We start from the raw sequence: 72,089 nt of genomic DNA on the forward strand, positions 1-72,089 counted from the left end.
CAGTACTCGACTTGGTATCAGGTAGATAATCTATCTCCCAAAAGTTGGAGTAATAATCAACAGTTATTAGGTAGTCCCTACCCTCAAAGTTGAATAAATCTGTCCCCACTTTGGTCCATGGTCTGGTGGTCGGCTCGTGTGGTTTTAGTGTCTCTTTCTGTTGTTTTGCATCCACAGACCGACATATGTCACATGTAGCGATGTACTTTTTGATGTGGTCGTTCATACCGTGCCAGTAGACGCAGTCTCTAGCTCTCCTGAGGCACCCTTCTGTGCCGATGTGTGTTGAGTGAATTCGCTGGGTTATATCTGCCTGCAGTGCTTCTGGAATCACCACTCTCTCTCCCTTGAAGACCAATCCATCCTGTGTGCTCAGTTCATCCTGCAAAGACTGGGTTATTTCAACAGGTACATCTTTCTTACAGGCCGGCCACCCCTTTTGTATTGCTTTTATCAGCGTTTGTAGTGTGTGGTCGGTTCTCGTCCCTGCCCGTATTCTGTCCATGCTTTCTGTTGAAACAGGTACATAGTCCACCATGTTGACACATTCTGTCTCCAACTCTGTCTGGCTTTTGATGCTATCCTGCAGGTAGGCCCTACTCAGCGTATCAGCAAGTAGCATGTCCCGGCCTGGAACATATGTTATGGTTATATCATATTTTTGCAGCCTTAATAGCATCCTTTGCAGTCTCTTAGGTGCATGTAACAGTGGCTTTTTAATAATGTTCTCGAGTGGCTTGTGGTCTGATTGCACTCTCACAAGACGACCATATGTATATTGGTGGAATTTCTCCATCCCAAACACAATAGCTAAGCATTCCTTTTCAATTTGTGCATAACCTCGTTCAGTGAGCGTCAATGCACGACTTGCAAATGCCACTGGTTTTCCATGTTGAGTCAGAGCTGCTCCCAGTCCTGTCTCGCTGGCATCACACTGCAGCGTCAGCTCTTCTTCAGGGCTGTAATATTTCAAAACTGGGACTTGTGTTAGTTTTTCTTTCAGTCTTTTAAATGCATCTTCCTGCACGTCTGTCCACTCCCATAGGCTATCTCTGTGCGTCAGTTGTCTGAGAGGCTCACAGTCGTCTGACAGATGCTTGTAAAACTTTGATAAATAGTTGACCATTCCAACTAGTCTCTGCACCCCTTTTATGTCCGTTGGTGCTGGCATCTCTGTGATGGCCCGTACCTTCTCTGGGTCAGCGCTCAGCCCCTCTGCTGTGAGTAGATGTCCGATGTATGGTACTTCCTGTCTTCTAAGCTTGAGTTTTTCCACATTTAATTTGATGTTTCTCTCTCTGCAGCGTTCCAGGAAAAGTCTCAGGTTTCTGTCATGATCCATTTCTGCCAACTCAGTCGTCTCTCCTTTTCCAGTGATCAGGATGTCATCAGCAATGATGTATGTGCCTGGCAGGTTCTCTAACGCTTGCATCAGTTTGCGCTGAAAGACCTCTGGCGCTGGGCTGATCCCCATCGGCATTCTCAGCCAACGAAAGCGACCAAATGGTGTTGCGAATGTCGTGAGATGGCTTGACTCTTCTGTAAGCTTCACATGCCAAAAGCCATGTTTCACATCACAAACTGTGAAAACTTTCGCTTTTGACACATCTGGCAAGATGTCATCTATTGTCGGTAACGGGAAGTGACTACGCTTCAAAGCTTTGTTAAGCGGTCTTGGGTCAATACATATCCTGGGTTTGCCATTTGGCTTCTGCACTGTCACCATCCCACTGATCCAATCAGTACTACCTTCCACTGGTGCTATTATTTGTCTGTCTGCAAGGCTCATCAGTTCCTCTTTCAGTGGTTTCATCATCGACACTGGGACTCTGCGTTTTGGCAGTTTGACGGGCTGCACTGTTGTGTCGATTTCCAGCTCATATTCACCTTGCAAACATCCATCTCCTGTAAACACATCCTGAAACTCAGTCTTTATCTCTTCCAACAACCATGCGTTGTTCTCTGATGGAGCTGTTGTCACTGAGCTGTCCAAAGCACAGATGTTATCATATTTAACTTGTATTAGCTTCATCGCTTCACTAGCTGTTCTCCCAAGTAGAGGTGTTTTACAATCCTCCTCTACCACTTGGAACTCGACTCTGTACTTTTTGTTGTTTCTTGGGTTTGTCAGCTTGACCTTACACTTTCCTAATGGACACAGCTTTGACTTATTGTACATCACAAGAACCTTGTCTGTGTGCTCCATTTTGATGTTCGGGTTCAACAAGTTGATGGGAATAACGTTGCAGGTTGCACCACAGTCAACTTGAAACTTGACCAGGCTGTTGCCAATCATCATGCCTGCAAACAGCTGTTCTCGTTTTTTCATGTCTGATTCTTTGATCTGGTTCACTTCTACTGCAGTCTGTGTCATAGCTGTGACAGTCATTATGTCCTCACAGGAATCCGAGTCCTGCTCCGTCACTGTGTGGATCTTTTTTCCATTTTCACTCTGTCTGCTTTTACTCCTGCATGCTATAGCAAAATGATTTTCTTTGCCACATTTTTTGCATTTTTTTCCATATGCTGGGCATTTTGATTTGAGTCTTTCATGTGCTCTTCCACAAAATCTGCATGATATCTCTTTATCCAGTCTTTTTCTCTCTTTTTGTTTTACTGCATGCAGTTCCTCTACAGCCTGTCCCGCTATTGTTTTGTTGTATTCTCTTGAAATCTCCATTGCTCTACAAATATCTAGACATCTGTCTAATGTGAGGTTCTCTTCTCTGAGCAACCTTTCCCTCCAACCGGAGCTGTTCGTGCCACAGACGATCCTGTCTCTGATCAGTGAGTCTTTTAATTGTCCAAAGTTGCAGGTGCCCGCCAGCATTCTCAGGTCCGTAACATATTTATCAATATTTTCTCCAGGAGCCTGATTGCGTGCAAAAAATCTGTATCTCTCGACAGTCTCATTAACTTTGGGATTACAGTGTTCATCGATTTTTCTCATCAGCTCACTTACTGTTACTCTTGCCTCAGCTCCGATCAGCGTTCCACAGAGCTCCCTGCCCCGTTCCCCGATCAGATAGTAAAACAGCTTCACTCTCGCCTTTTCCTCAGCATCCGGCAGAGCTAGTTCCGTGTAGAGTGTAAACTCTTCTTTCCATGTTTTCCACGCTTTAGACAGGTTCACTGAATCCATACTCCACTGTGCGGGTGGCTTCAATCCATCCATCGTAGACGCCGCTGCGCTCTTCTCGTCAGCGTCTCACTTGCTGTCCTGAGCCGTTAGCACCTCCGAGGCTAACTAGCCTAGCTGGACGCGTCGATACCGTCCGCTCAATCTGTTGTCTTCAAAGCGCAGTGTGGATCACTCTAGACCCCGCTGCCACCATGTTTCATCTTGTTCTCTCTATAAACTTCACAAGATGCTCGGTTGAACTTTCCCTCCTCCGAGGTAAACTTTTATTAAACTCTTAATAAACAGTCATGAGTCTCCGGTTCTCACCTTCCGGTGTTACACTCTCAAGACCCCGGGTGGAACACACAGGTAAATGCAATTCCCATTGCTACAGCAGGTGGCGCTAGATTCCTAACCGTGCAGAAATGTTGGCCAATCAGAAGCCTCGGTGGGAAAAAGTAAACAAAGCTGGGGCATAGAAGCAGAACAGAGTCGTATGTGTGGACTGTGTGTATATGTAAGCATTTAAACACTGCAGAGAGTACAATTAACAGTAACAGTATTGTAGAAGTTCATTTCACCGAAACAATAACGTGACGCACAGTGTGACGCATGCACCAGTTTATTGTATTTCCAGACTTGCTTTCGGCACAATTTACAGTGCACGCTACTCTGTTTTTTGTCAGACTTGAAATAGCCGAAATACCTTCACACTACGGAACTTCTATGGCTCTTCTGTTCGACAATCTCTCCGGCATTGGAACCATCATCTGTTTTCTCTTCGGTCACGCTCGGTTGATTTTTCTAGTCGGCACACTCATTTCCTCCATTACGCGCTGGCTCCATTACCCGCTGGCTGCTTCCCAAACAAACACACGTGCAGCTTGGCACTTGTGCTGTACGTAACAAGTCACGCGACGTGACGCTGCGGCTGTGATTGGTTCGGCTCTGCGCTACTTAATTTGGATTGGCTGACCTTTTTTTTTTTTTTTTTTAAGAGGACAAGAGCGGCGAGGTCTATCGCGATAGCTTAATTTCTCTATCGAGTAAAAGTTATATCGCGATACATATCGTTATCGTTCTATCGCCCAGCTCTAGTAATATTGTAGATCAGCCCTTTTTGCCACTTTCAAGTTTTATGAGGTACTGTTACAGAAAAGCACCATCAGATTGGACAGGAGCTCTTCTCTAAATGGTAAGATAATAATTGATCATTCCAAATCAATAATTCAGTTTTTTAAATCCAAACTATAAATTTGTAATCATTCTACACATCAATAATCAGGACCCATCTCATCTTAAAGAGCTTATAGTATGGTATCACAGATGTAGATCTTTACTCAGACTGCTGGCTCAGTTGTGGCTCAGGATATTTAAGTTAAGTTAAGTTTAGTATTGTTTCTCCTTCAACTTTTTTCACTCACCATTTCTTTATGCAGCACAAAGCATTCAGTCAATAGTTAATATTAACCTCTGTCTCTCTGTGGATTCTCATGTGTGTTTTCATGTTCTTGCTCAGATATGGTTGGATTATAAAAATACTTCCCTTTTTTGAAAATATGTCTTTGTAAGGAACTTAGCGTTAAATGGACACCCTGTCCACTATGAGATAAAGGAGAACAACAGCCTGATACCTGCAGGCCTGACAACAGGAGATGTATCACTCCTGTAACATCTGTAACATTCAGCAGTCGCCTCATTGTTCTGACACACACAACAAAACTACACTACACACTAACGACACAAGATTTGCGCTAAACGTCTCAAATCTCTCACATCTCAAAGCACCGCCGTCACTCCCAAAACTTCCCCCCGTTTCTTAACAACTAGATGCTCCTTGGCGGCCGCTTATCGGGGCCTGGAGCCTGGGGCTCGCTCGGGCCACTTCGGAGGTGGGGTGCCCCCGGCCTCTCGGCCTGGGGCTCGGTCACTCAGGCACAGCGGAGCTCACGGGCGCGTCACTGCAACTCCCCCTGGCTTCTGCTCCGCGGCTGCTGAGTGAGCCCTCATCTGGGACTCTCCTCAGCTCTTTCTGGGACAGTGGCGCGGCTGCCCCTCTGTTGGTCTTCCTTGGTCTCTTGTGTTCTGGGGGCCTCTGGATGTCTGGAGTTTTGATCTCCTCCATACCTGCTTCATGCCCTGGAGGACGGGGCTGTGGCCCCCCCACACCCTCTAGCAGATCATTACATGAAGGAACCTTTTAAAAAAAACAAGCGCGTCCATGCTCACAGGTGTACACACAGGTGATCACACCCACAAACTACACCCTTTTTGGCTCCTACCTCAAAGCACACTGTGTTCTGTTGATCTTCTGTGCTGCACAATAATGTTTAATATTTAGTATTTACTGTCATATTCCCATATATCATTGTGATGTTGTTTATTCTATTACTCTTGTTCTCTTCTGCTTGTTTTCTTTTTTCTTTCTCAGCAGGTGACCCAGGTGATTGATATATGTATTTTTTTTCTTTTTTTTTTCTGCCCGTTCTGTTGGTTTTTGTTTTTTGCCCTTCTCCCCCGTCCCTCTTCTCAGCTGTTTCTCTTTCCCTCTTTCTTTCTCCCCTTCTTTCCTCCAGTCAAGTCTGTCCCGTATTCAGCAAGTGAAAATAAAATAAACAATAAAAGGTGAATCAAATAGGCCATTACGGCAAGGCTGGGATGGTCAATTTGGTAAAGTAAATCCGTTGGGCATCTTTCTTTGCCTTTAGACAACAATTCTGATGGCAAAAGAGCCAAACTGGACAGGCAGAAAGAAAAAAAAAAAAACAACAACTAGATGCCACGTTGCCATATCATTTTTTGATTGGTCGACATGGTACTTTTTTGGACGAATAGGAAAGGGAGACGGGGATGGAGTTTGTTTTTGCTCACAGGCGGAGAGCGCTTTCGAGCCTTTTTTCTTATAAAACGTCGTTTTTACCGTTTCTTCCCGCAGTAAATATAAACAACGACAGTATTCAGGAAGAAAACCAAACATTGCAGATATTTTTTATTATAACTCTGGTTTTACGTGGCCTATCAACAAAGTTGGAGTGAGACACTGAGACCTCTCCTGTCGTTTTTCCGTCAATTGTTCCGTCTGTCCTGCTCACATCTCCAATGGTTGTCCACGTTGTCATTAACGTGGCTTCACTCCACATCAGCCATGCCGCTTTGCTTGCTAAAACACCGCTGTCATAAGGACGCTGTCATAACCTGTCAGCGACGTTGATTAGCTGCGTATATACGAATGTAAATCGCATTATTGGCTGGACTATGGGATAAGGTGGCATCGTTCTAATCCCATACGGGAGAGATTGCGCACGTGCGCAGCTTAGAGGGAATATTGACAGAGATGTCTCTTCAATCAATATGTGCATGCAGTTCTTACGTGTTAAAAGAGGGTATATTGCTGATCTGTGTGCTGCCTAACCTATTATGAACATCTGGAGGGTAAGGACATTAACCATTGCCACCACCTCTCTGCACACTAACATCTGTAGCTGATAATATTAGTGTAACCAGTATGGTGATTCTAAGTGCTGTTCAAGATAACGCCACTCTGGGGTAGCAATGCAGAGTCAACATCAGAAGTACAGTAACCAGCAAGGTGAGACTTCGAAACAATACTGTGGTTCACGTTATCGAACCACACACACACACACACACACACACACACACACACACACACACACACACACACTCAGTGGCGTGTCCAGCGGGGTGGCCTGGGGGGGCACAGGCCACCCCCCAACCAGACTGGCCACCCCAGGTGCCACCCCAAAGGCAAAACAATAAAATTCAATCAAATATCAAATGTCCGATTATGTTTTCACGGCGAAGCTCAGATATCCGAGTGTAAGTGAATGCAGCATCGGCTTCTGCGCTATGTGCATCACATTAGCAAAGGTAGGAGAGCCAAGCACGAAAGACGCACTGCAGGAAACAATTTTTCGGTGAAAGAAAATGAGGACAGAATAAATGTCCCGGTAAGTAATATTAAGTTTGTTGAGTTTAGTAAACTTCGGTGAAATTAGAATACCAAAGAAAAAATAACACTTAAAGAATTATTGCAGCCATCGAATATATCAGACAGTATGCTACTGAGGGGAGCTAACATAAGAGTTATGAGTTATAAGATATAATCTAAGTCGTAACATTGCTGTATGGAGCTGCAGATTTGGTTGCAGGTTAACATAGCTGGACTGGCCATCGGGCATACCGGGCATGTGCCCGGTGACTTATTTATTTATTCATTTTGTAATGGCATGAACAATGAGAGGTGGTGGATTGGCCAGATGCAGGTCAATGTGTAAAAATAACTCAGTTGTTTGGTGGTGGCTATGGCGGGGCTTCCACAGAGGCCAGCAGGTGGATGAGGGAAGGGGAGGCAGGAGGAGAGCCCCGAGGCAGCCGCCAGTCCGAGTGTCAGGTGAACTGAACTTCAGGTAAGAAGTTATGATCTGCAGTCTATCTGGGTCAGATATGAACCAAGTTTAGGTGTAGTTTATTTTCGTTGTGCTGACTATTTACCCTCAGTTGCAATAACTCGTACTGCGTTCTAGCCAGCTTGACAGAGTTTTTATACAACTGGGTGGGTGCTATGATGTTACTGATAGTGAACTTTATTTTATTCATAAGGTTAGTTAGTAGAGTTGCCAACGGCTCCTTAAAAAAATGGGATGGTCCCTCATTCAGAGAAAATATTACATACAATATTTCGTATTGAGCTGAGAAGAGACGCAGTTTGTCCCGGACTTTCGCTATAATGAAAAAAAGACACAAAGCTGGAGTTGTTCTGTCGTTACGCTGCACAGCTGCCTCTTCTTCTCTCGTTCTCTCCCCCTGCCTCTCCTGTTGCTACTTCAATCATGAAACTGATCAATGATCAGCTGATCGGCTTTTCTCTCTTGTTTATTTATCGCCCACTTTGCGCCAGAAAGAGGAAACCAGCAGATGTCGCGCTAAACAACAGCAGCACGTTTAAGCTTGATCAGCTGTTGTTAGAATTTATTTAATATTAATTTCTAGTATCAGCTGATGTTTGCTGGAGCCACAGCTGTAAAGCTGCTGGTCATGATGTCGGTTTGGTTATGTGGTGAGAGGGAAACATGAAGATGAAACCAGGAGATGTCCTTACTGAATCATCAGAGCTGAACAGGTGATGGAGAAACAGGTTTACCTTTTAGGTGACATGGATGAGTTGAAGTTATGAACTGTTTCTGGGAGACAAATAACACCAGGATTCTTTTTTATGTAGCTGACAGCTGGTAACTGTGCAGGGGCGGGTCTAGGAAAGTTTTGCCAGGGGGCCAGGTAGGGCATTAACAGGGAGAGGGGGGCACAAAGAAATACTTTTCTTTCTTACTCTCATTTAAAATATCTAGCTTTTATTAAATAATTATCTAAATCTTACAACCAAAGTTTTTATCTGATGTAAAATGTATAGAAATCATACATATACCAACAAGACAGTGTACATCACTGTCACAACAGCATTTGTTTTCATTCAAAGGCTTTATGGCTTTAATACCTGGGCCCTATTTCAGGAAGCCGGTTTAGTGCAAACTCTGAGTAAGTAAACCCTGAGTTAACGAAAACTCTGGGTTTTCGGTTTCACAAAGCGAGTTTAGATTAATTCTGAGTGAGTTACTATGACGACACACTCCGTGAAGCTAACGTGCCCCCTAGCAGGTTTACTTCAACTAACCCTGACCTTCTCCGCCTCTTTGTCGGAAACCTGACTGTAGGAAGTGTCAGACATGGCGTGCCCCTTCCTTGAAGAGCCAGTAGATGTTGAAGCCCAAATTCTCCGCAGAGCTCTCCGCCGGGAGAGAGTGATTAGAGCGCGTTCGGACATGTTATCATTTCCTGATGATTTTCTGTGTGAACGTTACCGTTTTTCAGCACAATCTATAATTTATTTGAATAACATCCTCAGGCCTAATATTGCTCATGTGACACATCGCGGACATCCTCTCAGTTCTGTACATATTATTTGTATTGCACTTCGGTTTTTTGCAAACGGGAGCTTTCTATATAATATTGGTGACGCTGAGCACGTTTCCAAGGCTACCGTCTGTCGGGCAGTCAGGAATGTTACAGTTGCACTGAAACGTCTCCTGTACTCGTTTGTGGTGTTCCCCGGTCATAGACCCACAAGATTTATCAAAGAGGGATTCCACAAAATTGCAGGTATCAGGATGAACAAAACTTAATTCATGATGTGGTGATACTTGAACTACTACTTAAATTTTACATTTATTTTCACGGTTCCCAGGCGTGATTGGCTGTATAGATGGCACTCACATTCCAATCATTGCTCCTTCAGTAAATGAAGGAGACTATGTGAACAGGAAGTCTTTCCACAGCATTAATGTACAGGTACATAGTTCCCTGTAGCATTTCAAACTAACAAATTATTTCATTATAGTAATGGATGCTAATTTGTGTTCTCTGCACTGTGAAGATCATATGTGATGCTGCCAACATTATCACAAATGTGGAAGCCAACTGCTCAGCCTCTGTGAGTGGTGGTGGTGGAGGACCCCCACCTGTTTTTCGGGCCTCCGCTTTTTTCTGTTGGCTATAACGGGTCACATTTGAGCATACAGAGTAAGCAAATATGTACTTGTAATGTGCTCAGATAATTTCAATAAGTGCTTACAGAGGGGAAATTAATGTAACCTCTAACTGCAATTGATTTATATAGGACAAACAGACCAAGCACTATGGCTCATAATTAGGGATGGGTACCGGTGTCCGGTGCCATGACATAAACGGTAGTAAGCAGACCGAAAAGCAGCGCACATTTCAGTGCTTTATTTCGGTGCTTTTTTTTTCCTGAGCTGTGATACACTTCTAGCCAATCATTTTACGTTTCCGAGGATAGTAGGCGGGGCCAGGTACGTACGTTCAGTTAGAGCAGAGCTACAGATTAAAAATGTCCAAGGCGAAGCGGTCAAAAGTCTGGCTGTACTTCACAGCAAAATATGCAAACTCAGCAGCCTGTAACAAGTGCTTTAAGCTGATACTGTGATACTGTCAAAGGAGGTAACACCAAGAATCCGATTAAACAGCTGGCGACGCATAGCGTTTTTTTTAAAAGCCGAGAAATGCGCCATATTTGATAGCTTGCTGTGAGACCTCACACCGTGCACGTCGGGTGGGTTGCCAGTTATCGGACCCGGAGCAACATCCCCCAAAAACCCGAAGAATAGAGTCCTGGCCCCTAGCCCTGCCAGTGTAGCAGAAATGATGAGGATGATGATGCAGCAGCAGCCGTTCTTCTCTGCATGAGTAGCTTCATGTTGTTCGTGTGTAATTTACGTTGAGTAGGCTAACCACGTTATTACATTAATGCATGTAAGGTGAACTAGCAAACATCATCATAGCTACATGCGGCTGTCTTCTTGTTTGATGGCAGATACTCCCTTCACCCTGGCCAAAAAGGCTAAAATGACCAAAGAAAAAGTGGGAAACAGTTAAACATATATGCCACATAGCTGCAGAAAAGGCACACATTGTTATCTTTTTACAAAAAAAACCAGCTGAACATGAGAGGTTTTTGGACAAAGTTTGTGTTCTCCATTCTTTAAGCACCGGTTCGAGCACCGTTTAAGCACCGGCACCGTTTCAAAAGTACCGATTTGGCACCGGTATCGGATAAAACCTAAACGATACCCATCCCTACTCATAATACAATTACACCTTACCTGTTTGGACTATATTTTTATATTTCATTTTTACTTGCTGCCAGGAACGTTTGGGGCCTGTTGGGTTGCACCTGCGCTCACATCACATCACAAAATAAAATGTATGAAATAAAAAATAAAATAAAATAAAATAAAATAACGTGTTAAATGGGTGGAAATCCCTAGATCAATGTTTAAATTAACACTCACGCATTGACGCTTTGTTTTGCCGTGCATGCTCCCTTTCTTTTGCAGCTGAGGCTGTGTTACTTTTTTTCTGTGGAATTTGCATGTTATCGGCATATGCTGCCATCAGAATTTCGGCCTCAAGCGCTGTAAAATACATTGACCGCGCCTTCTTTCCCTCCGTCTCCATGGTGACTCGCTTAATCTGTGCTCCACTAATCAGGGCTTTATGTATCCTCGTGCGCGTGCTTAACTTGGGGTTAAAGCAACTCCGCGTTGATTGAACTAATTGTTATCAGCCTTTCTGAAACCGAATATTCCGAGTTGGACAGTTCGGGGTTACTCAACCCTGAGTATCGTTTTTCACTCTGAGTTTTCTAAACCGGCTTCCTGAAATAGGGCCCTGGTGGGCCGGTCTCTAGTCAAAATGCCCGATTTTCTGTCCCAGTCCAGCCCTACAGGTTAATACTGGCAGTGTCACCATGCCAGCTGACTGTATTTCATCATCAGCCAGTGTTGTTCTTGATCAATATTACCAAAGTTTACCATAAGGCAGCATAGCAAGTATTTACTTGCTTTCAGGTTTTATTCAAATGTTAGTCTTTTCAGTTGTTTCCCCACTTTTTTCCTGTTTCAAAATCACCAGTTTGTGAGAAGATTATCTTCTTTTTTTAATAGGCACAAAGTTTTGCAATTGGCATTGGCTAATTTGTCAATTGTTTGTTACAAATGTTTGTATTTTAATATTCAAAAATGTTTTTGCCCAAAACATATGTGCACTATATGTCAGTAAAAATACTATGCAAATATTGCTGTCCTTGAATGCTGAGTAAACACTGACTGATTGTATCTCTTGTACTTTATCAACGCAGTATCTAAAAACTTTGCACCATAGTGGTTAAAATCTCATTCTAATAAGAGTTAAAAGCGCATTCGGTTATTAGGTTTATAGGATTATTGAATTATGGTTAACGGTTGGTAGAATTTTTTTTTTAAACATTATCTGCCAATTACATCTGCCACCCTTCTCCAAATCTGTGCCCCTACCTGGCCCCCCAACAAAAATTTTCTAGACACGCCACTGCACACACTATTCCAAAAAAAAAAGCGAAATTTTCACTGACTCATCCCTGTTGCTGTTAGCAAACTAATTACATTAGTAGAAATATATTTAGCTTATAATTAAAATTGGGTGGGGGGAAACAACAGCCATTTTCTTAACAGAAACATTTCTGCTCTGAACTGGAAGAAAAAACCCTGAGTAGAAAGCTCACATCAAGACAATAGACCCTGTGCACGAGAAAATGCTGAACCAGGTTCAGGGAGGGGCAGCCCTTTGCTGCGACCAAGGTTTTCTCAAAATTTCTCAATTATCTATAAAGCCCACATTATTTTTGGGAGGTTTGGAAGGTTAACCCAGCACTATCTTCAAAGGAATACTCCAGACCTTTCTCCCATTTGGTTTTGGCAATAAGTGATTTGTTCTCCGGGAGAGTTAAGATCTCAAGCACATGGTGTGTTAACAGTTTTGAGGTGATACTGAGATATGGGCTATTTGTTCTAGGTTACGGTGTCTTGTTAAACAGCTGGAGAAGGGAGAAGCATCTGTGGTGGAACTGAAGAAAAACCTGGAGTTTGCCGCCTGTCTCCTTGAATCTCTCTGTTCTGAGGAAAACAGGTAAGGAGCTTTTAGCTAATTTCCCCATGTATAGACTTTAATCAGTGGTGGAAAAATAAAATAGTCAGTATTTCAATAAGACAATGTAATACTCACAATGCAATAAAACTTTTTTATATGTTGCGCTATGCCAAACATATTATGAGGCCTGGGAGCTTGAGGGTCCTGCGCAGTATCTTTGCTGTTCCTTGGAGTGTGCTCTTCTGGACAAAGATTTAGGATTTTGTTCCTGGGATTTGCTGGAGTCAGTCACCTAGCTTTAGGGTCAGTGCACCAAATGCTCAAATTACCACAGGGACCACTGTTACCTTCACTCTTCTTGAGTTCTTCTCTGAGCCCTTGGTACTTTTCCAGCTTCTCATGTTCCTTCTTTCTGATGTGTTTGTCATTTGGTATGGCTACATCTATCGCTACAGCCGTCTTCCTCTGGTTGTCCACCACTATTATTTCCGGGTGGTTAGCCATCACCAGCTTGTCCGTCTGTATCTTTAAGTCCCACAGGATCTTAGCTTGGTCATTCTTGACTAGCCTAGGGGGCGTCTCCCATTTTACCAGTTTTCATGGCCTCAGGTATGACAGTACTGCTCCTTGTGGCTGTCTATCTTGTATCCAAGCATCTACTGTTCACTGTGGTGTGGTCTTGGTTACATTGGGGGGGTCTAGCCTAGGGAACTTTTCTGGATAAAGATGCTCTGGTTGGGAGTTGAACTCCTGACCTGAAGTTTCAAAGGTGTCTCTTTTACCAGCATAGAGGATGGCACTGGCCACAGCATACGCATAAAAAGTCCTGAGCATTGTCACTCACAGGTTTCTCTACAAATATTTTATTTTATTTTATTTCATTTTATTTTGTCCTTAATGTGAAGCTCTTTGGTCACAACTTGCCATTTTAAAGTGCTGTTTTAATTAAACTTGGCTTGGCTTGGTTCATTTAAGATGAGGATGATAGATTAATTATTTTAGAAGATGAAAATGTACATTCAGTGTTTTTGTGAATGGTCTTGCAGACAACTGGGGCACCAAGATGATGAGCTGAGTGATATCCAGTCAGACTCTGTACCACTGGAGGTTCGTGACTGGTTGGCCTCCACTTTTACACGGCAGAGAACCCTGTTGCTACACCACAGTGAAGACAAACCACACTTCCGCAGCATCGTCCGTGCAGTACAGGCTGGGATCTTTGTGGAGAGGTTTGGCTTAAGACAGCTATAAAAAATACAAGTCAGTTTAACAAGTCAGCATAGTAACAGAACAGAAGCCTAGGTAGCAATAAAAAGTGTGTACATTTGTTTTTCTATTTTCTTGTCTATTTATTTGAAAAAAAAAAGCATCACACATTTCTGTAACTAAAACATATGTTGAGAAGTTCGGCCAAATGGTACTTTTTTCTTGTAATGGTTTTGATTAACATACAGTGAACAATTTGGATAAGGCCCCGAGATGCATCATTTTGTTTCCATGGATAAGACACAAACAATAGAAATGGACTGGCATATATATCATTTCTCTAGACTTGATGAACACTTGTTGCACTACCAGTCACATCCACCAATTAGAATTAATCTTAAATCTATCTTGATGTTCTTCAGCTATCTTACATCCCAAAAGTTAATTAAGAATCAGCAGTTAAACTAACAACTTGTCTCTGAGCTCTTGGGATACTGGAGTGATCAGAGAAAATCTATTTAGTACCTAGTAATAGCTTTGAATTACCCCTTTACCTTTGAATAGCATATTATGGCCGCAACTCAGGTCAACAGATATTATATTAGAATGGCTTGGGAGCCAATCCGAACCACTCAGTACAACACATATTATTCTCAAAATAAATTACGCAGATTATAGAAGTAATGCCAGAAATATAAACATTACTTTATCAATATAGAAAATGGAATGGTAAAAAAAATTGAGGTTGACAAGGTTTTAATAGAATAGATTTATTTTCCCCTTAGACTGAATAACAATTTAGAATAAACAAAAGTTAATCTTTCTTTATTATTTGGCCTAATATTGCAGTACTGCTTCAAAACTCTGGGGATCTTCTATTTTGGGGATGGATTTAAAAAAAAAAAAAATTGCCTCTGATTATTCCTTCTCCAAAATAAATGTAACATATTCAAATTAATAAATGAGTTACCATACTGGGCATAGTGCATTTGTTCATTTGGTGTGTGCTTGTGTTGCTGTGTACTTTTGTCTGTGGGTTACAGGATGTTCAGACGAACCTCCAACATGACTGGTCTCAGTTATTCCCTAAATGTCATCACTATGCTTAAGGTATAAATGCACATGTACTTGGTGATTTCTTTAAAAATAAAATCAGTGACATGTATGTGAGTCTGCATTCAGTTTTAATCTCAGTATTAAAATGTCATGAGCAAGTTATACAATAGAGAGTTAACAGATTAAGGCCAGGGAAAAAGTTTTCTATCTACCATACTAATATGCAGGAACAAAAACTGCCATTTTGTGTATGACTTAGGTAAGACAAGGTACACAAGGACACACTCGTTTATGTTATTCAAATGATAATAAAACTGGTTTCTATGTGTCTGTAGCATGTAGATATGTGGTCGTTTGATGTGTTTGCACTGAATGATGCCAGCGGAAACCATGCTCTGAAAATTGTCTTCTTTGAACTGCTCAACAGATATAACCTGATTAATCGTTTCAAGGTAAACTCAAATAAAGACAGCTTCCATATATCATTTAAATGATTGACCCTCATATTATTTTAAGTTTTAAAGGGAATTTCTAATTCTAAAACAACAAGGTCTGCAGTTTTGTTTAAGAAGTGCAATACTTTAATAACCTTGTGAAAAAATTTCCCATACAGACTATAAATGACTTTTTGTTTTGTTTTTTATGTGGTGTTATCTTTTAAAGTGATGTAATCATATACGACTTAATTTTGCAGTCATCATGCTTCTCTCCTGCATTGTCTCAATATCAGATTCCTACCTCTGCACTCACATCATTTGTGGAGTCACTGGAAATGGGATACAGCAAATACAAAAACCCCTACCACAACTTGATACATGCTGCTGATGTCACACAAACGGTCCATTACCTGCTCATTAAGAGTGGAATAATGGTAAGTCTTGCTTGGTTAATGGTGATTTAAAATGTAACCAGGAAAACTGCTTTGCTTCTTTCGAGTTCTCAAAGAGACTTTTTCATATCTTGAAGTAATGGACTCTTTTTTTTCTTTACTGTTATGACCTGCTAGCAAGCCACAACATTTAAAACCTTAAAACTACCCCACATCCTGATAAAACATTAAAGGGGAAACACTGCTGCAATCCAATAGTTGGTATACCTTTGTCTTTTTTGTACAGATTTTGATCATTCTTTAGGTTTGTCTTTGGGGAGTCCATTAATCTTGCAGTTCAAGAAAGACCAGTATACTTTTAAAGCAATTCTAAACACAGAACTCATGAAGCCTTAGATTTAAGTGGCTATTGAATTTTTTTTATATTAACAATTGTGTAAAGCAATATTATATTCATATTTATTGCTTGTTTGTTTGTTACTACATACAAAATGCATCATCTCACTTTCTTTCAGCACTGGCTAACTGAGCTGGAGATCTTTGCCATTATTTTTGCAGCTGCCATCCATGACTATGAGCATACAGGGACTACTAATAACTTCCATATTCAGACCAGGTAATTCCTACTGAGCAACATTCAAATTATTGCAGTTTCTGAGGGGCTCTAGTGTTATTTAAAAGTCGTAAATAATTTTACTTGTAAAACGCCCTCCCAGGGAGGCCCCCTCTTCCTGAAGGACCAGAGAGGGGTCTCTCTAGCTGTCTATTGTCTAATGTTGCCTGGGTGTCCCTGCCTATATCTAACCTACTCTACAATACTTAACCATGTGGAATAAAGTGTTTAAAGTCATAATATTGTTTTTATAAAAAAAAAAAAAAAATTCCCCGCTCGCCCCTGCGGGCGGTCAATCCTTCAAGATCGGGTCCTCTACCAGAGGCTTGGGAGCTTGAGGGACCTGCACAGTATCGTTCCTAGGACTGTGCTCTTCTGGACAGAGATGTCCGATGTTGTTCCCGGGATCTGCTGGAGCCACTCGCCTAGCTTGAGAGTCACTGCACCTATATGTATATATGTGTGTATATATATATATATATATATATATATATATATATATATATATATATATATATATATATATATATATATATATATTACCAAACAAGAAAAAAATCTGTGATGACAAATTTTCTGTGGCATTTGCAGGTCAGACACGGCGCTATTTTACAATGACCGAGCTGTTTTGGAGAACCATCACGTCAGCGCTGTCTATCGCCTTCTACATGATAATGAGGAAATGAATATTCTCTCTAATCTTTCAAAGGAAGAGTGGAGGTAAACAGTAAACAGTATTCAAATATTCTCAATTTGTGTAGCTGCTCCACATCTGTCATGGTCCTGTCCCAGTTTTTGAGTTTCTGTTGTGGACTTTTCAATTTAAGAAACTTTTCTTCAGTGCTTGTATTATTTGGTCTTAATTTTGTGAAAAAACATAATGCTTTTGTTATCTATATTTCTTGTTCTTGATTCGTGTTTGATTGTGTTAGTACCCTTTTGTCTCCAGTCTATCCTAATCTCTTTTCTCTATTATGTCAATGCCTCCTGTACCAGTCAGTCATGTCTCATTGTCTCACTCTAAGTCAAGCTCATGCATCTTAGTCCTGGGCCCTGTGCTTCGTACGTCGCTTACTACATCCAAGATCAAATGAAACATCCAAGACCAAATCATCGCGCTAACTCTGAGCTCGCTATTCCGGTTCCCCGAACACACCTGTTGTTGACGATTAGTATAGCTGGATGAAGTAATGTGAGATCACTGGGTGGCCCAACAGGGGCTACGCATCGATAGTAGAAACATTGATCGGCAACCCTTTGATTGGTCGGCGAAAATGTCGAAGGAGCGCGCTCGGTATTTTTCGGCAGCAGAGCAAGAACTCTTGAGTGAGGGATTTCAGGAGTTTCAGAGTTTAATTAAAACGCAAGGGAACACTGCAAAGGCTGCAAAAGCAAGGAGAGAGGGCTGGCAGAAAGTTGCTGACAAATCAAACTCGTAAGTAATCCAATAATAACAATAATAATGGAGTGGATTTATATAGCGCTTTTCAAGGCACCCAAAGCGCTTTACAATGCCACTATTCATTCACTCTCACATTCACACACTGGTGGAGGCAGCTACGGTTGTAGCCACAGCTGCCCTGGGGCAGACTGACAGAAGCCAGGCTGCCATATTGCGCCATCGGCCCCTCTGGCCAACACCAGTAGGCGGTAGGGTAGATTTATCATATCACACCATATTATCCAATATTATATTACATTATATTATATTATAATATGTTATATTATATCCCCTTTCACATTAGAGCCACAACAGGACCCACTAGAACATGGGAACAAGTAAAAGTGAAATATAAGAATATTCTACAGAATGGTAATATTTATCACTTATATTGCTTGTCGTCTCTTGGAAAGAGACCCTGGAATACTCTGTTTGTTTGTTCATAACAGCAACCAAGAAAAGGGCAGAGCAAAAAAAAAGACAGGTGGTGGTCCTGCACCCCCTCGTCAACAAGTTGGTTAAGTGAATAATACCCTCACGGGAAAATCGATATCTCTCTATGAGCACACTGTCGCGCTGAGCTAAAGGATCCTGTCTATCCCGCAATATACGCTGAATTCTGAGGACTCTCCTTATCAATCTTGCACCTTCCGCAATGGGTTGCTCGCGTAAACGGACAGGACATGGCTGCGACAGACTTCCCAAATCCACCTTCGCTTTTATAGCCGTGGTCTCTCATCTTGATTACACGAAGTAATTTACAATTACTACTCTGAAATATGAATTACATCTGTAATAATCACATACATGTAATAGAATGTTAATAGTACATTTCCCTTTTTTAGGGAATGACCTGTATGTATCTGTGTGAAATCAATAAAAGGATCAAGTGCTGCATTATCTTTAGTTACATTGATGTTATTTATTTATGGTGAAACAGTGGTGGAATATCGCTGTTGCTTTCGTATGAATGACGCGGACATACCTGCGTGGCCACGATCTAATCCTGTTTACATAAAGTAAACCTGCTCCCCAGCAGGTTTACGCTTACGGCTCTGTTGCTATGACAGCAAGTCCCGGATGGGCTTCGGGGAACCGAACGATCCAGGATCACGCGAAATCGTCAACAATCTCATCCAGCTAACTCACTTAGCGCGGTACGAAGAACAGGCCCCTGGTCCTTGTATTTCAAGGATCAGTTACCTCCTGTTACCTCCTGAGAGTTTACTTTTCTCATGTTTCCCAGCGTTTCCTATTCCTAGTTTATATTTCCAGTTCAGGTTCCATAAGTTTCAGCTTTTTTGTTTTCCTTTTCCTTTGTTGGAAGTAAACTTCATACTGCATACATCTTAAGATAGCTAAAGTCAACAAAGAGCAGCCTGGTGTTACTCCCCTGTTAGGGCTCTAGACTAACTTTTTGCCATGGGCGTACTGGTACGCCTAACTTTTCAAAGTTAGGCGTACTGGCACAAAAGTTAGGCGCACACAAATTTTATAATAATTTATATAATATAATGTGTTTTTCTGGATACACTGTTCTTTTTCAGCATTTAAAGATTGATGACACCGTGTCAGAGCACTGGCTATGAATTTCAGAAGGATCAGGCCTTAACTTAACAGAAAAGTTAGCAATAGTTCTTTTCCTATTACAGCTACAACCACTTCTGTCGTGCCTAGGCTGCTCACTAGGGCTGGGTATCATCACTGATTTCTATAATCCATTCGATTCCGGTTTTCAAAGTCCTGATTCGATTCAACTTAGCCTCAGACAGTTAGAAATATTATAATTCTGATCATTTATCAGTACTGACTTCATCAGAATTGTGAACATCACAGCAGATGCCTTTGTGTGAAAGTAACTGAGAATAAAACACAGAAAAAGATGAAGGAGATTTTCCTGGTCTGGCTTTTTATAGCAGATAACCTTAAAAATATTCTACAATGTTCTGCATATAAAGTTTAAATTTCTTCAGTATTGAACAGTGTTGGTTAAGTTACTTGAAAAAAGTAATCAGTAACTAATTACTGATTACTTCCCCCAAAAAGTAATCCCGTTACTTTACTGATTACTTATTTTCAAAAGTAATTAATTACTTAGTTACTTAGTTACTTTTTAAAAACACGATTTACAACCTGAAGAGGTTCAAGTTCAAGTTCAAGTTCAAGTTCAACTTTATTGTCACTTCAACCATATACAGTTTAAAAATACACAGTGAGGCGAAACAACGTTCCTCCAGGAACCAAGGTGCTACAAGACAAGTTAGTGCAAAAAAAATAATAATATATAATATATCTAGTAATAATATTGTGCAAAAGAGCATTTACAGGTTGGTGTGTGCGATGGTTTGGTGGTGTAGGTCAGTGTGTTTGCGCCATCCGTCTCCTCAGCAAAAAAAAAAAAGGGGGACTGACTGATAAACACGCACACACACACATACACTAACATTATCACTCAGCTTAACTCAAATACCTCAAAAACATTGAGACTGGACTGACTAACCAACACAAGCGCAAACACACTGACCTACACCACCAAACCATCGCACACACCAACCTGTAAATGCTCTTTTGCACAATATTATTACTAGATATATATATATATATATATATATATATATATATATATATATATTTTGTGATAAAGCGATAGATCTTTCAGCCCAATTCTACTTTTTCTACATAATCCATCATACAAAATGTAATCAAATGGAAAAGTCTCTTTTTTTTAACTTGTTTTATCAGTTTTAATCTTTTAACTTTATGCATCAAGCAAAAATTTAATTATATGCAACATTCTCTGAGTTGAATAAATTAGTTTAACATTTAAACCTATTTTCTACACATTCCAGCACATAAAATAAAATATTTTTTGTGTTTACACTCACTCTTTCAAATAGATGCAAGTAAAACACAGCAGAACATAAATAAAGTCAAAGACTCAGCGGTCCTGTTGCTCTATTTTCACCCAGTGGCGTGTCCAGCGGGGTGGCCTGGGGGGGCACAGGCTTCCCCCCCAACCAGACTGGCCACCCCAGGTGCCACCCCAAAGGCAAAACAATAAAATTCAATCAAATATCAAATGTCCGATTATGTTTTCACGGTGAAGCTCAGATATCCGAGTGTAAGTGAATGCAGCATCGGCTTCTGCGCTATGTGCATCACGTTAGCAAAGGTAGGAGAGCCAAGCACGAAAGACGGCACCGCAGGAAACAATTTTTCGGTGAAAGAAAATGAGGACAGAATAAATGTCCCGGTAAGTAATATTAAGTTTGTTGAGTTTAGTAAACTTCGGTGAAATTAGAATACCAAAGAAAAAATAACACTTAAAGAATTATTGCAGCCATCGAATATATCAGACAGTATGCTACTGAGGGGAGCTAAGATAAGAGTTATGAGTTATAAGATATAATCTAAGTCGTAACATTGCTGTATGGAGCTGCAGATTTGGTTGCAGGTTAACATAGCAGGACTGGCCATCGGGCATACCGGGCATGTGCCCGGTGACTTATTTATTTATTTATTTTGTAATGGCATGAACAATGAGAGGTGGTGGATTGGCCAGATGCAGGTCGATGTGTAAAAATAACTCAGTTGTTTGGTGGTGGCTATGGCGGTGCTTCCACAGAGGCCAGCAGGTGGATGAGGGAAGGGGAGGCAGGAGGAGAGCCCCGAGGCAGCCGCCAGTCCGAGTGTCAGGTGAACTGAACTTCAGGTAAGAAGTTATGATCTGCAGTCTATCTGGGTCAGATATAAACCAAGTTTAGGTGTAGTTTATTTTCGTTGTGCTGACTATTTACCCTCAGTTGCAATAACTCGTACTGCGTTCTAGCCAGCTTGACGGAGTTTTTATACAACTGGGTGGGTGCTATGATGTTACTGATAGTGAACTTTATTTTATTCATAAGGTTAGTTAGTAGAGTTGCCAACGGCTCCTTAAAAAAATGGGATGGTCCCTCATTCAGAGAAAATATTACATACAATATTTCGTATTGAGCTGAGAAGAGACGCAGTTTGTCCCGGACTTTCGCTATAATGAAAAAAAGACACAAAGCTGGAGTTATTCTGTCGTTATGCTGCACAGCTGCCTCTTCTTCTCTCGTTCTCTCCCCCTGCCTCTCCTGTTGCTACTTCAATCATGAAACTGATCAATGATCAGCTGATCGGCTTTTCTCTCTTGTTTATTTATCGCCCACTTTGCGCCAGAAAGAGGAAACTAGCAGATGTCGCGCTAAACAACAGCAGCACGTTTAAGCTTGATCAGCTGTTGTTAGAATTTATTTAATATTAATTTCTAGTATCAGCTGATGTTTGCTGGAGCCACAGCTGTAAAACTGCAGGTCATGATGTCGGCTTGGATATGTGGTGAGAGGGAAACATGAAGATGAAACCAGGAGATGTCCTTACTGAATCATCAGAGCTGAACAGGTGATGGAGAAACAGGTTTACCTTTTAGGTGACATGAATGAGTTGAAGGGAAGTTATGAACTGTTTCTTGGAGACAAATAACACCAGGATCCTTTTTTATGTACAGTAGCTGACAGCTGGTAACTGTGCAGGGGTGGATCTAGGAAAGTTTTGCCAGGGGGCCAGGTAGGGCATTAACAGGGAGAGGGGGGCACAAAGAAATACTTTTCTTTCTTACTCTCATTTAAAATATCTAGCTTTTATTAAATAATTATCTAAATCTTACAACCAAAGTTTTTATCTGATGTAAAATGTATAGAAATCATACATATACCAACAAGACAGTGTACATCACTGTCACAACAGCATTTGTTTTCATTCAAAGTCTTTATGGCTTTAATACCTGGTGGGCCGGTCTCTAGTCAAAATGCCCGATTTTCTGTCCCAGTCCAGCCCTACAGGTTAATACTGGCAGTGTCACCATGCCAGCTGACTGTATTTCATCATCAGCCAGTGTTGTTCTTGATCAATATTACCAAAGTTTACCATAAGGCAGCATAGCAAGTATTTACTTGCTTTCAGGTTTTATTCAAATGTTAGTCTTTTCAGTTGTTTCCCCACTTTTTTCCTGTTTCAAAATCACCAGTTTGTGAGAAGATTATCTTCTTTTTTTAAATAGGCAGATAAAATTTTACATTGGCATTGGCTAATTTGTCAATTGTTTGTTACAAATGTTTGTATTTTAATATTCAAAACTGTTTTTGCCCAAAACATATGTGCACCATATGTCAGTAAAAATACTATGCAAATATTGCTGTCCTTGAATGCTGAGTAAACACTGACTGATTGTATCTCTTGTACTTTATCAACGCAGTATCTAAAAACTTTGCACCATAGTGGTTAAAATCTCATTCTAATAAGAGTTAAAAGCGCATTCGGTTATTAGGTTTATAGGGTTATTGAATTATGGTTAATGGTTGGTAGAATTTTTTTTAAACATTATCTGCCAATTACATCTGCCACCCTTCTCCAAATCTGTGCCCCTACCTGGCCCCCCCAACAAAAATTTTCTAGACACGCCACTGTTTTCACCTGTAAAGCAGGACTGCGGTAGGCGGAGGTTTACCCTGGTGCAGGTGTGCCACGGTCAGTTGAAGAATCCGCGAGTTTCTCTGTGAATTTCGCATTACGTCGTTGCGCACTCGGTGCTTGCTTGGAAGTTTAGGGGTTTTTTTCGCTGTAAAAAGAAGTTTTCTTCCCACACACGATGGACGCTAATGTTTTTGTCACTTTTTATGGAATCAAACTCAGAGTAAGGTCAGTACTTCCACGCTTTAAACGCTGCACGCTCACACTCTCTCCCACAATCGATATGTGATCCACTGTTGATCTGCACACAGCTGTTGTCACTAACGGCGCACTCGCTTACGTCACTGTCATGAGACATTCTCGCAAAAAAATCACGGTTTTAGTAATGCAGTAACGCAAAAACGGTAATCTAATTACCGTTTTTGCAATAGTAATCCCTTACTTTACTCGTTACTTGAAAAAAGTAATCAGATTACGCGTTACTGCCCATCTCTGGTATTGAACAACAGAAAAAATAGGCTTTCTTGTCCGAGGTCATTTAAGTGAAAAAAGAAAAGAAAAAGACAGCAGCCGACAGCGCTGTAAACAACGGTAGACTGGTGGGTAATAAGCGAATGAATAATACAGAAAACAGAGATTGGAGACGGGAAACTGTTCTTGAAGTATAGAGAGAGATAGAGAGAGAGCTAGCTGTGCATGAAGTGTGATTTTAATAGTCGTGGAAGCAAAACAGCAAAATTCATGACGACATTGATCAAATGTGAAGCGCAGTTTGCCGCTTCTTTTGCTGCTGGCTTGGTGAATTTTGGTTGGAGAGAGACAAAACCTGCAGCTCAGAATCAGCGCAAAAAGACGTAAACACAGCGCGGACCGGACGCATCAGAATCGCTAAGCTCCGACAGCGTGTCCGTCTACGGGCCGTCGGGTGAGAAAGCCGAGAAAGACAAAGTTGATTCTGATGCGTCGGTCCTCTGTGTTTACGTCTTTGTGTGGAATCCGTGTACCTGCTCTCATTTGCTGTTTGGTTGTTGTTGAAATGGTTTTGTGAGCTTTAATCTGAGAATCTGGCGTTTCTGGCCAAACACAGTTATATTTAAAAGTCGATTCAGGATTTAGTGAATTGATATCGCTTTATTCAAGCTACTCACCTCCCACTTCCACCTGCACTTTCAACTGGACCACGGCCAATCAGAGAGGTCCCGCCCCTTACTATCTCTGATTGGTTTAGTCCACGATAGGGGCATAATGTGTGTCTGTTGTTGACCACAGGGAAGGTTGCAGATTTTTTTTTTTTTTTTTTTTTTTTTGCTACCCGAACATTTGGTCGCACAGGTGCAACCAAATTTTTTTTTTAGTCGCACCACTGAAAAATTTGGTCGCATTTGCGACCAAATTGGTCGCACTCTAGAGCCCTGCCTGTTGTTCCAGGTGGGATATGGTGGTGTGGAGCGTTGTAGCAATAGCATCTTCAGTTGATCTATTATGTCAGCTGAAGTAGGTCGAGTGCAGGTGGCAGGCAGGACATGATGTGGCGTCAGACCAGTTTCTCGAAATTCTTCATTAGAACGAGTGTTAGAGCAACTGGTCGGTAGTCGTTGAGGCTGTTAATGTTGGTCTGTTTAGGCAGTGGGACGATTGTGGACTACTTTAGGCTTGGCAGGATTGAAGCATTGAAGATCTTAGTGAAGACTTAGGCCAGCATATTCCTGCACCATTAGGCTTGGGCTGCTCCTGCCTTCCAATGTTTGCATTGATGTAGATGCATACATAAGCATAAACCCTCTCCTCTGTTCTTACTGAAGTGGCTGTTTCTGTCGTGATGGTGGACAGTGCAGCATGCTAACTCAGTAGCTGAGTCTGGTATTGATTGCTGTAGCCAAGTGTCTGTGAGTAATACAATGCTACTGTCCCGTACACAGTTGTTGACTGGAGCCCGTGTTCTCAGTTCATTGATTCTGTTGATTATGGACTTAATGGAGAGGAAAATGCTCAGAAGCAGTGGCTTTCTTTAGCCTTGCTAGTGGGCCCACCCTGCAGCCTCGCCTTTGCCTCCCGTGTTTACACATCCTCTGCTGGCCACTGGGAAGAACCAACCATTGACACTGTGGAGTTCTTATTATATCCTCTGGAATGCTGTGGAAGTGATGATAGTCCCACTTGATGTTCCTGGCACAGTGTAATCCCAAACTCAGAAGGCCCTAACGACCTTGCCAGACATACAGTAGTAAAAAGCCACATACACCCGCACATATACATGTATAAAATATAGAAAACAAAGCATCAAACATGAAGAACAGTAAGCCGCTGCATCTATGCATGCTGTCATCTTAACAGTACTTTCCATTCATATTTATCTATAAAGTGTCCCTGCAGTTGCCCAACTTCCCAAGAGGAATGGCTGAAATCACAGCATCCTCTTTTTCGCCTTCTCTTGGCGAAGGCGGTCGCACTTTTCTCCTCTCCTCCCCTCCCTTAGCTTCGCTGCTTAGCCTCTTATGTCCTTGTCTAGTCACGTGTTTTTTTTGTACTACTTTTCCCTGGAACACTCTCTCACAGTCTGTTCTCTAAAACCTAAAAGAGGAATTATGGATTGGATCAACTGGTCCCTGAATGCAATTGACACCCCTTTCTCAACGAGAAGTTTCGGCTTGGGTGAGCCTGAGTGCTGAAGATATCTACCTATTCGGAACTATGGTAACAGGGTTCTTGCTGATCGGAGCTGGCTTGGCCCTGGCTTATCGAAGAATTAAGGAAGCGGAACCGGCTGTTCAAACCCCCACAAGGCTGCCCGCTGGGATTGAGACGATGGGAGAGGCGTGAGTTTCTCAAAATGGGCTCATTGAGTACAGCACGGATAAGATCTTGGAAAGGCTACGGCTGCTGTGAATACTCAGAATAACATCTCTGAGAGCAGACTGGATTACATCTTGGAAGGGCTCGCTCGGAATAACATCTCTGAGCGCAAATTGGATGACATCTTGGGAAGGCTCACTGTGGTCGTGAGTTTTCAGAATCGGCTCTTTGAGCACAAGAATGACAACATCACAGAGCGCAAATTTGATACCCATATGGAAAAGAAATAGTAAAAACATATATGATTTACTCATGAAAGTGGGCACTTTCATGAGTAAATCATATATAAATCATATAAGGCTTACATGATTTACTCATGAAAGTGGGCACTTTCTCATTACTTTCATATATTTTTTTAGTAAGTATACAAAACATACAAGTTTCATTGTATAATTTTTCAAGGGATCTTATATGTGTTTTCACTCTTGTATGCTTTTCATACAAGTTTCATACAAGACAGATAAAAACTTTATAAGATTTATATATATCTTTTCCATATGGGTAACATCATGGCGAAGCTCGCGGCTCTCCAACGGGAGATTGAGAGACCAGTGTTGGACTGTTAGAACTGCTTTGAAATTCATATTAGCTGTTCGCACTAAAGTAAAAAGCACCATCACTTATGCGGATACCCCTTTGGCGCCAGCTGCGGTTGCAAGGCTGGAGCCGAACAAAAACACCCTGATAACGACTGTGTTTAGTCTGTTCCTTCCCATTCCATGCAAGGCCACCTGGGTTGGCTGGTAGACTGTTTACTTAGCCTAGCAGGGCGAAGGACGCTGTCTCAGCTGAACTCTGGACACGCACACACATACATATACACTGATATGCACACACTCATCCCCCCTCCCTTTCCAAACGCCTTCGTTGCTTGTTCCCTCCTGGGAACACGGCAGGTCTGAGCCCGCGCTGGAATGGTAGCGCTGGGCAGGATGGCTGCTGTGTTTGCTTCGGATTACTCCTCACCCCCCACCCGACCCTGTGGCTTTTCACGTGCTCCATAATGTCGTGCTGTGGACATTTATGTGCTTTTTTGTGCAGAGGAGTTTTTTCGTTTCCTGTTCTCATGCTGTCCTCCCAGGAGCCCAGCATGAGCAGAGGTCTCTTTTTTTCCCATTGTAGTGTATATTTCAGTGTGTTTTTTTTTCTGTAACGCTACCGATCTCCGACCTGTATCCCCATGTGATGTCTGTGTTGTGTGTGTAAGGTCGGGGGGCATCTCTGAATCGAGGAGGCGGCCTAACAGTACATCTTTAGCCATCTTACAGTGCTGTGATTCCAGCCCTTCCCCAACTCTCTGTCAGTGCACTCATGGCCATTGATCACTTTGATCAATGATCAATAGGCTTTGATCAGTCGTTGTAGGTGGTCATGAGAATTTGCAATGATTAACGAATTGACCTCACAGTCCATTGTTCATTCAGTGGGCTGGTTTCAGTTACTGTGCAAATGTATTGTTTATAAGAATGAAAACTCTACGTCCAAAGGAACAAAATCAACTTTTTGGGATTTACTTAACTGTATGATTGAACATGCATCAAGACATAAAATAAGGTGATATCTTAAAAATAATAATTAATATGTATTTCTATTTGTATTATTTTTCTGTTATTTTACCAATTTTGGTAATATAGCATACACCATTTGTAGATTACTAGTAGATGTTATATACTCTTGAAAAAATCATTCATATCATTTCCCCACCAAACTTCTATAATTTCACAACATACCTGTTAGTTAACAAACCCACATAAAATTACAGAAACTTTACTTCTTTTAGTAGCATTTTGGGGTCATTTTACGCTCAATGCACCAAATGTGCATTTGAATGTGTATTTAGTGCACAAAATTAGAATTCAACAGTTTTATCTTTTAAATAAACAAGGTAAATATATATGAAATTATGTTAAACTTGCAACTGTATTTTTGCACTCTTTTTCTGTGTAAAAAGTTTATTTAAAAATGTAAAACATGTTTATTTACAGGTACAGGTTTTTTATTTTATTTTTTATTACTCATGTTAATTTACAGACTTTGACAGTTTTTTTTTTAAATAATCGTGTTGATATTTCACATATTTAAAAATAACAGGAAAATACTGTATCATTTATGAAAAATTCTGTTAAATGACAGATTTCAGATTCAGTTCCTGAATCCTAATCCTTTCAGATTGCTATTATTTCTAATTCTGGAATATTTTACTTTCTACATTTATTTTTTCAGAGAACTGCGAGCCTTAGTAGTGGATATGGTATTGGCCACTGACATGTCCTGCCACTTTCAGCAGATCAAAGCCATGAAAAGCCTCCTGCAGCAGTCTGAGGCGTGAGTAATGGCTTCCAAACTCTTATTATAATCAGCAGTAAAGTATGAAAGACTGGGATAAAGATATTTTTGTTAAATACTGTCAGCAACGTTAATGTGTAGCTATCATATTTGATGGATGCTTGCTGAAAATCAGGAAAATTCTGATCTTATTTACAGAGTCTCTATATCCAAAAGCCAATGGCCAATCTTTAGCTTTACTTTCAATAATTCTTTTTTCCCTTGGAAAAGATGAAACTGATTTAGCAATCATGGTTTCTCTCTAGATCTTACTCTCGGAAGTTTCATTGCACTCAAAAAGTACACTCATATTTACCCAATTTTAATGTACTTTTCTTTGGGAGCTGAACAGCTGCTGTTTGTTTACACCCACCAGTGACTAACCACTCTTTATTCACAGGATTGACAAACCAAAGGCTTTATCATTGCTGCTGCACACTGCTGACATCAGCCATCCTGCCAAATGCTGGGACCTCCATCATCGCTGGACAACATCCCTGCTTGAGGAGTTCTTCAGACAGGTAGTCACCTGAAAAATTAGCACCTACCTCCTAGTCCCTCCATTGACACTTTATTGTGTAAAGGAAGTGGGAGCCATACTATAATGATGATAACCTTTTATCGGACACATAAAACAAACAAACCAATATATACATATACACAGCTAGCTGGATATACTTGTACACACACATGCTCAAACAAAATTTCTGTGACATGAAATAACCACTCAATCATTAAGTCAAAAATGGAACAGAAGTATGCACAGACTTATTTACACCTTGCCCATCTACTGAAGTAAGGACCCTAGAAGTTTTCATATGCTGCCAAAAAAGAAACAAACAAATAAAAAAAACCTTGAGCTTTGTTTTGCTGTAATCTGCATCTGCAATTACAGTACAGTCACAGACAGGAAAACAATTACTGTTTAGGACTGACTGCAAAAATAGGAATATTAATCTACTGCAGTTCTTTAATTAAACTTAAACACTTCACATGTGCAAGTTGTATTACAGCTGAATACGGTATTTCAGAAAGGTATGAGTAATGTTATTGCAACTTAATTATTGGACCACAGTAGTTTACCATGCAGATAACATTACTCTTCAACAGCCAACTAGACATAGGGTGAAAAAATTATGCTTTGACATAACAAAATAGAAACATTTCTTGCCAGGTACAAACATTTTGTTTAGTCTCCTATTGTGGTGGAGTCTGTTTCCCATTTCAGTCGATGTGGTTTTCAGAGGAGGCTTGCATTCCGTCTCAGTTCATAGTGTCTAATAAAAGGCATAAAATAAAAGAACTTTTATTTTATAAAAGTTTTTAAGTCACTTCATTACTTTTCTAATTCAATAGAATTAAAAACAGTGTTTCAGGGAAATTGCATTGGTTAGTTGTACACATAATAACTCTTACATATACACATGCAGATATACACTCATCCCCCCCTCCCCTTCCAAACGCCTTCGATGCTTATTCCCTCCTGATGCAGATGGTGGATCAAAGGGGACCAGCGCATATTCTGCAGGCCCGGATGCGCTGTCTACACTGGCTGTCTCTCACCTTTTACCTTTCCCTGTTGCTTGTCATGCGTTTCAGTGGTGTATTAAGATTTTTTCATGTGCTATGCGCGGAGGAGGGTTTTTTTCTGTTCTCAAACTGATCTCCCAGTAGGAGCTCAGTCTGGAGTGAGTTCTTTTTTCTCCTTGTCCTTCCTGATGTTGTGCATTTTTCCATTGTTCGGTTCCGGGTCGCTGCTCGTGCGGCTGACCGGCCAGCTAAAGTAACAGCTGTCTAGCCTGACCTGTCTCCCCAATGTGATGTTTGTGTATTGTATGTACGGTCGGCAAGGTCAGTCTCTCTTAATTGCCCCTTGGGGATAAATAAAGTCTTCCGAATTTGAATTACAGTGTACATTATTGAGGCCAACTGTCTTTGTAAACATAGCGGTGTCATTTGTTTTCAGGGAGATAGGGAAGCAGAGCTGGGTCTACCTTTCTCCCCTCTTTGTGACCGCAAATCCACCATGGTGGCCCAGTCCCAAATAGGTAAAGTTCTTAAATACAGTTAATGCTTCTTTCTAAATGATTAGCATATTTTGGATACATTTTAAGTTTTGTCAAGCAGCAGTCAGTGACCAATAACAGCCAAGTGAATATAATAATATTTTTTCAAGTTCATTTTTGGAAGAATTGCAGTGCCTACAGATAAATGTGGAATCTGAATATCATGAAACAAAAATACTAGTAAGTCAAAAGAGTTAATATTCAATTCAGTTTCAGTTTTCAATTAAATTGTATTTATACAGTGCCGTATGCAGTATACAGTTATTTATACAGTCTAAGACTGTCTAAGACTGTATAAATGTGATGAAATGTATAAAGTTATGTTTATGTGTGTCAGTCCAGTTTGTGAGTGTTCAAGAGTCTGGGAGAAGAAACTGTTTCACAGTTTGGAGGTAAGAGAGGCTCCAATGAGCTTCTCAGCTGTTCAGCTAAAATATACCATTTATAAAGCTCTCACCGTTTTTTGGACAGCCAGCAATTTACCACCTGCTGCAGCTTCCTCTTATCCTCCACAGTATAACAGTTGAACCAGAGTGTGCAGCAGTAGGTCAGAAGGCTCTCAATGGTGGATTGGTAGTAGTTAATTAGCAGTCTCATGGACAATGTTCCCTCTAATTGTTCATGTATCTGAGCAAACACACAAACTCCCTGAGCGGTCCCTTGGACCACTATGAGCAACATTAGACTTGTGCACTGTGGTCACGCCAGCATCGAATCCATCCAAGTTACATGGTTTATTAAAATAATCAAATTACAGCATTTACATTTATGCTAGATTACTTTTAATGAAGTACTTTAGCCCACTTATGAAAATTTTAAAAAGTCTTCTTCATGACCTGTGTAGTATGTTAACACTATTGGTAAAATTAACTTGAACTCCAATTTTGAAAACACAATTTTTTTTTTTTTTATAAAGCTCTGACTTGTATTATGAGTAAACGTCGCAAATCTCTCACATCTCAAAACACCGCCATAACTCCTAAAACTTCCCCCCCTTCCTAAACAACTAAATGCCATGTTGCCATATCATTTTTTGATTGGTCGACAGTGTTGGTCACGTTACTTGAAAAAAGCTCATACTCTCTCCCGCACTCGATATATTATCCATTGTTGCCACAGCTGTTGCCACGAACGTTGCACTCGCTTACGTCATTGTCATGAGACACTCTCGCAAAAAAATCACAGTTTAAGTAACGCAGTAACGCAGCGTGCTTACGGGAAAGTAACCGTAATCGAATTACCTTTTTTGCAATAGTAATCCCTTACTTTAATTGGATTACAGAGATTACAGTCAACCAACAGAGATGGGCAGTATCTCTGTTGGTTGACATGGTACATTTTCCACTAATAGGAAAGGGTGTGGGGTTTTTTGGTTTTGTTTTTGCTCATAGGCGGAGAGCGCTTTTGAGCGCTTTCCTTATAAAACGCTGTTTTTACCGTTTCTTCCCGCATTAAATATAAACTATATATAAATTCCCGCAGTAAATATAAACTATGTAAATATAAAATATATAAGTAAATAAAGTAAATATAGTATTCAGAAAAAAACAGACATTGCATATATTTTTTTATCATAACTCTGTTTTTACGTGGCCGATCAACACAATTTATAAACTGGTAAAAAGTCCACATGTTTTCCGTCAATTGTTCCGTCTGTCCTACTCACATCTCCAATGGTTGTACACGTTATCATTAACGTGGCTTCACTCCACATCAGCCACAACGCTTTGCTAGCTAAAACGCCAGTGTCGGCACATAAGGACGCTGTCATAGCCTGTCAACTATATTGATTTGCTGCGTATATATGAATGTGAATCGCATCATTGGCTGGAGCAGCCAGTCGCTGGTCACTTACTGACTTCCACTGCAAAACAGAATGAATTGTTAATGTATTTATTTTAATTTTAATTCAGGTTAGATTTTTATTTTTGTGCACAACGCAGATTTTCTGTGCGCAGAGACCGTGCGAGCAGTGAGCACAGATTGCACAGGCGCGCAGTTTAGAGGGAACATTGGTTATAAGATAAGATAAGATAAGATAACCTTTATTAGTCCCACACGTGGGAAATTTGTGGTGCATTTATTTTAGACATGTCACATATGAGGCAAGCCAAGACCTCAAATCAAGTGTTGCATGGGCCAGTTCGCTAGGTTTGTGACCTTGAGATCGTGGCTTGTAATCAGAAGGTTGCCGGTTCGTGAATGTGAATAAATGGGTGAATGGCTGAATGTAGTGTAAAGCACTTTGTGGTACTTAGGGACTTTACACTAGGGACTAAGTAAAGCGATATACAAATACAGGCCATTTACCATTTAAAGTTTGCATTACAGGTTGTAATTATACATGATCAATTTGTCGTTCTCTTAGGGGCTGCTAATAATTGGTACTTGATCAGGAATTCTTGTCCCTAACTTCATAGGTTTGAAAATGTGATGAATCTATGATTCTGCTTCCTCCTTCCATGTGATTATTCATATGATGAAACTAACTATAAATGTCAATTTTTGTGTGTAATATAGAAGGCTCTAATAAACATTTGTTTCTTGAATTAAGTGGGAGAATTTAAAAAAACTGTGCCAATTATGAATGTCTGTTTTTGTAGGATTCATTGATTTCATTGTGGAGCCAACATTCACTGTGTTGACAGAAATGATCGAAAATATTGTGACACCACTCATCGAGGAGACCTCTCGCTCTGAATTGCCTGTCTTCAGACAGTACAGGTGATCCACACAAAATTCTCACTTTCAGTGCAGTCTTGTTAATGTGTGTGAATCTGTCTCAGTTGCTGTGTGTACTCTATATAAAAACCAGTACAACTACTCTGAACTAAAAGTATTGTCGGGCTATAGGCCAGAGAAAAATGAAGAGTAATACATATTTATAAGGCACCTGTGCTACCGGACTTGTCTTCATCCAGAATCCCCTAAAGTAGACATTAGTGTGAAATGCCATTGTGGGGGTTGATGCCAATTCAAGTATAGGCATCAACCCCCACAATACCACAATGCCCACAAAGCCTCTTTTTGAAATGCAAGAGCAAAAAGTAGAACTGGTTAACTTAAAATACAGTTCTACCACCTAAAAACATTTCTGTTTAGCTTTTACATTAGAATTAGAATTAGAATTAGAATTCAACTTTTTTTGTCATTGCACATGCACAGGTACAGGGCAACGAAATGCAGTTTGCATCCATCCAGAAGTGCTTTAGTGATATAGATATATTACAATATATATTAGCAATAATATAGATATGTGAGTATATTACAGAAATGGGTCTATTATGGTATGTTATAATGTACACGGTATGAAGTATGTTGTGAATATTCTATAACTATAAGTATGTACAGGCTGTAGTGAGTACAAGCTATGTACAGGATATGAACAGGATATAAATATGAAAAACTATACAGAATATGAAATAAATAACTTTACAGGAATCTGAGATATACAGCTATACAGAAATGGGAACTATGCAAGTTGTAAACAGTTGTAGGGTTAAAAATTATCGTATGTACAGAATGATTATTTACACAGAGCTATACAGTAGTGCAGTTAAGATAAGTGAGGGTGTAGATAGTTTCTACAGAGGCTATATAAAGTGCTAGTGGTTGTGAGTGGTGGTTCAGTCCATGTTATTATTGTGTGTTTGAGGGTACAGTTGTCCATTGTGGGTGTGTGTATGTTCAGTCCATGAGTTTAATGTGGGTCAGATGTCAGGAGGCAGAGTTCGGGAGTCTGACAGCTGTGGGGAAGAAGCTGTTCCGGTACCTGGTGGTCTTAGTCCGGAGGCTCCTGTGACGCCTCCCAGAGGGCAGGAGGGTGAAGAGTCCATGTGATGGGTGACTGGGGTCTTTGATGATTTTCCCAGCCCTTTTCAGACACCGCTTCCTGTAGATGTCTTTTATGGCAGGAAGTGGTGCTCCGGCGATGCGCTGGGCAGTTTTCACGACCCTCTGCAACGCCTTCCGGTCCGAGGCAGAGCAGTTCCCGTACCAGACTGTTATACAGTTGGTCAGGATGCTCTCGATGGTGCAACGATAGAAGTTCACCAGGATGTCTGAGGACAGGTGGTTCTTCCTCAGAGTCCTCAAGAAGAAGAGGCGCTGGTAAGCCTTCTTGACCAGCTTGGAGCAGTTGGTCGTCCAGGTGAGATCCTCGGAGATGTGGACTCCCAGGAACTTGAAGCTGCTCACACGCTCAACAGCCGTCCCCTTAATGTGGATGGGTGGATGTGGGTCAGCATTCCTCCTGTAGTCCACAATGAGCTCCTTGGTCTTCTCGGTGTTAAGCAGCAGGTTGTTTGTGTCGCACCACTCAGCCAGACAATCCACCTCCTCCCTGTAGGCGGCTTCATCGTTGTCACTGATGAGGCCAATCACCGTGGTGTCATCTGCAAACTTAATGATGGTGCTGGAACCATCAGCAGGTCTGCAGTCGTGGGTGAAAAGGGAGTAGAGGAAAGGGCTCATCACACAGCCTTGTGGTACACCGATGTTCATCGTGATTGTAGATGAACAGTGGTTATCCAGCTGGACATGTTGGGGGCGGTTGGTCAGGAAGTCCAGTAACCATTTGCAGATGAGGGAACTGATGCCCAGGTCTGTCAGTTTCCTGATGAGTTGTGAGGGGTGGATTGTATTGAATGCTGAACTGAAGTCTATAAACAGCATTCTGGCGTAGGTGTTGTTGTTGTCCAGGTGTGAGAGGACAGAGTGCAGTGCGATGGAGACTGCATCCTCTGTGCTCCTGTTCTGGCGGTATACGAATTGGTGGGGGTCCAGGGTGGGGGGGAGACAGGATTTGAAGTGTGCTAGGACCAGCTGCTCTAAGCACTTAGTGATGATGGGGGTGAGTGCTACTGGGCGGTAATCATTGAGGCAAGATGGGTTGGAGTTTTTGGGTATCGGGACGATGGAGGTGGATTTGAAGCAGGCCGGTACCACAGCGTGGGCCAAGGACAGATTGAATATGTCTGTGAGCACTCCTGCAAGCTCCCCAGAACACGCTCTGAGAACACGCCATCAGGGCCTGCAGCCTTGTGGACATTGATCCTGCTCAGCACCGCTCCTACATCGGTGGGGGAGAGAGTCAGAGGTTGGTGGTCTGGCGTCATGTCTGCTTTGGTTGTGGTTGTGGGGTTCCCTCGCTCAAAACGAGCATAAAAGTTGTTGAGCTCGTTGAGGAAGGAGACATCAGAGGATGCGGGGGAGGGTTTGGTGGTCCTGTAGTCTGTAATGGTCTGGAGTCCTTGCCACATGCGTCGGGGGTTGGAGTTGGAGAAGTGTTCCTCTACCTTCTTTTTGTAATGGTGTTTGGCTTTTTTGATGCCCTTCTTTAGATTAGCCCTGGCTGTGCTGTAGGCGTGTGCATCTCCTGACCTAAAAGCGGTGTTGCAGGCCTTCAGGAGGAGACGAACATCCCGGTTCATCCAAGGCTTCTGGTTGGGGTACATGGTGATCCGTTTCTGGGTGGTGACACTGTCTGTGGTTTCGGAGATGTAATCCAGTACAGATGAGGCGTACTGGTCCAGGTCTGTGTGGGTGAACATATTCCAGTCTGTGTTTTTAAATCTGTCCCCTCTGGCCACACTTTAATTGTCCTCACAGCAGGTTTCACACGTTGGATGAGTGGTGAATACCGAGGTGTGAGGAACAGGGAGAGATGGTCCGATTAGGTCAATAAACATTTTTTTTAATTGAGAACATTTGTCTCTCAATGTTGTATTAACAAAGAGACTGATTAATATATAGTACCATTTGACTCTGAGCACTTAAAGTGCTTAATACAACTTGCCTTATTCACTTCTTCTATGCTTGCTATCTAATGTTCACACTCCGATGGATGCGTTGGATATTGGATGCGTTGGATGCACAAGGATATTTGCAAACTCCAGAACCCAGGGACTGAACCAACAACCTTCCAAGTAGTAGAGCACCTACTCTACCTCCTAAGCTACAGCCACCCCTGTAGCGCTTGGGGCTCTTACATGTAATCTTTTTCAATATAATAGCTTTTAACTCAAAAGTACAGTTTTTAAATTTAATGTTGCTGAAACAACAAAGTAATAAAAAAATAAATCTATCTGATCGAGAAATCACTCTTCTTTGGAAAAAGAGAGTTTATTACAGAGAAATGGCTCTTTCCAAAATAAAAGCTATACTATATGCTTCTTCTGGGCTATATTCTCAGCAGCATATTAAACATATCAGGCCCCCATAAGGAGAATCATGTGCTAACAGCTGTCTAAATGACTCGGGTAAAGTTTGTAGCATGCGTGCTTGTTGTTTTTGTCTGTTTCCACTTGTCTTTGCACTAGGATGATATTGGCGTAAATGTGCAGTCATATTCGTTGTGTTCCCACTAGTGCTGTCAGCGTTAATCTCGTTGAAATGACATCAACGCCACAACACGGCAAATCTCCGTTAACGAGCTACCGCGGATCGCCCCGTGCGTGGGGCTGGACGGCGTCAACACGTGCGAGCAAACTGCGCTAACGTACTAGTTCCCACCAATTGAGCATTGCGTGGCACATCCAACATACTGTTTTACTTTTGTTCATGACGCGCTTACCCTTAGGGTCATGCGTCACATGAAGACCAAAATAGTTCCAAACGCCAGATCTGATTGAGGGTGGGGGAGGTTCAATTTGGCATGTTGCAACGAGCTTAGCTTCTGTCTCGCTAGCTTGTGCTGCGCTCAGTGGATCTGCGCTCGACAGTGCAGCCTAGGCGGATAAGTCGAACGCAGATCCACTGAGCTCTCAACACAGACAGCATCGTCAGAAGAAAAGTTGATAAAATAAATTAAAAATTTTGTATTGTTTGATACATACGCGTACCGAACCGAAAGCACTGTATCGAACGGTTCAATATCGATACGAGTGTCGTTGCACCCCTAATATATATCTATATCGCTCCATATATATCTAGATAGATAGAGTTACAGTTAAATTTACCGTTTACTAAAATGCATTACTTATTATTTTTTGTCTATGTAGGCAAGACAGTTGGCGTCGTAAGCCACCTGTTCAAAGATGGTCATTCACAGTGGACATAGAGGGCTTCTTTCACTCCGCTTTAAAACCTACTGTCTTCTCGGTCTAAAATGTGAACATTGGCATCCTCAAAAGACTGACCTTTTTCCTTTAAACGGGACAAGACTTGGCTGTCCATCTGAATCTCCAATGAGAGATGAAATGTTTTCGAGGAAACTTAAAGAAGTCCAGACGCTTTTCTTTTCAAGCTCCCTAGACTCCGTCCTTTAAGTTTACTGTTGGCTAATTTTTACCATTAACTGCAGTAACTAACAACTACTCACTATGTTTAACTATATTTAACATTATACTTGTGTCCTGTCATAGTTTCAACAGTACTGGAAGTGACGGAAAGCAGTCCAGCATGAAGAGTACACACTCAGAAGGCAGCTGCTCTCTGACCACAGTGGACTTCAAAGGTTTCAGGGGTACATGGAATCAAAAAATTCATCAAAACAGGGAGACATGGAGGGACCAAGCAGGAAAAGGTAGCTGGAACACAATATAACTGACCTTTAGAATACACTTCCATTTTTGCCTTGAAATCCAGATTTTCTAATTCAAATTTATGAACTGCAGGTTAGGCTGTCTTCTTCCCACCGTCCAAGCACAGGATGTTCAATGTACTGTCATTCATAGGGTTTTAGACACTGTGGTTTTAATTAGAAGAGGCTGTGTGTGAACATTAATGTTATATACCTTGTGCATTTAATTCAGGAGAATGATTTTTCCTCCACTTCAAAAGCATGCACAATGCAGAGCAGCTACTTTTAACTTTACTCCCGAAAAGGTTGATGATCTTGTTAATAGTGTTATATGCTCACTGCATACAAGCTTGGATATTGGGGCTCCTCTTAAAAGGAAGGTAACAAACCAGAGATGCTTGACTCCCTATAGCTCAAAAATATGGACCTTAAAAGAGATGATTCATAAGCTAGAGAGGAAATTGTGTTGCACTCTTTGTTTGGCCTGTAAAAATACTTTTCCAGGCTAGGACATCTTACTATTTGTCTCATATTGAGGAAAACAGGAACAACCCCTGTTTTTTTGGCAGCAATTTAGACAGTCAGTTAACTCTGTTGAGCCAAATACTCCTTGAACTTTAATTCAGTTTTATTTATATAGAACCAAATTCCAACAAGTGCCACCTCAAGACACTTTATGTTGTAGGATAAAAACTCTACAATATTCGGGAGAAAAACACAACAATCTGATGAGTCCACTTGGCAACAGTGGGAAAACCTCTAGCAGCCTGAACCTTACAGCCTAACTAGAGAGAATTTAGGTCACCTGATTCAGCTTTATCAAAAAGGACGGTTTTAAGCCGAATTTCCCATTCTAATTTTAAATCCTGCAGTTTCAGAGCAAAGACCTCTGTCAAGTTGATATGGGACTATGGGGTCTTTAAGAGAAAAAGGGGCCTGTTTATTCAAGGCCCTGTATGTGAGGAGATGGATTTTAAATTTGATTCTGGATTATAGGGAGCATATAAAGAGAAGTCAATTTGGTACAAATATTCTCTTTTGAATCCCTGTCAGACAAGATGTCTATAATTTAAGAGATTATATCCAAATGCAAGAAAGAGGTCATATGCACATTGAAGGTAACAATTACAGTGTGGAGCTAAACAGAGACTACACGAGAGCTCTCACTTCTCACTCCAACTTTATTTTTGACCTGACAACAACTGACTACACTGTGCCACAAAACTCAGCAACACACTTCCTGTACAATGGGTGGAGCCCTCCAGAGCGCGGCCTTGAGTTAATGGTGAAACCGCTCGCACATCCCGTTGGCTTGCGGGTGGTAAGCCGTGGTTTGACGGCCTGACAGCCTAGGCCGTCACAATCAAAAGGTGTGTGAAATCTTGTGACTGCGGCAAAGGGCCAACAAGATCAAAATGCCTACCAGGGACACAGAAGGGTTCGAGGGGCTCCTGTGTGTGTGTCTATCGATCTTTGCATGTTGGCATGGAGCACACGCCGCTGTCCAGTCCTTCACCGATTTGCGAAGGCCCGGCCAAATGAACGTGGCACTCACCAGCTTAAACGAGGCCCGGACGCCTGGAGGAGAGAGGGCATGTATTGAGTTGAAAACACAACGACACCATGAAAGGGGATCCACTGGGTGTGAGCAGCCGGTGGAAACGTCACAAAGCAGGTGAGGACCTCCCTCCCATATGGACCTGCCCTCCAGCACGAGGCCCTTTCTCCAGCTTTTCGGCTCGCTCCACGTTGGAGAGGGCGTAGCGCCGAAGAAGGATCTCTTTAAGGGTGGGTGGGTCCCAGAGGAGGGTCATCGCACGATGGTTGAGCGAGCCCACCACATGGTGATACTTTGTATCGTCAGTCAAGATGCCGCGAAGGGCAAACTGAGCCTCCACGTGCACGAACCACGACGGGGGATCGTGGAGCCAAAAGTCCGGCAGCTTAAGCGCCACAGCAAACACAGCTGCAGCAGGAGGCGAAGGGCCAGCGGTTGCTGATGCATCCAGAGTGGAGCGGGCATCATCTTCATCTCGTAAGATGTTCAAGTCAGGGGTCACCAATGTGGAGGTAAACACAGACGAGAGCTCTCACTTTAATCCAACTCCAACTTTATTCTTGTCCTAACAACAACTAACTACATCGTGTCACAAAACTCAGCAACACAATTTCTGTATCTGATTTCTGATTCAAATAAACAACCACTGAGGGAGTAAGTGTTTAGTTAGCTGGTCTGCATTGTGTACATGATATTAAAGGAAGCTAACAGTGGAGAAATTCCATCCTTATTTTTTGCTACAGGACTTTCAGAAAGACTGCTACTGTAATGAAATGTATTCCCCACTGTTATATAATCAATTATTGTAAATATTATTAAGAAACAATCACACAAAAAGATTTTCACTTAATACAGTATATAGTTAAATCTTTATTTTCTATGCTGTATATCAGAATAAGGTCTGGAGTTCGTGATGAGTGGTGGGTTCGCATTTTGAAACAAGCTAAATGATTATAACAATAGAATCATTAAATCCAAGGTTAGGGCTGTTGTTTTTAGCATCGAGATGGATGTTAAAATCACTTACAATAATTTTTTATTTTTTAGAACAGAGCAATAAATCGGCAAATTGTCTGAGAAATCAGATAGAAACCGAGTACGAGGTGGACAATGAGTAGCAACTGAATTTAGCTGTTGTTGAAGTGTATTCTGTTTTCACAGCGATCCCAATTGATCTTTCTAAATTAACATAAATAATATATTTCTCTAAACCATAAATATGTCTTCTAGATCCATTCCTACAGGAATGTTCAAATAGGTTTTGCTACTACTAAAAATTAGATGCAGATTATTGTGTAGGTACATAGTGAATGTAGGATCTACTGTTGTTGTGATTTGGCACTATATAAAAAATGAATTGAATTGAAAAAGGTAAGTGAAGATGAAATGCTTATTGGATTGTAATGAAATTGAACGGAATATCTGTCAGTGTCAAGCCGTCTGAATTAAATGAAACACAATTTTGTTTGGGTATATCAGTTGTAGACCTGGAGGTAAAGGTCACCGAGATGGCAGAGGAACATAGCCAAGAAGACAAAGAGACAAACGGTGGAAAAGACACAAGCACAACTGTTGACGGAGCCAACATGGGACAGGGGAAAATGAAAAAAGAATCTGCGGGACAAGAGGTGCAGAACAGGAGACAGCAAGAAGAAAGAAAGACTAAAGATGAAAGAAACAATAATCAGGCTCAGTCTTCAAGCATTCTGCTGAAATCAGTCCCTGATGCCATAAAGAAGTCACCTGATGGACACATGAAGAAGCAGCAATCCCAGAATGGTACACACCTCTGAGTTTTATTGTTATTTTTTTTATATTGAAAGCACCTAATTAAACTGATAAGAATAGATACAACTTTACCTTTAATTCACAAAATACATTCTATATGTATTTATAGTATATATTTTACACCATATTACATCTACATTAAAATTTAATGTTAATGATATTATGTTAGTCTGATTAGGGTTAACCTCACAAAGTTTCTATAATTAAAACTAATATGAATAATAGTAACATCCGGGTAAAGGTCTATTAAGATTGAAGTTCTGTTTTTCAAGAGTGATCTGGCTAAGAGGCCATTTAACAATTAGTTTAACATACAGTTGTTACACATAAGTGCACACAAATGCCTTGAGTATGAATTATATTTTGCCTCCACAGACCCTCAAACTGTTTTCCCTCTGATTCATTATTGCAAAACACCCACCTATTGCGCCAGCTCCTACAGACTCATCAGGGCAAAAGTCATAGAAATATGGCCTATTGATGCCAGGACAAAAGCCAGGAGACTGCAACGCTTCTACTTGCATCGACGGAAATAACTTTGTAAGTTTGAAGTGTATAATAATGGCATATTGTGTGATGTACTCCTTCATCACTCTGCTTCAGTTTTTTCTTTGTGAATAAACTCAGAATTCCTTTCTCAGTACAAATATAATTACTTGCACTTAGTTTCCTTATTTGTATTATTGTAGGGTCTTTGCCTTATATTAAATGAATTTTATTATTATTATTATTATTATTATTGTTAAGAACTTAAGTTATTAAGATCCAATGAAAAAACAATTATGCTGCAATTTACACCATGGATACTATGTTTTTGTTTTTGTTGCTAATAAATTTCCCTATACCACATCCCATAGCTTGTGAACTTTCCTTTTTGCTAAAGCATATAGTTAGGGCTGGACCAAGTGACCCTGAATCCTCCCTTAGTTATGCTGCAATAGACGTAGGCTGCCGGGGGATTCCCATGATGCATTGAGTTTATCCTTTCCAGTCACCCTTCTAACTCACTATGTGTTAATAGATCTCCCTGCATTGAATCATATCTGTTATTAACCTCTGTCTCTCTTCCACAGCATGTCTTTATCCTGTCTTCCTTCTTTTACCCCAACCGGTCGCAGCAGATGGCCCCGCCCCTCCCTGAGCCTGGTTCTGCCGGAGGTTTCTTCCTGTTAAAAGGGAGTTTTTCCTTCCCACTGTCACCAAAGTGCTTGCTCATAGGGGGTCATATGATTGTTGGGTTTTTCTCTGTATCTATGAAGCGCCTTGAGGCGACTTCTGCTGTGATTTGGCGCTATATAAATAAAATTGAATTGAATTGAATTGAATTTCATCTGAGGTCAATATCAAAATGTTGTTACCAAATGGAGAGCTTGAACAGGGGGAAGGAAGTGGTGTTTTGCGAGACTGCCTGACATAATTTTGGATGGATTTCTATGACAGCTGCACATTGGGAGTTGAGGTGAAAGTCCCATTCATCCGGCATGACTTTCAGTGTGAAGAATGGCAGGCTATAGCTAGAGTGTTTGTTGTAGGGTGGAAACAAGCTGGTTACTTCCCAGTGAAGCTTGCAATACCCTTTCTGGAGGAGATATTGTACGGCTCGACAACCAGTAGTTTAAAAGATTCCTTTCTTTTGTGCGTCTCACAAGAAGAGCGATCTGTTCTCCTGAAGGCTTTGGATGACTTCAATTCAGTGGATACAGATGAATTGCTGGAAGTACTTGATGCACATGAGTGCAAGCAGGTTCCTACCAAGGACACACTGCTCCCTGTTTTGGCACAGATAGGACACAAAGTACTTATTCAGGCCCCAATGTTTGTAATCAAGTGCTGGCGTCCCGTTGTGGGTTCTGTAGCTGGTTTACTCCCACCAGAAGGACTGCATCATTTCATTGCAGAAAAAAAAACAACTGTAAAAACAGTGAAGGAGCTTCTAATCTTTCCAGAGGAGATGACCGCTACCCAGTCAACAGTTTCTCGTTACCTGAAAAGGTACATTGGAGAAATTGATTTCAATTATCTTCAGATTTTCCTGCGGTTCTGTACAGGATCCAATCTGTTGGCTAAAGCCATACTAATTGAGTTCATAGAAACTACAGATTTCCTCCACAGACCACAATCCCACACATGTGGATGTGTACTAAAGCTGCCCCTTGGTTATCACAGCTATCCAGACTTTCGCAGTGAATTTAACAGCATTCTCACAAGTTCTATGTGGGTGATGGATGTGGTGTAGGTCAGTGTTACCCAACCATGGTCCTCAAGGCACTCTGCCCTACACGTTTTAGGTTTTCCACCCTAACAGTTCATAGAAACACGGGTGTAGTTAACAGTAACATGAAGGAATGAATGTGACTGTTCAATAGACTGGGTGGTTAAGTTCTCTTAACAGTGTAGCCCATTGTGCCTTTTTCATGTGCAGCCTTTTTTTCATCTGGTCTGTAAGTGCTTTCTTAGTTTCTCCCCCCAATTAAAATAGTAAGCTAAAGGGAATGTTCAGGTTTTTTGAAGTGGAGTTACCTGTAGTAGACAGCACTTAGCACGCTGACTTTGCAGAAACAGCAGTGAGTGTTGGGGACAAAATAAGGCAACAAATTGCTTGGGGAATGAGACCACAAACCAACACCAGTTGAAAATACATATACATATTTAAATAATATTTTCAGTGCTTCACCTGGTAGGAATCCGTACACTAAACATAGAAGTGCATCTGTTCCTGCTGCACACATTGTTACTGTGTTTTTGGCTAGTGCCAAAATAAATTACTAATTTTAACATTCTAATGATTTTTTACTACAGGAAGAGTAACAAATATTTCCAATATAGCATACAGTAACAGTTCTACAAACTGGAAGATTGCTGAGTGCTGTCTACTGTATATACAAACATAAGTACAACACCATTACAAATACTATATTCCAACCGATTAAGCATGTTCTAAGTAGCACTACGCGTTCAGCTGGAGGCGTGGATGATGAGCGGTGATAAACTTGCGAAAAGCAAGTTATGCTCAACTCCACCGTTGGATTCTGACAGCGTGGAAAAGTGTGAAAACATCCACGATCACCAACGGATTTCGAAGGGCTGGACTGCTGCATGATGGAGAGGAGGACACCGCCACGGCCCTTCTGAGGGTGTTCGACTCTGACACTGACAACGAGGATTTCTTTGGTTTTGAAAGTGACAATGAAAGAGAGAAGCGGAGAGTGGATGACAAAGCCATCCTGAACCTGTTCGTTTCCGACACTGGAGAAGAGGACTTTGGTGGTTTTAGTGCGCAGGAAGAAGAGAAAGATGGTGAATGACTGACTTTTCTTCTTGATAAAGCCGTGTCACTGCACCTGAGCCTAAAAGGTAGTCTGAATCTATTTTTCTGGTGTGCTGTAGGTTATTATGTACTACATTTGTTACTCATTTATGAAGCACAGTACATGTTTTGTACTTGTAATTACCGGTACTTGTACATGTACCCTAAAAAGTTATGCAAATATGTACCCATAACTTGTTTTTCAAAATATTAATAAAAGTGATGTCTCCAAACAGCCGTCTCTTTCCTGACAATTCGCTTTGTGCATATTCTCTTACATATGATAAGTTAACATTGAAACACCTGCGGCTTTTAGTCAGGTGCGGCTAATGTATGTACAAAACAGGATTTTCCCCTGATTTTAGCTTGTGCGGCTAATATTCAGGTGCGCTCTGTAGTCCGGGAAATACGGTAATTTACTGACATGGATAAAATTAAAATTATGTTATACAGTCATTTCTGATAATTTTGCTACAAAAACAAGATAACTACACACTGGAGAAAAATAATTACTTAATAATAAGTACATTAAGCTGTAGGAATACGTACTAAAGTACAAAATGTACTAAATTTGTATGTTTGTGTCCATTTAAGTAGCCTCAAATAACTGTGAACGAACTGTATCCCTGAGATGAAAATATAAATCAAGGGCCTGGGACATGGTAAATGGTAGGGCTGGGCCATATTATACCGTTCACGGTAATACCGGTATAATGTTAGGCAACGATAGGAAAATGAAATATCGCGATAGAATATGAGTAAAACGCGCATGTGCAGTGCCTTTGTTTTCATACGCACATGGCTGATTGTTGAGTGAAACAGATGAACCAGAATTGGTTTGTAAAAATGGTGCAACTTCAGTGATGTGGAACTGGTTTGGTGTTTGTCCGTCAGATACACGACAAAGCACATTTTTTTGCAGAACATGCAAGCGGCCGTCGTTATTGTCGTATTTGTCGGACTAAGATGCTCTTAAATCTGGGAGTAATCTGGGCCCTGAACTCCGTCTTTTTCAGGTCAAACGAACACTGCAGCATCACTGAGAGTTAAAAACTGTCTAAATTCTTTCATCTTTAATAAAACGATCAGCATTGCTGCTTTACCAGGTGTAACTATGAAGTTTAACTTCCAGGCATCCATGAAAACAAAATGTATTACATTTAACGGAGTTAGAAGTTAGCAGGAAGCTAGCGGAAGTTAGCTCGCTAGTTTCGCTAGTTACCTAAGCATGATATTGCATGTTCTGACTGAGAGATTTCTGATCACTTCCAACATAAATGAAGACAGGAAACTAAACAGCAGTGACGTTTGTAGGGTTATTGAAGTTGGGCTAGCTCATAGGTGTCAAACTCTGGCCCGCGGGCCAAATTTGGCCCGCAGCCTAATTACATTTGGCCCGCGAAGCCATACCAAATTACTATTAGAGCTGGCCTGCTGGTATTATACAGCTAATATATATATTTTTTAGTATTAAGCTTTGCTTGTTCCATATTCAGTTTTCCAGCGAAACTTATTTGAGTCCATAAGAAAAGATTCATTCTTATATCTGGAGGAAGATTTTTTTTTTCAATAAATATTAACGTTAGCCCGCGACTTTGTTCCAGTTTTCAATTTTGGCCCACTGTGTATTTGAGTTTGACACCCCTGGGCTAGCTGGTATACAATGATGTGCTACGTGATCGCTAGCGACACAGCAATGTTAGCATAACATAAACAGTGAAGCTGGAGGATGAACACTAACACTTTTCCACTTATAAAAGTTAACGTGAAGGTTCCTCATGGTTAGAGACAAATGCAATCGCATGGCAGGATGCTGTAAATGGACCAAACTTCAGTCAGGAGAACAACTGAGATAATCCATCCACAATACAAGGTTAGTCATTAATATACTGCAACAACATGGGAATAGAGCAGCTGCCAGAGAATTCAACATTAATGAATCAATGGTACAGAAGTGGAGGAAGCAAGAAGAATGAGTTTAATAAAGTTTGATTTATCTGACTGCTTTGTTTCGCTTAATGTGCCTTATAATCCCGTGCACCTTATGGTCCGAAAAATACGTACTGCACACTGCAGTTTAATGTTGCAAAGCACCTCTTTTTAACTTCAGTGGATATTATACATGGTTATGCTGAGGATATGTCAGCCCATTTCTACTGGAAATGCCTTTTGGTTAAACTTTCAGCAAGGAATTTGCATTTGCACTGTTAAAATTGTATAAAGCTTTAATGTACATAAAAACCAGCTTCTTGTTTAAGTGAAAATAAATGGAAGGTTGTCTTTTTGCGCTAGTAATGTTGTGGAGTTGTATTTTGTCTCGCATCAATTATATCGTCAGTTATATCGTTATCGCAAATTTTCAAATATATATCGTGATAAATATTTTTGGCCATATCGCACTGCTCTAGTAGATGGGAATTCCAAGCTTGATTCCTCCATTATTATTGTGCACAAATCAAACACTTGCACATCACATGGGACTGAACTAACAAAAGTGCATGTCACGATCCTGGGTCTTAGGACCCAGTGTTTTGAGTTCTAGTTCATTTTGATGTTTATAGTATGTTTAGCTCATTAGGCCTCCTATGTTCATTTGCTTATTAGTTCCCCCTTGTGTTTCAACCCATGTTAAGTCTCCCCTGCCCTTCATGTCTCTCTGTGCCCCCTCTGTTCTGTTTAGTGTGTGTCTTTGCATGTTTGAGTTTCTTGTTTTCTGTCACCCTGCATTGTGCATTATGTTCTCATGGTTGGTCTTTTGTTACTCCCTCTAGTCTAGTCTCTTGTGTTCAAAGCTGAGTATTTCCCTCTGTGTATTTTGGTTCTTAGACCTCTGCCTTATGGTTTGTCTCTGTTTCTTAGTTGCTGTCTCCACTGTGTCTAGTTCGCGTCTCTGTGTGATACTTCCTGTTTTACTTTGAGGGTCCATGCCTCATGTGAGTGTTTCTAGTTTTGCGTCTCTGTCTCGTCCAGTCCTGATTTCTCCCAGCTGTGCCCTCCTTCTGTGTCTCATTCCCTCGTTATCCCTCTGTGTATTTAAGCCCTGTGTTTCTCTTTGTCAGTGTCGTAGTCTCCATCATAGCTGTGTGACTTTCCCTGTGGCTCCTTGTGCGTTAGTTTTCCCAGTTTAGTTTATTTTGTATTGTTTTTCGTGTCCCACTTCACGCCAGCAATAAAGCTGTGTTTTTTTGAGTTTACCTTTTGACTCTGAGTTTGCGTTTGGGTCCTCTCCTGCCTGCCACACAGCCGAATCATGACAGAAGACTACGACCATTACATGGACCCAGCAAACCGCTCTCAGCTGTATGAGCGCCAGGAGGCAGCCCTCGCCCAGCTGGAGGAGGAGCTCCGCTGGAAGCCGTGGCGCGCTCCGGATTATGAGCACTTATTCCGCGGAACTCGGCTGGCTTTTGGAGGTCCCCGAAGTTGCCAAAAGCCTCCGCCTGTTGCCCCGCTCGCACCCAAGCCTCGGCCGCTTCGGGTGGGAGTGCTCCATTTTTCTTCGGATGCTCACGCTCCAGCCTCTGCATTGCCGTCCCGCACGTCAGAGGCTCAGCTTTATGCCCCGTCTGCTTCCTCACCTCAGAGGAAGCCACGCTCACGCCGCCGTCACTTTTCATTTGCTGAGCAACTCCCGGTGGTGAGTTATAATGACTGCCTTTCACACATCCCACCTGAAGCCATAACTAAAAAGAACAATAAGCTCACCTCTGATCCGTGGGGAACTTCCCTTATGGATGATGACACGGACTGGGAAAAGTTATTCTGCTTTGCTCCCTCTACACAGGGAGAGATGAAAGACACTACCCGCTCGCCTAAGTCTGCACATGCAGTTAAAGGAAAAACTGTGAACCACTCCACCAGGTCTCAAACACTCAGTTCAGGTTCTGTCAGTTTAGGTTTTGTTAAGTCTGGTTCAGTCATCCCCAAGTCAGCTCACTCTACAACTGTTAACCCAAGGATTTCAAAAACTATGAAAACAAGGACTGCTAATACTAAGACTGCAAATCATGAAGTGGACGGCGGGTTCATTTTTGATAGATCTATTTTTGTCGACCCTGAGCCTGCCGTTTCTCGGACTGTTTTTTCTGAGCCTGATCCTTTTCCTGCTCGTGTTTCTCCCCCCGGGGCAGCTCGGGCCCAGCGTACCTCTGCACCCGTGTCTGTTCCTCGGGTGGGGGAGACTGAGGCCCAGTTGGCTCCCGCTCTGGTTTCCAGGCCGGCTGAGGCTCTGACCTTTTCTTTTTTTTTTTTTTTTTTTCTTTTTGGCCTGTCCCGTTTGGCTCTTTTGCCATCAGAATTGTTGTCTAAAGGCAAAGAAAGATGCCCAACGGATTTACTTTACCAAACTGACCATCCCAGCCTTGCCGTAATGGTCCATTTGATTCACCTTTTATTGTTTATTTTATTTTCACTTACTGAATACGGGACAGACTTGACTGGGGGAAAGAAGGGGAGAAAGAAAGAGGGAAAGAGAAACAGCTGAGAAGAGGGACGGGGGAGAAGGGCAAAAGACAAAAACCAACAGAACGGGCAGAGAAAAAAAAATACATATATCAATCACCTGGATCACCTGCTGAGAAAGAAAAAAGAAAGCAAGCAGAAGAGAACAAGAGTAATAGAATAAACAACATCACAATGATATATGGGAATATGACAGTAAATACTAAATGTTAAACATTATTGTGCAGCACATAAGATCAACAGAACACAGTGTGCTTTGAGGTAGGAGCCAAAAAGGGTGTAGTTTGTGGGTGTGATCACCCGTGTGTACACCTGTGAGCATGGACACGCTTGTTTTTTGTTTTTTAAAAGGTTCCTTCATGTAATAATCTGCTAGAGGGTGTGGGGGGGCCACAGCCCCGTCCTCCAGGGCGTGAAGCAGGTGTGGAGGAGATCAAAACTCCAGACATCCAGAGGCCCCCAGAACACAAGAGACCAAGGAAGACCAACAGAGGGGCAGCTGCGCCACTGTCCCGGAAAGAGCTGAGGAGAGTCCCAGATGAGGGCTCACTCAGCAGCCGCGGAGCAGAAGCCAGGGGGAGTTGCAGTGACGCGCCCGTGAGCTCCGCCGGCAGCCAGCTGTGCCTGAGTGACCGAGCCCCAGGCCGAGAGGCCGGGGGCACCCCACCTCCGAAGTGGCCCGAGCGAGCCCCAGGCTCCAGGCCCCGATAAGCGGCCGCCAAGGAGTGAGCCGGTGTGTACCTGGACGCCCATCCCCGGACACAAGGAACCACCAACGCACCGATGTCTGAGGGGGTCCGCCACTGGCAGGGGAAGTGGTGGTAGGGGGAGATAGGCCTCCAAACCTTGGAGGGCCTGAGATGTCCCCAGAGAGGTGGCGCCTGACACCCAACCTGACATATAGACACAGACATACAGGCACACACAGATACAAACATCCATTCCCACCCTCATGCTCTCATATGCACTTACTCCACACTCAACCAACGTGGAGACAGACATAAAGAGACGTTGTACACACGATCACACTCCCCAAGCGTACTCTACAAACCGGGTCTAGGTGCCCCCGCCCCTGGAGGGGGGAACTGCACCCAGACCCAGGTGGTGTTTCCCTTTTCCCTGCGGTGGGGGGAGGCAGACCGCCCCGACTCCGCAGCAGCAGGAAGGCTCCACACTCTAAGGTGTTCTAAGGTGCATTTAAAACCCAGGAGGGCTTGGAGCTACCTGCCAGAGAGCAGCAGGTAAGCGCATGGTCCCTCCTGCTAGCCCTCAATGTCTACGTGTATTTAAAATTGAGAGGTGGGCAACGATGCCAGTGGTGGGGTGTACACCCTGATGGTACTTTGGACTCCGTGTATCGTGCCCACCCCCAAGATCCTATATGTATGTGTAATGAGAGTGTGAGTAATGTGAATGTCTAAGTTGTGGGATAAAATTGAGGCAGAGGCAGCCAGAAGGGGACAGGGGGGGGGGGTAGCCTCCTCTGCACCCTGGTGACATACCCCCACTCCAAGGCCCTGCATGTGTGGGTGGTTGTGGTGGAGCGGGAAGAGGGAGGCAGCTGGAGATGGGGAGGGAAGGAAGGGAGGGGCAAGTGACCCCTCCCTGGGGCCAGCTCCCCCGCTGACCCCAGTAGGCACCCCCATACTCCGCGACCCGCCAGGGAAAGGGGGCCCAGGCCCATCCAGACCGGGCCCAGTGCAGCAGCGCCCCCCGGCCCCACAGAGCCCGGGACAGTCCACCCAACCCCACCACAGAGAAAACTGCACCCACCCCACCATCCACTCATCTTCCAGACTACATAAGACAATAAACACCCAGGCTGAGATCTTCCTCCACCTCTCCTGTATCTCCCCCTCCTGCAGAGGGAGCTCCTGAGGAGAGGAAAGCTCCTGCAAGATGTGACAATCTCCCCCACCAGTTGAAGAGCCCCCCAGGTGGCTCGACGCACCGGCGGCACCCTGCTCCAGGGCTGGGCCCCCATGCACCCACCCGCCCACAACCCCGGCAACACACCAACCAGGACCCAAGCCCCCGAGGCCCGGTCCGGGTCCCAGCCCAGAGACGGAGCGCCCCCAGAACCTCACGCCCATCCCGGACCCACCCAGGGGCAGCCAGGCTACCAGGTCAGTAACCCACGTCCGTCAGCACAGACCCTCCCCTAGCCCCGCTGCACGCAGCCGCGAGGAAACAGTCACCTGAGAGCCAACAGAGCCCCTAACCGGACATGACCGCTACCCCGGGTTGAGCCCCCCAAGGAAGATGCCTCCGGGGAACCCCCCGACGCCCTAAGCCTGTCCCTACCCCCACACCAATCACAACAGTGAAGGTGGGACCAAACTATGACCCCCCACCCCCACTAGGTGATGGAGCTGATCAAAGGAGCCCAGAGCAATTGATCTGATGTGGTGGCAGAGGCTGTATCAAGACTAATGTAATCTAATAGATAATTTCTATATTGGTTAGAATTAAGATTATTTTTATTTTTCCAGTTCATGAGGACTGTTTTCTTGGCTATGCATAGGGCAGTGAAAACCATATGGGCGATATTCTTTTCTGAAGTGACATTATCTAAGCTGCCCAACAAACACACTAAGGGGGAAGTTGGAATGTTACATTTCAGACACTTTGATAAGTCTTCACATATCTCGCGCCAAAACTTCTGAACTGGTGGACAGAACCAAAGAGCGTGGATATAATTGTCCGGTGAATTGGTTTGGCAGTGTGAGCAGTTGTTGGTAGACGTAAAGCCCATCTTGAACATCCGATGACCTGTATAGTGCACTCTATGTAATATTTTGTATTGAATTAATTGAAGACTGGGATTTCTAATTAGATGAAAGGTTTTTAAGCAAATCTGAGACCAGAAGTTTAGGTCTAAGTTAACTGATAAATCCGCTTCCCATTTTGCAATAGGAAGTGATATTGATTCATCTGTTTTAGAAAGCATTCTGTATATTTTGGATAGTAATTTGGGGTGTTTAAGAGTAAGAAATTGAACCACACTTGGTGGTGTTTGTAGTTCAACTTGACCCGGTTTAAATTTCTTTTTTACTATGGATTTAATTTGTTGATATTCTAAAAATCTTTTCTTGTTGATCCCATATTGTGTAACTAGTCCGTCAAATGAAATAAATTCTGTTCCTTCTAGTATATGTTCTAAATATTTGATTCCTTTATCACTCCAATCTGAAAAGTTTATCATATTATTGTTTTGTAATATGTCAGGGTTGTTCCAGATAGGTGTACGTTTGCATGGGATTAATGAAGACGCCGTCAATTTTAGAAACTCCCACCATGCTGTCAGAGAAGAGCTGATGTTGATGCTTTTAAAGCATTCATGTCGTTGGATGTTTGAGCTGATAAATGGTAGGTCTGAGATCTCTAGATTATTGCAGAGTGCTTGTTCTACATCTAGCCAAGGTTCATCTAAGAGGGTGTGTTTTAGCCATCCTGAGATAAACTGAAGCCTGTTGGCTAAGAAGTAGTGCTGAAAGTTAGGCAGTTCTAGTCCTCCTTTATCCTTGGTCTTTTGTAGTGTTTTTAAGCTTATACGTGGGGGTTTATTTTTCCAAAGGAATTTGGACATACATGAATCTAGAGATCTGAACCAATCTTGTGGCGGTTTAGTTGGGATCATTGAGAATAAATAATTTATTTTTGGTAAGACCATCATTTTTATAGCGGCAACCCTTCCCATGAGTGATATGGGTAGACATTTCCATCTAGCCAGATCATCTTCTACCTTCTTTAAAAGTGGGATATGGTTTAATTTAGTTAGATCTGCAAGCTTGGGAGAAACATTAATACCTAAATATTTTATATTTCCCGATTGCAGTGGTGTAGAAGAGGAATTATGGAAGGAGCAATTAATCGGTAGGACTGTAGATTTTGACCAGTTAATTGAGTAATCTGATATTCTTGCAAAAGAGTTTATCAATTCAATCACCCCAGAGATATTGGTTTGTGAATTTTGGAGAAAGAGTAACACATCATCCGCATAAAGGCTGATTTTATGTTCCACGTTCTTGCATTTTATGCCCTTAATTACTGAATTCTGTCTAATTGCTGCTGCTAGTGGTTCAATAAAAATTGCAAATAGTGAAGGGGAGAGTGGGCATCCCTGCCTGGTGCCCCTCAAGAGACAGAAGCTGGAGGATGTCTGGTCATTTGTTCTAACACAAGCTGTTGGGGAATTATATAATATTTTTAACCAGTTTATGAAAGAGGATCCAAAACCAAATTTGTGTAAAGTTGCAAATAGAAATTTCCAGTTAACTCTGTCAAATGCTTTTTCTGCGTCTAAAGAGAATATTGTAGTTTCTAGGTTTTTACTGTATGAGTAGTCTATCAAATTAAGTAATCTACGTGTATTTGTTGATGAGTGCCTACCTTTTATGAAACCAGTTTGGTCAGGATGAATTAAGAGGGGGGTTATTTTCTCCAGTCTCTTTGAGAGAGCTTTGCAGATTATTTTAAGGTCTACATTTATAAGGGATATTGGACGATAGCTTGAGGGATATACAGGGTCTTTGCCTGGTTTTAGCAAGAGATTAATGTTTGCAGAATTCATATTTGATGGAAGTCTGCCCTTTTCTTTAATTTCCAACAACGTTCTGTAGAAAACTGGTGCTAGAATCGACCAGAATTCTTTGTAGAATTCTGCAGGAAAGCCATCTGGACCTGGAGCCTTATTATTGTGCATACTTATCAGGGCTTCCTGGAGTTCACCTGGTGTCAGTGGTGAATCCAGTGCCATTGCTTGAGTGTCCAATAATTTTGGAAGAGTTATGTTGTCCAAAAACTGATCAATTTCTTTTTTAGATGGGTTTATTTGTGGTGAATACAACGTTTTATAGAAATCCCTGAAAATGTTGCTTATTTGTATCGGTTCATATAATGTGTTCCCAGATGAATCTTGAACAGCACATATAGTTGTTTTTTCTTTATTTATTTTTAGCTGGTTTGCTAGAAATTGACCGGATTTATTACCATGTTCATAATTTTGTAGGCGTAGTCTTTGTACTAAGAATTTTGTTTTTTTATCAATTATCTCATTTAATTCTAGTTTTGTTTTGCGTATTTTGTTCAATGTTTCCTGATCTTGGTGGGACGCGTAGGCTTCTTCTAGTGATTTGATGTTTTTTTCTAATTCCTGAATATTTTTGTTTTCTTTTTTCTTTTTATGTGATGAGAAAGAAATTATTTTACCTCTCATCACAGCTTTCCCTGCTTCCCATAGAACAGAAGCTGATGTTTCGGGAGTGTCATTATGGTCCAAATATGAAGTCCACTCTTTTTTAAAATATTTAATAAAGTCTTCATCTTTAAGTAGTGATATATTAAATCTCCAGTTTTTTCTTGGCGTAGTATTATTCTTGTGCATTAGTGTTAAAGATACAGGACCATGATCGCTGATAGCTATAGGGTGAATCTCAGTGTCTGAAATGTCGTTCAGCAGTGAGCTACTGACCAAAAAATAATCCAGACGAGAGTAGGAGTGATGGACATGTGAGAAAAAAGTATATTCCTTACTGGTGGGGTGAAGGGAGCGCCATGCATCGCAAAGACCAAAGTCGCTCATATACTGTTTGATTATATTTGTGGACTGCCAATTACGCCGAGTTCCCGCTGTATTGAGCCTATCCATGTCTTCATTTAGTCCAAGGTTGAGGTCACCTCCAAGAACAAGTGTGCCATCTAAGTGTTCAGAGAGTGCACTGAAAAAACCGTGAAAGAATGAGGGATCATCAACATTTGGACCATATACATAGGGCTGCTCAATTAATCGAATTTTAATCACGATTACGATCTGGGCTTTCAACGATCATTAAAAATGACTGAGCCGATTATTAGCCCCTCCCTCATTTATCCGCGACACCTTAAAGGCCGGTCCGTGAAAATATTGTCGGGCATAAACCGGTCCGTGGCGCAAAAAAGGTTGGAGACCGCTGATTAAGAGGACCCGAGGGAAGCTCGGAAAGCTAAGCACAAGTTATTTGGAGAGTGACTGCCGTTGGTTGAAAAGAGAGTTTAAAAAAAAACTTCAGTGGTGTTGCACACTATTTTATATTATTTTTTTAAAGTCATTGTTAACCCTTTAAAGCCGGTCAGAGCAGCACGCTCCGTTTTGCGTAACTATTGTTAAATCCCTGTAGAACCTGAACCACGTAAGCTAGCGCAATAATTTGTTTTGCATATGAAACCGGAGGAGTTGTACTTACATCTGATGCCATCAGCTTGTCCTCGGTCACGGTTTCCTTCCACATATAGCTTTGCAAAAATTGCATAAAAAGCGCTTGCAGGAACAAAAACATAATATTCCAGAAACACGTTTTGCCGATCCATCAGCTGTTCGTAACACTTCCCACAGTGAAATGATGCACATGCTGTTTTCTTTGCAAATTTGCATCATAGGATTGTTTTTTTGTTTTTCCTGCAGTATATAAAAATTGCTGTATCTCCAAAATAAAACTATGAAGACACTCAAAATAAATTTCCTGTTGTTGTAAACTATTTTTTGCAACTTTATTGTATTTAAAGTTTTGAGGGATAAACCTCTTAAATTTCTCCAAGTAGAAATATATGTAAACAAAACAAAAGCGATTTTCAATTTTTTTTGTAGTTTATTGCACTTTTTTGCAATTTATGTAATTACTATGGACTTAATGCATACATATTATTAAAATATGGGCTATAACAGTTGTATTGATGTATAGCAACTTGAAATGCTCCCACAAATGGCACTACAGCATGTAAAAAAATAATATAAGCTCTGGTGGACTTGGTTCTATAGTAGGTCTTAAAGGGTTAAATAAATATCGTCAAATAATCGTGATCTCAATTTCAGTGAAAATAATCGTGATTATCATTTTTGCCATAATCGAGCAGCCCTACATATACACTTGCAATACATAGCTTTTTATCACGTATAGATAGTTTAATGATTAAGAATCTGCCCTCTGGATCTATAACTGTATCGAGTACTGTGAAATTAATATTTTTATGTATTAAAATTGCTGCTCCCCTTTGTCTAGAATTATAACAAGCTGAGAACACATTGGGAAACTCAGGTGTTCATTTGAACCTCTAAGAGGTCTGTGGGTCTCTTGTAATAGGACAACATCCGCCTGTAGTTTTTTGAGTTGGTTAAATATTTTTAACCTCTTTTCTCTGGAGCCAGCTCCATTTATATTCCATGTAATGAACCTCAGTGTACCCACAGATGTTTGTGTATAACTAGGGATGTATGCTGTGTGCGTCGCTTAGACAGGTGGAGAGAATACGTCACTTGTTCATAAATAAAGAGAAGGAGAGAGAGAAAAAATGTGTGGCGAGATGCTCCCTGAGTCTGACTTTGTGTATGCATAGTTACTAATATGAGTAGGCTTGGCATACTCATATGTGTGTGTATCCTAAACGACTGTGTGCGCTGTCTGACTGATGTAAATGTGCTGCCGTTGAGCGCATGGTGCGTATGTGTCGAAATAAAGGATGTTTGTGGATGAGTGTCGAAGCAGGTGATCGAGGCAGTGAAAGGAATAAAGAAAGAAACCAAGGACAGGGGTGAGCAGCATAAAACCAAGAGGGGGAAAAGAGAGGAGGAAAAAAAACAAAAAAAAAAAAACCAGAAACAAAACGTAAACATTCCAATTAAATCACTGACGGAGAGTGACGGTGTTAATTCTGCTATGAAATCACACTTTAAGATGCGATTTGATACTGGTAAGTTAAACAGATGTTAATGCAAGTTAATGTGAGTGGATAGGGAAATGGTGTAGCTGATTCTTATCTGGTGTGAGGTTAATACAGCCACGGAGTGATGTTGGGGTCGCGGTGGAGCTGTCCGTCCACGTACAGCCGGTCCACAGCGATGACAGCGCGGGAGCCCTTCTGGATGAAGCCGCGTCGGATTGGGAAGAGGACCCTGCGTCGTTCCAAGATCTCTTTGGGGAACTGGTCGTTCACGCTGAAGTCCGTTCCTTTTAATTCCCTGCCGCGGCTTTTCACATGTTGCTTTTGTTTGAAGTGGCTCTGACCTTTTCTGCACCCGTACCAGCTCCTCGGGTGGGAAGGGCAGTTGCCCAGCCGTTGCCGGTACCTGTTCCGGTCCCCAGGGTGAGGGCAGCCAGGATACAGCCCGTCTCCGCACCCGTACCTACTCCTCGGGTGGGAGTGGCTAGTGTCCGGCATGTGCCTGCACCCGTCCCTGTTTCTACTGAGGGCTCAGGAGAATTCAGTCCACAACCATCACCACCATCACTACTGCATGCTTTTCAGTCTATAGCTCGGTCAGTAGCTCTGTTAGCAGCCCAGTCCATAGTTCACTTTCCTGTGCTTCCATTAGCTCAGCCCTTAGCCCACTGTGCAGCTCAGCCAGCTCCCCATTGTTCAGCTCAGTTATTTGCTCCATCACCTGCTCAGCCTTTTGTTCAGCCAGTAGTCTCGGCACCTACTGGTCCTGCCACTGCTTCAGCTGGAGGGCCCGAGGAGCCCGTCCAGCCTCATGCCTCGTCAGCTGGAGGGCCCGAGGAGCCCGTCCAGCCTCATGCCACCTCAGCTGGAGGGCCCGAGGAGCCCGTCCAGCCTCATGCCACGTCAGCTGGAGGGCCCGAGGAGCCCGTCCAGCCTCATGCCTCGTCAGCTGGAGGGCCCGAGGAGCCCGTCCAGCCTCATGCCTCGTCAGCTGGAGGGCCCGAGGAGCCCGTCCAGCCTCATGCCACGTCAGCTGGGGGTTCAGGAGAACCGCACCAGCCTCCTGTCTCCGCTGGAGGGTCCGAGGGGCCCATTCAGCCTCCTGTCTCCTCTGGAGGGTCCGAGGGGCCCGTTCAGCCGCCTGTCTCTGCTGGAGGGTCCGAGGGGTCCGTTCAGCCCCACGCCACGTCAGCTGGAGGGCTTGAGGAGCCCGTCCAGCTGCCACCTGCGGCCGCCTCATCAGGGTCTTCGTCCTCGTCTGGTCCAGCCTTGTCAGAGTCTTCGTCTTCATCTGGTCCGGCCTCTGCCTCTGCTGCTACGCCTGGTCCGGCCTCTGCCTGTGCTGCTGCTACGCCTGGTCCGGCTTCTGCTACGCCTGGTCCGGCTTCTGCTACGCCTCAGCCTCTGCTTCAGCGTCGCCTGGTCCTGTGTCCTCCAAGCCTCGGCCGGTACGCCTGACGCTTGGCAGCCGCCGCTGCCTTCCGCGCGGCCGGCCCCCTGAACTGCTCCGTCTCCTTCGCCGCCGCCGCTGCCTTCCGCGCGGCCGGCCCCCGGATCGCCGTCGCCGCCGTCGCCTTCCGCACGGCCGGCCCCCTGAACTGTTTCCACGCCGTCGCCTTCCGCACGGCCGGCCCCCTGAACTGTTTCCACGCCGCCGCCGTCGCCTTCCGCACGGCCGGCCCCCTGAACTGTTTCCACGTCACCGCCGTCGAGGTCGGCCCCCTGAACCGTTTCCGTGTCGCCGCCGTTGCCGTCCGCACGGACGGCCCCCTGATCAAATGAACTATGGACTTCTGGACCGTCACCCTCCGGGTCGGCCCCCTGAGGAGTTGTGAACTGTTCCCTGCGCTCCTGTGTTTTTGATGGACATTGTGTTTTTGTGGCTTTGTTTCAACAGCGTAATTTAATGTAATTAATTACCACCACTGGTTATTATAGTATGGGCCATTTACCTGAATGATTGGCATGAAGCAGAACTGTGACAGAGCTTTGTCAATGAAATCCCCAAAGAAGAATCCTTCGTCCTTCAGTTCTCCTAGAAGCGTGATCCATGGCTCGACTCCTTTTCTCATCACTCCCCACCAGCTCTCAATTCTCTGGTTTGTGGTACTTGCTCCTGTGACGTATCTTCTGTCTCCTGCTCTATCATGCCCGTCATTTCTCCGTAAATAACGCTGGAGGTCTCTGACCAACACGTTCTCAGTGCCCATGTCCGTTCGTACGAGCCTGGGGAAACTCCCACGACTCTCCACTGCTTTCCACAAAGTAACCGCCGATAACCTCTGGGTCACTGTTAGTGTGTGCGGCCCACAGCCAAATGATGTTGTGTGAGAAACCGTCGATGCATCCATTAATACATATCCCATATGGCTTCAGTTTGTCATAAGAGTCTATGGGGCCACACAAAGTTAGGCCCCTGAGCAAAATATTGCCTCCTTCTGAGACGTCTGGTCTGGTGAACCTGGGAACCTACTGGGTCCAGTAAAGAGATGAGGATCCTGATGTCTTCTTTCCTGATCGCAATGCCGTGTTGTTTGCACTTTGTAAACATCCACCGATAATCGTGCTCCTTCCCAGGCCCTTGCAGTTGGTTCACAATAAAATCTATCCCGGCGTCCAGGTCATACTTACGTCTGTAAAGCGACTTGGCTCTCAATATCCGGTTTAAATGTTTCTCCGTAATGATGGTTCCTTGCATTGCCAGGCTTTTCAAAATGCATTTGTAGCTCATTCCCAGCCTAAAATAAAACTCAATCAGACTGTCTCTGTCCATAGTGTATAGGTTTAGCCTACTTTTATGCTTGTGTCTCTACGCAGCTGTCCAGGAATTGTATCAATATGATGTGCGCACGTTATCTATTTCGTGGCCACAAATGCAGAATTCGTTGCCACGTTATACCCAATTCGTGCCCACAAATTAGCATTTCATGCGCACGTTATACCTATTTCGTGGTCTCGAAATAGTATTTAGTGTCCACAAATAAGTATTTCGTGGGCACGTTATACCTATTTCGTGCCCTTGAAGTAGTATTTTGTGGCCACAATTTATTTATTGTGTCATCAGAGGGGCTCCGTACTCTCTCTCTCCTCGCACTTTTTTTCGCTTCACTCCGCAGCCTTGTGCTTTGTGCTGGGAGGAGGGGGTGGGGCGGTAGGTACACTCGCAATAGCACAGGAACAGAGCTGGAGAGAAAGAGAGCCAGGGACAACAATGTCACATTAGAAAGGTATAGTAATCATCCACAACTATTTTCAGTTGCAGATGATAAAGGATTCAAAAAGTTTATTCATGCAGGCCTATATGACAGAGACTGTGCATCTTCTTTTTGTTTTCATATTTTTATTTATATTTAATTGTGTTGTGGTTTGCAGTGTTTTGTGTTGTTTCACTTTAAATCTGTTTAAAAGGAAAAAGCTGAAAATGTAAATAGTTAAAAGTTGAAATGTAAATAATTGGTCTTTGTATTATATGATTTATTTATGACGTTTTATGTGGAGTGAATAAATAAAAGTATATTTACAGTGGCCCCTAGAGACAAAGCAGCACGTACAAACTCCAAAACACGTACAAAACACAACAGAAGTGCTCCAGGATGCTAGGGGGCAGTGTTGAGCTTTTGTTACCTAGTGGCTACACAAGTCAGGAAGTACCAACGACCAGATTTGGTGTGTGGTAGTAACAGGTAAATGAACATTTTTTTAAATTATTTGAATATATATGAGTGCTTGTGTATAAATACACAAACAATACAAATATGCTTTCAATTGTGTAATTTAAGTGATCTAGGTAGCTCTGATTTGGAAGTTCAGTTAACGCTAGAAATGTGTTTTGGAGTTTGTACGTGCTTTTTGGAGTTTGTACGTGCTTTTTGGAGTTTGTACGTTTTTTGTCTCTAGGGGCCACCGTATATATTTATATATAAACATTTATAAATAAAACCACCGGTTTTTTTTTACATTAGTAATTCCTTTTGTGTATAATTTTACATTGTTGTTAATAGTAAATTAATTAAAGCAACAAAACAACCTGAAGAGCCGGTTGGGAGCCGAAAGAGCCGGTTCTCTAAAAAGAGCCAGAAATCCCATCACTAATTAAGACTCGACTGTACACCGTGTTCTTGTTTTCCTCCGAATCAATAAGTTGGAGCAGGCTTTCAACGCCTCTCTCTGTCTCTCGCTAGCAAAGTTGACCAGACCACAAAGTAAAGCTAATTTTCAGCTAGCCAGAGGTCCCTTTACTATGGTTCGGAGCCGCGGACCTTCAGTAATAGTAATAAGGGCTAGCTCTGTGAGAAACTGATCAGGAGGGCTAGCTCTGTGGTCGGCATGAAGCTGGACACTCTGGTGACAGTGGCAGAGAAAAGGACATTAAAGAAACTGATGGACATTATGGACAATGCCAGGCATCCTCTGCACACGGCCATTAACAACCAGAAGAGTCTGTTCAGTGACAGGTTGCTTCTCCCAAAGACAAGAACTAACAGACTTAAAAACTCCTTTGTCCCACACGCCATCAGACTGTTTAACTCCTCTCTGGAGGGGAGAGGGAGGGGAAACAGGAGGACAAAGGAGGGGGGAACAACTAAGCTGTAGTGCCTCTTCACCTCACTGTGCAATACCTTTTGTGCAATACTTTTGTAAATAGTCAACGGTGCAATAGACTCAATACTTGAAATGTGCAATTCACTTGTATTTTTATTTTTATTCCTATTTATTCTATTTATCCCCTTCGTATATTTTATTTATATTGTCTCTGTATTTATATATATGTGTGTGTGTATAACTCTGTAACTTCTGTCGGTGCTGTGCTTTTTTGGAAATCGAATTTCCCAGAGGAACCCACCCGAGGGATTAATAAAGTTCTATCTTATCTTATCTTATCTTATCTTATCTTATAAATCATATTCATGTAGTTGTAAACAGCCTGATAATATATTAAGTAATCCAAAGTATTCAGAATACATTACTCTCATTGAGTAACGTAATGGAATACGTTACAAAATACCTTTTGGGGCATGTATTCTGTAATCTGTAGTGGAATACATTTTAAAAGTAACCTTCCCAACACTGGACATCTTATGCTCACCAGGAGCATGTATCCCCAACTTCAAAACCTTAAGTTGTCAAATTCACAAACCCAACATGGGCTCATTCCACACAGGGGCCAGAAGTGCATGTTAGCCTTTACTGACACACTGTAAATAAGTTCAATACATGGCAACGCGGCTAACAGCCTTGGAAACGCTTTACATGAAATAAAACTTTTTAGAAAACCCTTTACAAGAATAAATGTGATGATCTGTTTTACCTGAATTAAATGTATTTGTTTACTTGAAATAAAACTTATTTTGGAAACCCTGTACAAAGTATCGTGTTGTAAGTTCTGGCTTTAATATTTCCAGCTGATAAGGAGACGTATTGGTAAATGGTAAATGGCCTGTATTTATATAGCGCTTTACTAGTCCCTAAAGACCCCAAAGCGCTTTACATATCCATTCACACACTGGTGATGGCAGCTACATTGTAGCCACAGCCACCCTGGGGCGCACTGACAGAGGCGAGGCTGCCGGACACTGGCGCCACCGGGCCCTCTGACCACCACCAGTAGGCAACGGGTGAAGTGTCTTGCCCAAGGACACAATGACCGAGACTGTCCAAGCCGGGGCTCGAACCGGCCGGCAACCTTCCGATTACAAGGCGAACTCCCAACTCTTGCATTTCAAATGCTTCATACAAAAGACTTTTAAACATCCACTTTGTCTGTAACGACAGTATCAAGCTACAAAGCATTGTTTTTACTAAAATTCAACATTTTCAGATGAAAATTTTCTTTTTAAAATAAATTTTATTTTACTGTAACAACCCGCTGAATGCCATTTTAGGATGATATTCTTGGAGATTCCATATATATAGATATATGCTTTTGGAGTGAGGGTATCTAATACACAAGTTGTCACTGTGTTTTGTATTACCAGCTGTGAGGGCACTGCTTTTAATTTGTCTCGTGAGTATGTATTTTTCAAAGGAGATCTTCATCAAGTTGATTTGGTACCGCAGTCTTGTTGACAAGATTGAAAGACACATCCATCAGAGTTCAGCAACATTTCATTTTGATTAAATTGAAGTTTTTTACAGTTTTTCTCAGTTGCTTTGGTGCATTTCTCACAACAGAATTGATCTCTGCACCACTACTAAGGCTCTTCTCAAAACAATTAGTGCAAACTGCAAAACATGGTAGATAACTTGCAAAAGTGAGTCACTTCATCAAAAAGAAAAGTCAGTTGTTCAAAAGCAAGTCAGTTGCTCAAAATAAGTAGTCAATGCTTCAAAAGCAAGTCCCTTAATCAAAACAGATAATATATTCATCAAAAGCAAGTACTTATGTCAATCAAAGTGTCAGGGCTGTCACAATTACAAGTCACTTTCACTACATATATATATATATATATATAGGTTACACATCAAGTTTTCATTGTACAGTTCAGAATTTTATGCCATCTTTATGCAACACGTTTGGTGTAATGGCCCTTTCCATTAATACTAAAACTAAAATGCACTGGATTACACAAATTAAAGTTTGCCTTATGATTAGCATATTTTTTTATTGCTAACCGCAGCTTTCACGTTATACTAAACAACATTAAATAAAACATTAAGTACAGGAAAACTATCAGTGAATGCACAGAAATATAAACCTTGTTTTCATTATTTAATTGCGCTAATAACACTTACCTTTATGAAATTTCTAGAGTATACAAATCAACAGTCTGTGCGTGGTGTTCATTCAAAATGTCCATGGCACCAATCAGAGCATAGCATTGGTAGCTATTGACAACACGTTGGAGGAGACGCTATGGGCTGAACCATTTTTTTAGGAGGCATTTTTTAAACTAACTATTCAGTTAGTTTAAAAATTCATACTCTGTACAAACTGAAGATAGCTCGATAGAAGCATAAATGCTATCTTGTTTTAATAAACAACATTGCCATATGCAAAAGTAGGCTGGCACTTGGGGTGGCAAAGGCTTATTTTAGGGTGGCACTTTCCACCCGCTGTCACCGTTCATAAAGCGGGCGATGGCCAACAAGTACCGGAGTTTTCTGGCATAACCGATCCGCATGACTTTGCTTTTGGCAACGCTGATCCGCAGTCCAATCTTTGACGCTTTATTTTCCAGAATGGCGGTCAAATCGCAGATGGAGCGTTGAGTAGATCCAAGCAGCGCAATGTCATCCACGAAATCAAGATCTGCAATTTGTCATCCGTCATTTCCTTGGACTCCGTGCTTGCCGTCCCGCAGGGTACACCGCATGATGAAATCCACAGCCAGCACAAGCAGGAATGACGAAATAACGCAGCCTTGTCGGACTCGTGTCTTGATCTCGAACGAGTCCCAAATCCCTCTATCTGTACAGACACAGAAGCAGATATTTCTCAGGAGGGTAATGAACATCTCCGGTATGCCTGGCAATTGTTTCTTGATGGACGTTGTCGAATGCTTTTGTAAAGTCTATGAAGTTGTTTGACAGTTATTGCTGTAGCTCCGGCACTTTGTTTGATTATTGTCCGTAGCACAAAAATCTACTCTGAACAGGATCGTTCATTCCGGAACCCGGCTTGTTCTTCTCACAGCAGCTGGTCGTCGAGCGAAGACGTCAGAGTAGCACGGAGCACAGAACCGATTGTAACAACTGCCGAGTTATCCCATGGCAGTTGTTACAATCAGCAAGATCACCCTTCTTTGGCAGTTTCACGATGACGCCCTTCCTCCAATCTTTCAGAGCTGTCGTCGTCTCCCAGCAGTGAATGAGCAGGGCCGATTGAGCAGGGCCGACTATAAGGTCACCGCTATTTTTCAACATCTTGACCGAAATCTCGTCCAACCCTGGGCCCGGCCAACCTTCATTGACTGAATGATAGCTTTTGTCTCCGCAACGGTAATTGGACCAACGTTAACTGGGAGGTCATCCATGGGGCGGAGGCGTCTTCGGGTTTCCTCGACAGGCGCCGGTTGATTCAGGATTTCCTTGAAATGTTGGACCCATCATCGGTCTTGTTCCTCTGCCGTTGTTAAGAGGCGGCCGTCCTTGCCCTTGATTGGTACTTGTCTGCCGCTTAGAGCACCAGTCAGTTCGTTCTTGATCGCTGCCTCTTGCGCTTTTTGTCCTTTCCATTCAATCCAATCCCGTTTATCTTGACGGTAATTTCGTTTGACCATCCATCAGCCGATAACGCATATCCGCTGCATCCAAGACTTGTCCCGGTGGCTCTTGATCACGTACTTGCTTTGCCTTATTCCGCTCATCAATAAGGTCCCACATGTCTCTCTGGATCCATCGTTCATGAAACATGCCACGCCTGCGGCCTATCAAGGTTGCGGTACTGTTGACCACGGTGCTCCGGAACCGATCCCACTGGCTTTCCACAGAGTTGTCCTCCTCTTGTGCCAGGGCCTCAAAATGGATCTGAAGCTCCAATCGAAACTGGCTGGCCATTTCTGAATCCTTGAAACGAGCAACGTCAAAAGGCTTCAGGCGTTGACTGTCGGACACTGTTCTCATGAGCCGGAGTCAACGCTTGGTGCAGATTTTTGACCCTTTTCAGTCTGGCTTTCAAAAGCAGCACTCTATGGAGACCGCTCTCTTAAGGGTCAATAATGATCTACTAATGGCATCTGATGCAGGAAATTGTTCCGTGATCATTTTGCTAGATCTTAGCGCAGCCTTCGATACCATCGACCACAAAATCCTACTCAACAGGCTGAAGGTTCTGGCTGGTATATCTGGCACCGTCTTAGACTGGTTTTCTTCCTGTCTGATGAAGACAGGACTTTTTCTGTTAGGACTGATAGGTTCTCCTCTAACACTGCTGCCCTAACCTGTGGGGTTCCACAGGGTTCAGTTTTGTGTCCATTATTATTTTCTTTTTATATGCTTCCTTTAAGCTGGCATTATTCAGTCTTTTAGTGACCTGTCTTATCATTTCTATGCCGATGACATTCAGCTGTATATGTCCTTTAAGCCTCATCAGCTGGATAGGCTGTCCACCCTAGTCTAGGCTTTAACTCAAATCTCTGATTGGCTTTCTAACAATTACCTTGTTTTAACATGAACAAGACAGAGACAATGATCATAGCTTCTGTTCTTCTGCTAAGTCGAGTAATATTTGACTCTTCTTTGGGCCTCGACTCACACGTAAAGTCTCTGTCTCATTCCTGTTTCTTTCATTTAACCTCCTAAGACCCGAACTCTTCCACGGCATGCATTTTTAATTCCTCTTTGATATTTGGGCTGATTGGGGCCCAATGAATATAAAAACAAAGAATTACCAGATTTTTTTTTTTTTACCTTATTTTTGTTTTTAAGAAAAATAAGAGCCGAAGCTTATAAATGTCAGATTAAAAACAAATTGATTGCTAAACTTACAATCACTTAAGGATCAATCAACCAATTATATCAAAATTAAATGGGAAACGGAGGCTTTTTTTTTCTTTCTTTATTCTTTTTTTTGGGGGGGCGGGGCGGTTTCTTTTTTTTTCTTTTTTTTTGGTTTTTTGTTTGTTTGTTTGTTTGTGGGAAAAAAAACTCTTTATTTTTCAGTAATGATGGGAACAAACGGTAACATATAAACCTAGCTTTTTGTGTTTGCATCTTCATGCGACATTATCACGGTGTGGTTTATAAACACGTTTTCTGTGATTTTCATTTAAAAATGAAATAAAGGGTTGAATGGAAAAAAAAAAGAAAAAAAAAGAAAAATAACAGCCACATGTGAGGATATTCGTTTAAAATTTTGATAGAACAGTAGCAGTGTAATGTCCTCGTAAGTGGATATCAGGCCCTTGCAGCGCAAAATTGAGTATTTTGGTCTAAATAAGCCAAAATGTGATGTCCACATATGTGGACGCCAGGTCCTAGGAGGTTAAGGAATACTTCTAAACTGCGACATATGGTCTCCTTAGCTGAACTGGAAAAAATTGTCCATCCATTTGTGTCATGGCGTTTAGATTATTGTAATTCCCTGTTTACCAGCTTGGATAAATCATCTCTTTCTCGCCTCCAAGCTATACGAAATGCAGCAACCAGACTACTAACTCGCTCTAGCAAGCGAGCTCACATCACTCCTATACCTATACTTTGTGTCGGGCGAAAACTCCATTCAAATGCATGGGATCGTAAGAAACGTCTTGGCGAAATAAAGCATTTTTCATCAACTTCATAAAGACAGCTGTAACTTTTGATAGAAGACTCACATACACATATTTATGGCTTTGCCTTATAGAATTCAATATCACGTGTTGAGCAAACAGGTTTTGCAGCTGTTTGAGCTAAGATTTTCAAGTTATTCACAAAATGAAAACCTATACTTTGTGTCGGGTGAGAACTCTATTCAAATTCATGGGAACGGAAGAAACGCACTGTCTTGGCGAAATAAAGCGTTTTTCATCACCTTCATAAAGGCAGCTGTAACTTTTGATAGAAGACTCACATACACATATTTATGGCTTTGCCTTATAGAATTCAAATCGGACTAAAACATTTAAAGCAAGATATGTTGCTAAAGGCTATAGCCAAGTTCAAGGCATTGATTACGAAGAAACCTTTTCGCCGACTGCAGATATGACATCAGTGCGTACGCTGATGCAATTAGCAGTACAGTACAACTTTAAACTCCACCAAATGGACGTGAAGACTGCTTATTTGCACGCCCCAATCGATTGTGAGGTGTATATGCAGCAACCAGAAGGTTTTGAAGTAACCTTCTGGTTACTTCAAAACCTTCAGGTGAAAAACTGGTCTGTAAACTAAACAAATCACTATATGGTTTGAAACAATCTGGCAGGAACTGGAATAAGATGTTACATGACCATTTATGTGAAAAAGGTTACAAACAAAATCCTGTAGACCATTGTGTATATTCCAGACAGACAGCGAGTGAGACAGTGATTCTTATCATCTGGGTTGATGATGTAATCATAGCTGCCAACGGTGAAGACGCTATCAGAAACGTGAAACAAATGTTGGATGAGAAATTTAAAATGAAGGATCTTGGTGAGCTCAAACATTTCTTGGGTATTGACAAGAGAACCATGAGATAAGACTAAACCAGACACGGTACGTCACAAAAATCCTGGAAAAGTTCAAAATGTCTGACTGTAAGCCACGTTCTACTCCTTGTGAACTCAAAAATGACTTTGGTGCACATGGTGAATCAGTTGATTCAGGAAAATATAGAGAATTAGTGGGCAGTTTGATTTACTTAATGACATGTACAAGACCAGATTTGAGTTGGATAGTGAGCAAACTGTCACAATCCCTGTCTGAGCCAAAAGAGCATCATTGGACAGCAGCAAAACATGTATTACGTTACCTTAAGGGGACACTAAACAAAGAGCTGTGCTATAAAAAGATAGAAGGAAACCTAAATCTTATAGCATACAGCGATGCAGATTGGGCCACAGATTTGAGTAACAGGAGAAGTACAACGGGTTATTGTTTTGTACTATCCAAAAATGGGCCAGTGATCTGCTGGAAAACCAGGAAGCAAGCTACAGTAGCTTTGTCAACGTGCGAGGCAGAGTACATGGCGATGGCCGCCACAGTACAAGAAAGCTTATACCTCTCACAGCTACTTAATGGCATGGACATTAAAAGGCAATATTCACCAGTTACCTTTCTTGCAGACAATCAAGGTGCAATTGCATTGTCCAAAAATCCTATAAACCGTCAAAGATGTAAACACATCAATATCAAGTATCACTTTATTAGGTCTGCTATAACTGAGAAGGAAGTACAAGTTAAATATTGTGCAACAGAAGACATGGTAGCAGACATCATGACTAAGTCTGTAAGTAAAGTGAAAATAGATAGATTTACGCATATTTTGTTTGGAACATAAATGTTGATATGTGGATTTCATGTAAATATGTATATCATGTAAATGTGTGATGTATAGTGTTAAGAGCAAGTGGGGGTGTTGCCCTATCATATGTATGTGCTCTTAATCTGAAAGGTATAAATACGGAAGTGTGTGTGCAATAAATGATGGCGCAGAGGACGGCGTGTGCCTCTGATGTAAAACTCTAACAACGTGTGATGAAAGATTTTTGAGTTTTGTGATTATGCTTAGTTGTAGCTTCATTTAAAGGAAGAAGAGCTTGTGAATTGGAACCACTATAGAGAGGGGGAGTGGAGACGTATGTGCAGAGGAATACTGTGACATACGACACTATTTCCTGTGAAGACAAACTAGCGCTCGCTCTCTCTCTCGCTCCCCTTATATGGGAATCTATACATACAAAGTTATCTCCTGTTTCAGTTGACAAGCGAACAGTCTCTCCTTTTATGGAAATGTTTTTGCCACTCCTACTTCCCTGAAAGCTCGTTTAAGTATAAATAAAGAGAGTTCTGGGCGGTCTTTCCTCTCTCTCAAATCTGTCCTGCACACGTTGCTGCAGGATGGATCGGGGGATGAGGGGGGGATCGTCCATGTGTTCACATGAAAAAGATATCTTGAGTCTGAGTTCCTTTGCCTTCTACAATTTCTCTTCACAACGTGTATGTGGTTTATTCCTCCGTGAGATATGCGAGTTACCACGGTATTTCTGCCCTAAAAAATGGAACCTCCAACATACGATTTTCAAGTTATTCACAAAATGAAAACTACTTTGTGTCGGGCGAGAACTTCATTCAAATGCATGTAATAGCTAGAAACGCACTACCGTGGTGAAATAAAGCGTTTTTCATGGTCTTCATAAAGACAGCTGTAATTTTTGATAGAAGACTCAGACTCACATATTTATGGATTTATCTTATAAAATTCAATATCCCCGTGCTGGGCAAACAGGTGTTGCAGCTGTTTGAGCTAAGATTGTAAAGTTATTCACATAATGAAAACCTATACTTTGTTTCGGGCGAGTTCCCCATTCAAATGAATTGAAATCGCAAGAAACGCACTGTCTTGACGAAATAAAGCCTTTTTGTACAACTTCATATGAATAGCTTTAACTTTTGATAGACGACTCAGACTCACATATTTATGGCTTTATCTTATAGAATTTGTCAATGGAAAATTGTATTTAGTAGTCAGTATAATCTTTTAGTGATATAAGTTTGCATATGGTAGAATACTGCAAGTAGTTATTTGTATTAGGAAATATTCAACCATGTATACTTAGAGGCATATAATCAATTGTGTAGTGACAGGATGTGTGATCTCTAGCAGGCTACAAAAGGCTTGGCGTGCACACCCACATCCTGGGAGCATGAGAGAGGTCGTATCTTGTCTTATTGTTTTACGGTAGGATTAACGTAGCTATGTCTGTTTTAGTTTAAGTGCCTTCTTTACATATAGATGAACTGTTGGATTTTCCAGACCAGCAGGTTAAGGGAAGTTGTTTATGGGGCCACACTCTGACCACCCCCCCCCCCCCCCCCCCCCCCACACACACACACACACACACACACGTACACCTCCACATTCCAATGTAAAGAACAAACGCTCACTGAAGTATAAATAAAGACCGGGGCAGTTTCTCAGTGCGAGTCTCTCAGTCTGGAGACTGCCCTTGCTTGCAAGAAGTTCTGTGTGTTTCTCTTCTCTGAGTCTTTACTGAAGAAGTGTTTTAGAATATATTCCTTAACATTATTTGGTCCTCCGAGCCGGAGCAGAAAATATCAGAACTGTTATCTGTGACTCCGTTCCAGGATCCAGCACTGATTCCTGACGCCGTGGGGAGCCAGCACCAAAGCCTGTGCACAGCCCTCTTGGACGAGGAGAGAGCCCCAGGACGTTAAATTCGGGTCTAGGCCGGTGTTTTTAATCTGGTCCACGGCGGTGGGATTCAGTCCGATGATCTGAATCACCAGTGAGACGTCGGAGAGTGAGAAACACTATTTTGGTATATAAGACGGCCGCAAAAGTTTAAAGAAATGTGATAAAAAAGGTCTAAGTTCGCCAAAAGGAACTGTGTTTTGACTAGTTTTAGAGGTAGCCGAAATTATCTCGTGACAAATTAGGTTTAAGTTCACCAAAAGGAACTGTGTTTTGACTAGTTTTAGAGGTAGCTGAAATTACTTCGTGACAAATTAGCGCGCAAATGTCTATGTGTGTGTATGTGTCTGGAAGTAAGTTGATTTTACAGCACAATACGCTGCTGAACTACTATTTTTGTTTTCTTTGCTGAGGCTCACATACTGGTGACAACGGAGAACGGATGAGTTTCATCTCATAAAACTGATACCGCTTCACCGTTAGGGTGAAGTCGAAGGCCGTATCAGTAAACCACTCTGAAGTCAAGCGTGCCAGCGACGGCCCAGCAAAATCTTTGAAAATGGGGGATAAACAAGTAAAATTGACACCTGATGAGAAATGTCTAGAAAAACAGCAAGCCGGAGCAGGACTAATCCAAAAGAAAGAGAGAGGAATGCATAGTGGAAGAGCAAGAGGTAGAGGCAGAGCTACACACACACCAAACAGTGGCTTTAACACTACATGCTGGAGGTGTGGAAAAGAGGGACATTTTGTACGTGACTATACGAAACAAAGAAGACAGTAACTCAGAATAGGATAGCAGCTCAGGTGAAGAGAGCAGTTCAGACTAGGAAGAACGTAAATAATCCCTCACCCAGTGAAAATTAGAGATCACAGTAGTTTAAAGTAGTTAAAAAAAGGGTTGGAAACAGACCCGACTGAATAGATATAAATACAAGAGGAATAAAGTAAAATAAACAAAAGGCTAAATTACAACTTAATTTTAATGCATTCAAACTAATAATAGCAAGGATAACAACCTATAAACTGGTATTAATAATGAAAGCAGATAATTCACACAAACACATATTAAATGAAATAGAGAGATGCATAAGGTATATTAAGGTTGTGTCATTGTTCAGCCAAGGAAAGTGTGTGAAAAGGAAAATGTCTCCAGCTTGGGAAAGGGTGAAACTGCAGATCACCCGCAACTTTTGGTGGATACAAAGTAAAATATAAATAACATATTGTAATATACCATTGCTGTTATATAAAAATAATAGCATTAATGATGAAATAATATTAATATGAAGAGGCACCTCAGTCAGTTATGATGTGAGGTGGATAACTGTTGAAAGTAACCTGCATTAAGCTTAGGGTTGCTCAAATTAAGTACATATGCCATGGAGTGAAATAGGTAAATATTTAAACTAATGATGTGCATAGAGGCATTTGACCTGTTTGAAAGACTGTCGTCTTATTATGAGCCATGGTTGAGATATAG

At 42.0% G+C, this 72,089-nt stretch overlaps 1 protein-coding gene across 6 annotated transcripts; it reads left to right on the top strand.

The window, feature by feature from the left end:
- The first annotated feature begins 6,867 nt into the window (after positions 1 to 6,867).
- pde1ca (phosphodiesterase 1C, calmodulin-dependent a) lies at positions 6,868 to 42,499 on the top strand. 6 transcript variants are annotated; one of them, XM_082545835.1, is made up of 17 exons: positions 6,868 to 7,089; positions 7,462 to 7,548; positions 12,545 to 12,658; positions 13,666 to 13,848; positions 14,869 to 14,935; positions 15,217 to 15,333; positions 15,612 to 15,752; positions 16,226 to 16,326; positions 16,915 to 17,043; positions 28,334 to 28,435; positions 28,836 to 28,956; positions 30,402 to 30,483; positions 33,105 to 33,225; positions 37,866 to 38,026; positions 41,061 to 41,360; positions 41,745 to 41,909; positions 42,443 to 42,499. In XM_082545835.1, exons 1-16 carry the CDS (start codon positions 7,082 to 7,084, stop codon positions 41,903 to 41,905), a joined length of 1,995 nt encoding a protein of 664 aa, XP_082401961.1. In that variant the 5' UTR covers positions 6,868 to 7,081; the 3' UTR covers positions 41,906 to 41,909; positions 42,443 to 42,499. The 6 variants fall into 6 exon arrangements, with proteins under 6 accessions (XP_082401961.1, XP_082401960.1, XP_082401964.1 ...); XM_082545834.1 differs by having other exon boundaries at positions 6,868 to 7,548; XM_082545838.1 differs by lacking the exon at positions 7,462 to 7,548.
- The last annotated feature ends 29,590 nt before the right edge of the window (positions 42,500 to 72,089 follow it).

The sequence above is a fragment of the Aulonocara stuartgranti genome (assembly GCF_965226115.1).
Source record: "Aulonocara stuartgranti genome assembly, chromosome: 9".
Lineage (NCBI taxonomy): Eukaryota > Metazoa > Chordata > Actinopteri > Cichliformes > Cichlidae > Aulonocara > Aulonocara stuartgranti.

Coding starts and splice junctions, on each gene's coding strand:
- pde1ca (XM_082545834.1), top strand. CDS start 7,376: ATGAGAGGTGGTGGATTGGCCAGATGCAGGTCAATGTGTAAAAATAAC. Junction 7,549..12,544: donor TCAGGTGAACTGAACTTCAG/GTAAGAAGTTAT, acceptor TATTTGTTCTAG/GTTACGGTGTCTTGTTAAAC. Junction 15,334..15,611: donor ACCTGATTAATCGTTTCAAG/GTAAACTCAAAT, acceptor TCTCAATATCAG/ATTCCTACCTCTGCACTCAC.